The 69,516-nt window shown below is 33.8% G+C and overlaps 4 protein-coding genes across 12 annotated transcripts in view; 2 read left to right on the top strand and 2 right to left on the bottom strand.

Annotated features, from left to right (window-relative positions):
* The window catches only part of LOC107044292 (bcl-2-related ovarian killer protein homolog A), an 8,515-nt gene extending 6,226 nt beyond the window's left edge, over window positions 1–2,289 (bottom strand). The window contains exon 1 of one of the 3 annotated variants that reach the window (XM_015266101.1): window positions 2,237–2,289. The gene's annotated coding sequence lies outside the window, so the exon portion shown is untranslated. Of the gene's footprint in view, window positions 1–1,319; window positions 1,610–1,960 lie in introns of those variants that run through there. The other 2 variants (XM_015266100.1, XM_015266102.1) reach the window with 2 other exon arrangements.
* A 7,586-nt stretch (window positions 2,290–9,875) lies between these two features.
* LOC107044326 (GTPase-activating protein skywalker) lies at window positions 9,876–42,601 on the bottom strand. Of its 7 annotated transcripts, XM_015266160.1 has the most exons (12): window positions 42,353–42,576; window positions 41,684–41,962; window positions 27,520–27,994; window positions 25,364–25,552; window positions 25,012–25,283; window positions 21,292–21,426; window positions 18,891–19,109; window positions 18,171–18,200; window positions 15,080–15,166; window positions 13,966–14,124; window positions 12,738–12,967; window positions 9,876–11,166 (listed from the first exon to the last, which is right to left on the bottom strand). In XM_015266160.1, the coding sequence occupies exons 3-12, from the start codon at window positions 27,908–27,910 to the stop codon at window positions 11,025–11,027; spliced, it is 1,854 nt and encodes a 617-aa protein (XP_015121646.1). In that variant the 5' UTR covers window positions 27,911–27,994; window positions 41,684–41,962; window positions 42,353–42,576; the 3' UTR covers window positions 9,876–11,024. The 7 variants fall into 7 exon arrangements, with proteins under 7 accessions (XP_015121646.1, XP_015121648.1, XP_015121644.1 ...); XM_015266162.1 differs by lacking the exon at window positions 41,684–41,962 and having other exon boundaries at window positions 42,546–42,601; XM_015266158.1 differs by having other exon boundaries at window positions 41,684–42,576.
* Window positions 42,602–44,048: 1,447 nt separating this feature from the next.
* On the top strand, window positions 44,049–52,197 carry LOC107044302 (sodium/potassium-transporting ATPase subunit beta-1). The gene is made up of 7 exons (XM_015266115.1): window positions 44,049–44,394; window positions 46,367–46,561; window positions 47,836–47,958; window positions 48,036–48,208; window positions 50,295–50,390; window positions 51,517–51,682; window positions 52,021–52,197. Exons 1-7 carry the CDS (start codon window positions 44,262–44,264, stop codon window positions 52,110–52,112), a joined length of 978 nt encoding a protein of 325 aa, XP_015121601.1. The 5' UTR covers window positions 44,049–44,261; the 3' UTR covers window positions 52,113–52,197.
* Window positions 52,198–59,205: 7,008 nt separating this feature from the next.
* LOC107044297 (sodium/potassium-transporting ATPase subunit beta-1) overlaps window positions 59,206–69,516 on the top strand; it is a 21,807-nt gene continuing 11,496 nt past the window's right edge. Inside the window, exon 1 of the mRNA XM_015266108.1 lies at window positions 59,206–59,650. Coding sequence (XP_015121594.1) covers window positions 59,494–59,650 — 157 coding nt within the window. The 5' untranslated portion in view covers window positions 59,206–59,493. The remainder of the gene's footprint in view (window positions 59,651–69,516) is intronic.

Here is a 69,516-nt window from a genome sequence, read left to right as displayed (position 1 = left end):
GGGGGGGAGCGAGCGAAGCGAGCAGGTGGCGACCCCCCCCCCAATCGGTGTGACTGAGCGGATGAGACCGAATATGAAAATACAAATCCATCGTTTCAGTTGCCTATATCTCATATACATATGCTTGGCGAAATAGATTGCTGACCAAAAATGTTTCACCTATTTTTTAATAGCGGATCATAATTTTTGGGGTCTCCATGCCATGAAAACCTGAATGACAATGAGAACACTTTAGATTACCAAAATAAAAAATAACAATTAAGATCACGTTCGAAAGATAATCATCACGTCGAAGGTGACTAGAACACTATCGTCATTACATATTCAATTTCTCATTATTCTTATTTTTTTGTTCGTCAAACAATTGTGCAGATGGGTATGTTTATTCTGCTCCCAGTGTTTTCACGTTTGATGACGAAGGCTGAACGATCGATTGTTGATCCCTAGCTAGGCTGCAACATTGACATTGTTCAAAAGATCTGCTTATGACGAACTGACTCATAATACTTCACTAGAATGTGAATAGCTTCTTTCAACTGTCTTTTTTAACGCCAGGTAATATCAACCGGCAACCGTGACCCATTTTGATTGCAATTCTCATTTCTCCTTTTTTTGGGAATGCCATAAAACTCACGCTCTGCTCGCAGTTATTTACACCAGGACTTTCAGTTTTTTGTAAGAACATAAAATCTGTTTTATTCTCCATAAAGTGAGAGTTTTTAAATCAGTTCAGAGTGAATTCGCGGATTATTTTCACGATATCAGTAGCGGAGCGGTAAAACAGTTCAAGTTGACTCAGCTCTTAGCTGAGTTTTCGAGAAATATCTCTGAATCTAATGGAGATAACGAAATTTTTGTAATTACCTTTTTTGTAGAGCGAATTGAGGGCTATAAAAAAGGTTTTGGCAGAAATTTGGATATCTCCCTTAGATTCCGACATATTCGTTGAAAATTGGAATAGTCGAAATCGACTTGAACCATTTTATCGCTTTACTACTGATATCTTTGGAGGGCATAATTAAAATTGAGGGGAACTTTTACGAGTTGCAACATCACTCTCGAAATATTCCTATAATCAACAGAACGAGGCAATTAAATTGATTTCAATACTTATAAAATTCAGGATTAAATATCGCAATTTCCTGTGGAATTTCCAATGAATAATTCAATAATTCAATTAATTAGAACAAAAATAATCTCTCTTGAGGATTATTAATTAAGCAATAATATAATGATGGATGAATAAATGAATATCAAAACAAGACAACAGCATTCACTCGCGCAATATTTCTAGTCAACAGAACGAAACAATTACAAACCTATTTCAATGCTTATGAAATTCAGAACTAAATATTGGAATTTCCTGTGAAATTTCCAATAAATAATTCAATAATTAGAAAATGATGAACGGATTTACTAGAAGAAAAATAGTGTCTCTTGAGGATTATTAATCAAGGACTTGGAAGCTAATAAAATTAAAAATTCAAAATCATTAAACCACAAATAAACATCAAAACAACTGAATTCCCCCTGTACATTTTTCCACTTGTTTTTGCCCCCCGCAAAATAACACTTTGATCATCTCGCTATCACAATTTTCCACGGTTTCACTAACGCATTTCGAACTGTCCAGACCACCAGGAAGTAAATTCCACCTCAATCACCGAAGAGGATCGAAGGAAAATGTGTGAAGAATGTTGATACGAAATCAATCCATTCCATTGATTGATAAATCGCAATAACTATCAGTCGCGTCGAGATAAAAAAATTGAAGGATGAGAAATTATCCGATGACTGACGACACGTCGTAAACATCAAATAAGCCCCCGAATACCGCGAAAAACACTGGAAACACCTGATTTAATTTAATTATTCTTTCAAATTAACTTTAGATTTGCATGACAAGCGACAATACCCGAATGAGTGAATAAATCTCGATGTATTTGAATGGATTTCTTACAGAAATGCTCCTCCGAGCACCTCCAAACACGATTGAACACCTTTCATCACCCGAAGAAACCATAACTCAACTATCAATCTCGCACCATTCAAAACTGCCACTCAAAATTTGAATAAAAATGCAATTAATTTCGATGAATACTGATTACACCATTGAACTCGCACATTCAATTCTCCAAATAACTATGAAAATTAGAGAATGATAAACTAGACCAAGGAGAGAGAATACAGAGAATTAATAGGTTTGAGGAATTATTAAGAACTGACAAGTCCGTACAATGTTTTAGCGGCAACTGGCGAGAGAGCGAGGCGTACGTGGCGGGACTAGCGACTCTGGCTATCGAAAGCCAGGTATAGTATAATAAGTACCCTCGTATTTGGTGAACGCGGTTAACACATAAAATTACACAATAATGCGGCTCGAGGATACATAAAAGGTACCGGCGTGAGGAATATCAATGTTTGTATTGAACAATTTTTCTTTATCAGTTTGCTGTGCACTTGAGATTTCTATTCCAAATGATCATGTGCGAAAATAATGTATTTCAATACAAGTGCGTAAAAGTGTTTTTTGTGATACTTGCCTGAAAAGTGCATAAAACGGTCGTTTTCCACATGGCGTGCGTAAAGTGAATTTTCGGGCGTGACGCTTCGCAGTTCATTTTACGCACTTGTGCAAAAAACAAGCACTTTACCCCCACTACCATTCCGAAGAGTGAACTCGGCAGGTACCACAAAAATAGGATGTATTACGCGTGCGTGCGAAAAAGTGGAACTTTACGCACTAGTAATACAATATACTATTTTATGATACCATCCTGAAAAGTGCACTTTTTGGAACAATTTAGTGTGCGGAAAACAGTTGTTTTTCGCGTAAAGCTTCGCTTTACGCACTCGAAATTCACTTAACGCACGCTCTTAAACTTTACGCACTCATGCAAAAAATAACTACACTTTACCCTCACTACCATTCCGAAGAGTGAACTCGGCAGGTGTCACAAAAATAGGATGTATTACGCGTGCATGCGAAAAAGTGGAACTTTACGCACTAGTAACACAATATACTATTTTATGATACCATCCTGAAAAGTGCACTTTTGGAACGGTTTAGTGTGCGGAAAACAGTTGTTTTCCGCGTAAAGCTTCGCTTTACGCACTCGACATTCACTTTACGCACGCTCTTGAACTTTACGCACTCATGCACAAAAACAACCACTTTACCTTCACTACCATTCCGAAGAGTGAACTCGGCAGGTGTCACAAAAATAGGATGTATTACGCGTGCGTGCGAAAAAGTGGAACTTTACGCACTTGTAACGCAATATACTATTTTATGATACCAGCCGGAAAAGTGCACTTTTCGGAACGGTTTAGTGTGCGGAAAACAGTTGTTTTCCGCGTAAAGCTTCGCTTTACGCACTCGCAATTCACTTTACGCACGCTCTTGAACTTTTCGCACTCATGCACAAACACAACCACTTTACCTTCGCTACCATTCCGAAGAGTGAACTCGGCAGGTGTCACAAAAATAGGCTGTATTACGCGTGCGTGCGAAAAAGTGGAACTTTCCGCACTTGTAACGCAATATACTATTTTATGATACCAGCCGGAAAAGTGCACTTTTTGGAACGGTTGAGTGTGCGGAAAACAGTTGTTTTCCGCGTAAAGCTTCGCTTTACGCAGTCGAAATTCACTTTACGCACGCTCTTGAACTTTACGCGCTCATGCACAAAAACAACCACTTTACCCTCACTACCATTCCGAAGAGTGAACTCGGCAGGTATCACAAAAATAGGATGTATTACGCGTGCGTGCGAAAAAGTGGAACTTTTAGGCACTAGTAACACAATATACTATTTTATGATACCAGCCTGAAAATTGGACTTTTCAGAACGGTTTAGTGTGCGGAAAACAGTTGGTTGCCGCGTAAAGCTTCGCTTTACGCACTCGCAATTCACTTTACGCACGCTCTTGAACTTTACGTACTCATGCAAAAAATAACTACACTTTACCTTCACTACCATTCCAAAGAGTGAACTCGGCAGGTATCACAAAAATAGGATGTATTACGCGTGCGTGCGAAAAAGTGGGACTTTACGCACTAGTAACACAATATACTATTTTATGATACCATCCTGAAAAGTGCACTTTTTGGAACAATTTAGTGTGCGGAAAATAGTTGTTTTTCGCGTAAAGCTTCGCTTTACGCACGCTCTTGAACTTTACGCACTCATGCACAAAAACAACCACTTTACCCTCACTACCACTCCGAAGAGTGAACTCGGCAGGTATCACAAAAATAGGATGCATTACGCGTGCTTGCGAAAAAGTGGAACTTTACGCACTAGTAACGCAATATACTATTTTATGATACCATCCTGAAAAGTGCACTTTTTGGAACAATTTAGTGTGCGGAAAACAGTTGTTTTTCGCGTAAAGCTTCGCTTTACGCACTCGAAATTCACTTAACGCACGCTCTTAAACTTTACGCACTCATGCAAAAAATAACTACACTTTACCCTCACTACCATTCCGAAGAGTGAACTCGGCAGGTATCACAAAAATAGGATGTATTACGCGTGCGTGTGAAAAAGTGGAACTTTACGCACTAGTAACGCAATATACTATTTCATCGCAAAATGGATTTTGCGCACGCGGAAAATTTTCTTTTTTTGGAAAATTTTTTTTGCGCGTGCGTAAAATTTCCGCACAAGTGATGAAAAATTTGATAAGAAAACCTAGCACATTCGCCAGGAAAGTCTATTAGATTTCTATAGGACTATTATAAATAGCAATAACTAATATAATTCCGTTCAAATCAACAGAAAAAGTAATAAAATTCCCGTGACAATTGATAAAGCGTATGGCCACGACAAATCACGAAAAGAAACTTGATAAATAGAAATGTTGTGCATATTCAATCCTTACAGTTCACCATCTTATGTGGAAATCCTTGTATACATGTGATAATTTTTTTAATTTTGTGTAAACTTCGGACCATACACTGTTAGAAACTTTTGACTGAAATTTCCGGTACACTTTGCGGGAATGATTATTGCCTTTTAGATTCCCTGAAACCATTAACGCCATTTTAAGCATTTTTGTCATTGAAAATTTAGAAGTCACAACGGAAAAATCGATGAGAACTGTCAATGTGAGCTCAATTATTCACTGAAAATTATTCAATTATTCCTTGAAAATTAATATGTTCTTGAGTTTTCAATTATTTGAAAATTTATCGTAATTTGGCACTGAATATTCATGATTTCATTGACAATTCAAATAAGTTGAGGAATTCTCATCTCAACGCTGTTAAAAAATTGAAATTTCATTGAATAAGTCTAGGCGTTATGAAACCTGAAGATATGATGGAATGCGCGTTCTCTAGCTTTTTCTATTATTTTTTTGTGTGTCAATAATTCTGTATTGCCTAGTTAAAAAATTGAGCTTTATTCGGTGTCCTTGAGAAATTTTAACGATGAAAATTCATTCTACATCTGCAATTAGAGCGGATGAATTGTATAGTGTTACAAAATTCCATCGAAATTGGAGTTGTCATAACGGTAACAAGCAAAAAATCAGTAATGAATGCGTAATTCTTTCATGCGTTTCGCCTCAATTAGGCCGGCGAGCGTTATAATTAACGGTCAAAAAGGTACGAACTTCACAAGAACGAAAGAAAGAATCTTGCAAGTATGCATGGAGAAATAATTACGGGAAAATTGAAATTCAAGGCGATGATTGAAACTTCGCTAATTGTAATTGTACTTCTGATATTGTGATTGCAGGATATTTTGTGTGATTGAGGAAGATGAATTGACAAAAATTTTCCAATTTACAAGACAATTTTTGTCATGCAGTTGTAAGAGATTGATGGAAAAATTCTACATATAATTTCGAAATTTATAAAGGTCTCATTGAAAACATGAAAGATTGCGAGATAACCCATTTTCATAAGTCTATTGATGAGTCCTATAAGAACTATTGGACATGACTTTTTTTTCAGTTATAGATTATGGGCACGTTCACGTAAAAAAAATTGATAAAAAACTTTGTCTTCGCTAGAAAATTCTATTGAAATTCTGAAAAAAAAAATTTTTCCATCCTAATAGAAATTACAATGCGTCACATTACTTGTGACAACAAGGATAAAATATATTTTCCAATTTGAACAGTTCAGTTCATCCTGGATCACGAAAGACGGGAGTTCATGATAGGATTTTGGAATAGGTAGGAGGGGAATCCCCACTTTCTATAAGGCCATCTTGAGGTCAGGTATTGCTGATGCTTTTCGCATTCATGGAAACAGTTAAAGTTGAGATCAACCCATTTTATTCAATCGAATCTCGAATAATTTTTTCATACACATATAAACTCTGAAAGCTAAGGGGAGGTAATTGAAATAATTACATTAACACAATTTGCAGATTACGTAATTATCCTTTAAAATCAATTCAACAATATTTATACTAATCGCACGACATATTTTTTTTCAATCAATCGATCTAATATATGATATGGTGGAAACAATTCATATCGCTCCTTGAGAAATATATTCATTATAATATTACATTATTTTCCAACTATAACAATAGTTTTCATTTATACATAAATCTGACAACACTCCATTCGATTATATATTTATCTTGTTTTTTTTTTCAATTAATGTTATTTATTTGTTTCGGATTATATCGATGTCTTGATAACAGAAACGCAAGTGCTATGGGTTTCCTAGACTGATACGCTCTCCTGTTATCAAGAAGTCAATATTTATTGTAATGTAATATGAATAATTATTAACTTGTACCTAAAAAACATTTCGATAATACTTTCCATTTTCGTATATGCATGATTCGTTTTTTTCTTGCTCTTACCGTTTGTTTGCGTTGTTTTCGACATTGAAAATCATTAATAGTGTGTATATCTATAATTATGTTTTTATGGTGATGTTTCAGTGTCACGTTACTGGCATGATTAACAATGTTTTTATTTTTCTTTAGCAACACATTCGTAAAGCACGTAAATGAGAGGCATCTTTTGATGTATTTTGTTGCTATTAATGTATTTTGATCCGTGGAGCCTTGAATTCTATTGTTTCTGCTTCGTTGTTGTATGAGATCAACTTGTTATCGGAAAAACAATAAATTTGGGCGCTGGACTGATGATTTATGTTGTTAAGTGATAGAATGTTGAGTAAAATTGTCGAAATTTTGTTCACTGCACATCATTTCGGTCATGAGTGTCAAATCTCACTTTCAAATCTTAACTTGAGACTTGAAAGCTTCAACTTGGGCCTTTCTAGCATCAATTTACGACTTCTAAGTCTCAACTTAAGACTTGAAAATCTGAACTTGAACTTTCAAATCGTAACTTGAGACTTTCAAGTTTCAACTTCAGACTTTTCAGTATGAACTTACGACTTCCCAGTCTCAACTTGAGACTTTTGAAAATCTGAACTTGAAACTTTAAAATCTTGACTTGAGATTTTTAAATTTAACTTTGGACTTTTCAGTATCAACTTACGACTTGCAAGTCTCAACTTAAGACTTTTGAAAATCTGAACTTGAAACTTTCAAATCGTAACTTGAGACTTTCAAGTTTCAACTTCCAAGTCTCAACTTGAGACTTTTAAAAATTTGAACCTGAAACTTTCAAATCTTAACTTGAGATTTCCAAATTTAACTTTGGACTTTTCAGTATCAACTTGCGACTTCCAAGTCTCAACTTAAGACTTTTGAAAATCTGAACTTAAAACTTTCAAATCGTAACTTGAGACTTTCAAGTTTCAACTTCAGACTTTTCAGTATGAACTTACGACTGCCCAGTCTCAACTTGAGACTTCTGAAACTCAACTTGAAACTTTCAAATCTTAACTCGAGACTTTCAGGTCTGTACTTGGGACTTTCTAGTATCAACTTATGACTTTCAAGTCTCAACTTGGGACTTTCAAGTCTCAACATGAGACTTTAAAAAATCTCAACTGGAAACGTTGAAATCCTAATTTCAGACTTGGAAGTCTCAACTTGCGACTTTCAAGTCTCAATTTGAGACTTTTGAAAATCTGAACTTGAAACTTTCAAATCTTAACTTGAGATTTCCAAATTTCACTTTGGACTTTTCAGTATCAACTTACGACTTACAAGTCTCAACTTAAGACTTTTGAAAATCTGAACTTGAAACTTTCAAATCGTAACTTGAGACTTTCAAGTTTCAACTTCAGACTTTTCAGTATGAACTTACGACTTCCCAGTCTCAACTTGAGACTTCTGAAACTCAACTTGAAACTTTTAAATCTTAACTTGAGACTTTCAGGTCTCTACTTGGGACTTTCTAGTATCAACTTGTGACTTTCAAGTCTCAACTTGGGACTTTCAAGTCTCAACTTGGGACTTTCAAGTCTCAACATGAGACTTTAAAAAATCTCAACTGGAAACGTTGAAATCCTAATTTCCGACTTGGAAGTCTCAACTTGCGACTTTCAAGTCTCAACTTGCGACTTTCAAGTCTCAACTTGAGACTTTTGAAAATCTGAACTTGAAACTTTCAAATGTTAACTTGAGACTTTGAAGTCTCAACTTGGGACTTTCTAGTATCAACTTGAGACTTCAAAAATTAAAAATCTAAACTTGAGATTTTGAAATCTTGACTTGAGGTTGTCAAGTCTCTGCTTGATTTTTAGAAGTCTCAACTTCCAATCATAAGCCTAAAAAAAACATTTCGGGTAAATATCTTCGAAGAGGTTTTGAGAAATTTATCAAGTGACCATTTTGAAGGACACTTTGTCACCAGAGAATTTATATCTGAAAATCTTCTCTCTCATGCATTTGGTATGCGGCAATTAGTTTTTCTAGTACTAGTTAGAATGACGGAAGGAATGACGTAAATCGGAAACGAAGAGTAATTAAAAAATAATTCTTATCAATGAAATAAATAAATAAGAAAATTGTCAAATGAAAAGAGGATTGAGAACGAGGGTGCTATTCAGCCACTTTAACAGTTAAACTATCCTAATTGATAATTCTAATAATCTATCATTACCATTTTTATTCGCACCGGTTTCCTAATTCCACGTGTCCATCTGAACTATGGTTTTACAGTTAAATCGGTATTGATCACAACTTTTTGTAGGAAAATTTGTATTTTTTTTTAATAACATTAAATAGCTACGTGAACCCAAATAGCGAAGAAAAAGATAAATATTTATAATATATACAAGAAAATCAATTTTTCTAACAGGATTAAAGCTATAAAATTAACAGTTTCCAAAGATCAAATTCAATCTGTATCATGAATGTAAAAATAACATTTTACAAACTAGGATTTCAATTCGTATGAAATGTATTTTTTTGACAAAAAAAAATCACTTTTACTATGCACAAATACATATAGGCGCTAGGGGTGGTTGCACCAATCTTGGTTAGCTAAATCTGAGAGAAAAAAAACATTTCAAACAAGTCTCGTTTAAACAAAAAATCAACAATTGTAAAAATATAAATTCTTTCAATTGAACAATAATAATGGCTCTGATTTCAAACCAAATATTTGTATTATATTTTTTATAAAATTAAGTTAATCAAGAAATATTTTGTTTCTAAGTGACAATATTGCTGTTAAATAATCATGATTATTTTATTTAAGAAATCATTTCTTATCTTCGAGTATTAAATAGCTGAAACAAACTACTCGTTCATGTTTCGCATAAAAAATAACAATTTTTTGGAACAACTAAATTGATTATTTCGGCAATAATTATTCAGTAGCGAAGTGGTAAAACGGTTCAAGTCGATTTTCACTATTGCCCAGTTTTCGATGAATATCTCGACATCTAAGGGAGATAGCGAAATTTTTGTCATGACATTTTTTGTAGCCCTCAATTCGCTCTACAAAAAAGGTCGTAACAAAAATTTCGTTATCTCCCTTAGATTTGGAGATATTCCTCAAAAACTCTGCTAAATCGACTTAAATTATTTTACCGCTTCGTTATTCTATTTATTCTTAGTAATATTTAAACAAGACTCATCTGAGAACATGTTTTTCTTCCCAGTCTTGAATGTATAATAAAAATTAGTCTACAGATTGGTGCGACCGAGCCTTGATTATCGAAAACTGTGGAAATTTAATGCCAAAAAAAATTGCTCTACCGTAAGAGATTTTTCATTTCAATTAGTTTTATATTATTGTCAAAATTATTCGGTTTATATCTTTCATCAATCAACTGACAAACCCTCAATAATAATGAAGAAAGAAAAAAAATCTGTCATCTGGAGGAGCCGGCTCCAACGTTGTATTCTCGAATAAACAAATTGGCAACAGTAATTCCTAAATTAGAGAAAAAAAATATTGAACATAAAAGTCATTACAATGCATACCGATAGGACTAGGCGCATTCGCTTAATCAATTACCTCTATATCATTAATAGTCTCACGAGTCTCACTGATTTTCCGTTCTCTCATTGCTGAAAATCTTGTCAATCATTTGTCATTTTTTCTTAACTGACAGCCTTATTACCCATAACGTTAGGCATATGCACCATGAGAATGAAAAAAAAAATTATAAATCGACACTGAATTACAAATTATAAATGTTCTTTACAGCTACAACGAAGAAAGCGTAATTACGTAACAATTCAATTTCACTGGGTAATTGAACATGTTTTATTTTAATATTTCCTTTCAATGATTAGGGCTAGAACATTTGCTTTCTCCAAGAATTTGTCACACTTCAAATGAATTTTCATTGTTAATACAACAATCGAGTCCTTTCCATAAGATTCCTCAGATTTTTTGTCACAAAGCTAACATCCTGGACCTAATAATGCTAATTCAGTTGTTCTACCTCATTTTTTTGCATTTTTTTATTCGCTTCTCATTTCGTTTTGTTCTGTTTATTTGATACTCTTAATGAGTAATAAATCGTGATTACTCGCTCATATTGAAGCCATATCACGCACAATAATACTATTTATATATCGAAGCAACAGAGGATTACACCAACAATAAATAACGAGACAAAGATTATAGAGAGTTGATAAATGGCAGTTGCATTTTTTTATACGTGAAGAGAATTAGGCCCCAGCGAAACCGTAAACCTCCAATACTCTAATCTCGAAATCACCACTGGCGCACAGTGGTGGATTGTTGAAAGTCGAACAACGATCTGTTTTGCCAAATCGGATGTTCTCGTCCATCCAAATTGCTTGGCCGTCACTGAAATAACAAAGGGAATGCAATTAAAGTAATTATTTTTGTAAATAATGCATAATCGGAGGGGAAAACGAGGTGAGTTTGATGTTTTACGCAGGAAAATGGTTTATTTGAATCAAATAAAAATGTTCATTTGACATTTTTGTATTCATTTGGAGAATGTCATTGTTCAAAATTAATAAACTTGTTTAATTGTTTAAAAAAAAAACGATTTAATTATATCAAATAATTCTTCTTTTACAGATGTGAAAGTTTCTAATTCTCGGAAGTAATTCATTGATTTAGAAGGGATTATACTGAGAATAAAGAAATGATTACTTGTTTTTAGAGGAAAAACTCCGAAGTCAGTATCAAAAAGCTACTTAAAGAACTCGAAAGGGATAACATTTAGAAACTATTATTTTTATTCAATAGTAATTGAATCAATGAATCAAGATTCATAAACATAAGTAGATTAATTTTAAAACAGAAAAAATCAGCAATTTAAGAACAATTGGAGTACATTTAATTAAAAATGAGTGAGAATTAGAACTTTTTCGTCTGATTTGAATAAAAATTCCTCTAAAAAAATTCTAAAATTCAGATTTTTACTGGAAAGAAGAATTATTTTCTCATCTGAATTTTGAAACTATTATTTTAATTCAATACTAATGGAATCAATGGAATCAAGATTCATAAAAATGAGAATATTAATTTTAAAACAGAAAAAATCATCAATTTAAAAACGAAAAAGTAAAAATCTCTAAATTCCAGAACTAAGATTTGCTTAAAATAAAAGAAATGTCTTAATCTAAAAACAATTGAACTAGATTTAATTAAAAATTACTGAGAATTATAACTTTGTCGTCTGATTTGAATAAAAATTCCTCTAAAAAAATTCTAAAATTCAGATATTTTTACTGGAAAGGAGAATTTTTTTCTCCTCTGAATTTTGAAACTATTATTGTAATTCAATACTAATGGAATCAATGGAATCAAGATTCATAAAAATGAGAATATTAAGTTTAAAACAGAGAAAATCATCAATTTATGAACGAAAGAATGAAAATCTTCAATTCCAGAACCAAGATTTCCATAAAATAAAAGAAATGTCTTAATCTAAGAACAATTGAACTAAATTTAATTAAAAATGACTGAGAGTTAGAACTTTTTCGTCTGATTTGAATAAAAATTCCTCTAAAAAAATTCTAAAATTCAGATATTTTTACTGGAAACGAGAATTTTTTTCTCCTCTGAATTTTGAAACTATTATTTTAATTCTATACTGATGGAATCAATGGAATCAAGATTCATAAAAATGAGAATATTAATTTTAAAACAGAAAAAATCATCAATTTAAAAATGAAAAAGTAAAAATCTCTCAATTCCAGAACCACGATTTGCTTAAAATAAAAGAAATGTCTTAATCTAAGAACAATTGAACTAGATTTAATCAACAATGACTGAGAATTAGAACTTTTTCGTCTGATTTGAATAAAAATTCCTCTAAAAAAGTTCAGAAATTCAGATATTTTTACTGGAAAGAAGAATTTTGTTCTCCTCAGTGTCATTTTACTATAGAATTGAGAACTCACCCTCCACCGATGGTGATCATCTTGGCATCAGCTGCCATGAAGAGTTCAGCGGAATGATGAACCCTGGAGTCGTTGTGCGACGAATCCATACCTACCCACGGATATTTAGCACGTTCTGGGTACAAACTGAAGAGGAATGTTTCACCCGTACCGAAGTATGCTTGTCTCTGTCCTTTATCGTCTTTCAAATTTCTTTCGCACCATCGCGTGGAACAGTAAGCTCCAAATACCTTGAAGTTTCAAATAAATCAAATAATGATTTAAACGATTGGAGACTTATATCAAGATTATAGCTTCCGAATGAAAGCTTTGTAAAAATTTAAATTTAGGTTGTGAACTTTTTGTATTATATCAACTCATTATAATCCAAAAATTGAAAAAATGCCGTTGGTGGTAGCTGATAAATTGGGACATACGATTCTCATCGGTCGTATTGCGCCTAACAATCAGAAGAGAATTAAATACCATTCTATGAAACATGAATAAACAAATTATAATTATCCAAATCATTTGGTCACAGGAAAATAGAATAATTCTACTTTCTTAATATTGCGTTTACTAACGTTTTCTTTGAACAAAGTTGATTAGAATTGATAGCTAAAATTATGAGATTATCTCACATTTTTGACGTTAAGAATAGGAGAATCTTAATGCAATATAGTGAAAATGATGATTGATTACTTCACTCTGAACAAATAATATTAATATCCAAATACAAAATTTCTGATATGAATAAAAAGAAGCTGTGACTCAATATTCCAAATGAAGTTTTCATTTTTAATTTAGCGCTGAAAACACGGGATGACAATATTCTAAGCACGGAATTATATTGATGAGATGAACAACAGATTAATTGAATTACCGTGTCAACTAACTAAAAATTGATAACAGTGTGGGCACGCGCTTTTACCAGAGTATCAATGAACATTGAATTCCAGAAATTCACACTCTAAAGTGTGTTCTAGAAGGAATTTAATTGTAATTATGATTGAAATCCTATTCAGTGAGCGTAGGAATTAGAACATGCGCAAATCATTTATTGTAATATGAAAATTTAACAGCTGATAAATTGGAACATATGAATCTCATCGGTCGAATGGCTTTTTGCAATGAGAATGATTATAAACAATTAATTGAAAACGGAATCATGTGCAAAATGACCATTCGGAAGCCTATTCCTAATTAATTACCAATTCCTTCTGTTTTCCAACCCAATTATGTCACTCACCTCATTATTACACGTCTTAATCATGAGCAACGTCGGTTCATGCTGTTCCACCCTAACGTAGAACGTTGTCAAAGAACACCCATGTTCCTCCGTAGTATACAGCAAAATAGGCTGATACATCGTTATCCTCACAGGAAGCCACGACCACAGTGTGAATAACTGTGAAATGAAAATCATGAAAAGCCTCATTAATCCGCCCAAAACTCCCTCACAATTGAAACCACTTTGCAAACTGAACATTTTAATAATTTATCTCTATCTTAACCAAAAGTTATTAATATCCACTGATCACCAGTGGCACTTGTCATGCTTCATTTAATATTTAAATAGTGGACAGTTACAAGCAATATCCATACAACAATTGAATTATTTAATTCTTTGAATGTAGGATAATGAATGAATTGTTGATGAAAGCTCCAGCGATTCAATGTGATCCATAATAAATCTGAAAATAAACTCGTATTATGAAGTGAGATATACAAAACATTCCTCTCATGATTAACCAACGTGCTTGGTGAAATAAATCATGTACAATTCATGCACAATCTCTGACTAAAATGCTCATGCCCATGCTAATGCACATGCGTGGATAAACCAAACTGTAATAAAAATAAAAACCACGAGCAATGATTTGTCATAAATATCCAAACAACGTTATCATTACACAAACTCCCTCGCTATTGCTAAAAGCTCATCAAGTTTAAAGTGTCGAATAGCAGTAGACGAATCAGTCGTTGAATTGTAGCCATTCACAGATAATTAATGAGGCCGCCATCCTTAACTAATTAACAAAAATAAACGGTTAAATCATAAGGAAATAAAATTATCATCAACTAGTCGAAATTAATGGATCCCTTCGTCTTCCTATTTCTCTTTGTAAATAATTTTCACTACAGAAGCTTCATACAGTTAACTATGGACGCAAGCCGCTAAATAACGGATAAACAAAATTTCATGGTAATAAAAAATAATAATTGGATAATCAATTGATAACAGCATTACGACAATATCGACATGCCCCATGTCATCGACATAGACTTAATAAATTCTGCCTCGGTAAAACTTGAACACTGGCCCAACTGGTACATTAACTTGCCCGTGTAAATGTACTTACATCAGGCACGTCTAAGATCTGCGAGTTAACAGTCTGTATAGGATACACGCCCATTGACAGAGCTCTTGGTCCAGGGCTGTGTGCACCCTATTACGTATTCCAATTGCACCAACCCCCAATGATCAAATAATATTCAGTCCACCATCATATCCGGATAACGCAGCGTAATAACAATACAATAAATACAGATAGCCATCAGTTTAACAACTGCGTCAGACCATTTAACATATCCAATTAAACATATTGCTATTAATTTTCCCTTCGTATCCATTACAATAATCAATAGTCGATCAATTATTATCCTGTCAAATCGAGCATGGACTGTAATGTTCATAGAACCTGTTACCGAGTGCCCAATTTCGTGATGACATTGTATTTTTTGTTATTTAGATTATTCGTTATCGATGTCAGCTCGATTATTCAGGTAATTCGCCATCCACTGGGAACAGATTACACCTATATGGGGAATAAAGCTCACAGAAGAGACAAAAATACAGAAAAAAAATGATTTTCCATTCGAATAAATTGAAACTAATTGTCAGTCTCGAAATAGCAGCCATGCATTGACGAAATAAGGATGGCTCCCCTGCAAAATATTAATATGTAAGAGAAAATAAATGGAAAATAGAAACAATGGTCCTGCAGTAGAGGGATTAGCTGTATTCTCTCGGCATTAAGTAACACTGTCCTCTGTGTTTTATTTATTTTTCGGTTTCGCAATTGCGATCTTGGCATGCCTCGTGTACAGAGTGTCATCTGCTTTTCGTATTTTTTTTTAAACATTCTCGAGTTAGTTGGTTTCCATCAAAAAAACAATTGATCATTAAAAAGTCTCCTGCAAATAGTGAAGGAACCATTCTGCTCCTCGCATTTTAAAACGTAAACACAGTATTTTCATCTTCACAATGAATTCCCACTCGGTTAACGTGAAAATTACGAGATGTAATGAAAACAGTGAATGCGTTTGTTTGAATGAATGTTCAGTGGGTTGAGGTAATCATTCAATTGTTCGTTGCGCATAAGCAGATTCGTACACGAAGAGAAAAGTTGAGTAAAAATTATGAGGAAGTCGGGGTAAATGCGATGGATCAGTGGTTGGCAGTAGATATTGTTGGGAATTGATTGAAAATGAAGAAGAGAAATAGGTCATTTGTCTCTCCTGGCCTTTTGTGGAGAACTTTACTTCATTCCCAGGGGCTAATTGTTGATTGATTTTCAATAGTCGATATTTTTATGAGTTTAAGTGGTAAGAGGTGATGATTTCTTTAATTACGATATTGTTCTGAAATATTGAAGAATCTTTTTTTTAACACCAGTTATTTCTGAGATAATTTCATAATTACAGGAGACATCACATTCGACTCTTTATTTTACCACTTCAACTCAATTTTCGATCGAGTAATAATTTTACTGAAATTTGGTCGAATTTTGTCATTGAAAATTCATAATTTGATGAAAATATCAATGGAAACAATGAATTTTTATTCAATTATTCCATTAAAATTTATAGAAGTGAAGAAATTTCGGGTAAATTAATTCCTGAATTTTTTTATAAGTGAAAATTCAGTGTGATTTAGTGTTAAATATTCATGTTCTGATTGAAAATTCAAGTAAGTTTGGGAATTCGCGATTTGTAGCAGTTAAAACATTTGGAATTCCATTCAATTTTCAATTTTTTTTCTAACAGTTAGATTATTAGATTATTTTAACAGTTAGATTACAGCAGTAAAACGTGATAACTGAAGCTTGATATTTTTCAATTGTATATTTGGATAATAAATTAAGACAAGATCTTTCTTATCGCTTTTCCGTAAAAGATGTCTTTCACATTTCGTTCTGAAATAATTCGTTACACCCAGAAAAACTGCAGATTCGAATCAAATAAATGGATTTATTGAATAGCTTAAAATAAAGCTTTTATCCAAATTTAAATCTTAATTTTATTTGCGTTTTTATAAACATGAAATGAATATTTTTTTTAATATGAAGAAATGTTTTCTTGATCCAAATGATGATTTTACTAATAGATGATAAATAAATAAATTTATAAATTAGTTAATTAGACGGTAAATGATTTAGATATTTCTAAGGGTAATTTGGAATCAATAAATGCATTTATTAATTTATTCAAATGCATCATTCCTGTGGATCTATCGAAATAATTCCAATTATATGACAACAAATGCGAAGAATTGCCTAATTTTTGTACGTTTTACCACTTCACCTCTGACTTCATAAAATTTACAAATCGTTTTCACTTATTTTTCTAGACAATTTTTACTTGCATTTTGCCGTTTTGTTTGCGTTTTCATAAAGATGAAATGAATAGTTGTTTAAATATGTAAAAATGTTTGTTTGATCCAAATGAAGACTTCAATATCAATTAGATGATTAATTAATTAACTAATCATCATTAATTAACTAATTAATGATGATTAATAAATTAATGATCATTATTGATGATTATTATTTTATTTAGATAGTAAATGATCCAACTGTTTCTAATGAAGAATTGATTTGCAATCAATAAATTATTTATTTCATATAATCAAAACATTTTCATTGGAATAAATAAATGAGTTAACTAATTTATGTGGATGTATCGAAATAGTTCCATTGATATGCCACCAAATGTGAAGAATTGACAAATTTTTGTACATTTTACCACTTCACTTCTGACTTTCTAAAATTTACAATCATTTCCCCCCGTTTTCCTAGACAATTTTTACTTGAATTTTTCCTCCATGTGCACATCTTGTCGAATATGCCTCGTGGAATCATACTCAGTAAATACCAATTTGCAATGCACTTGTGAGACAGGAGTTATCACACCCTCCCAATGATGAAAGAAAAAAACGATAATGATAATGCCATGTTTCGCATTTTGTAATAAATGGTAAATGATTTGAATAATGGTAACGGCGAATAAAGCTTTCTGATACGCGAGAAAAACCATGTGGTGAGTAAATACTTTGGTGTAAGTAATAATAAACAATGAAATAAAAAAAAATTGATAAATAGTTCAGGGACAGAGGATAGCAACATGAAAACTAAACGACACATTTTCCATAAAGTATTAATTATACAATACCCTGTCTTTGTACGTGTCTTCGCACTCTTTCTGAAAACAAATTAAAACATTGAGAATAGTGTTTTTAAACGAAATTGTCATCTCTTTTTGTGTTTAGCTTTTGTCATTGAATAATGTCTTACTCAATCGAATTTTACGTCAAGTCTTAGAGAGAGAGAGAGAGACGAGGAGTGGGAAACGCGTAAAATTGATTTGTGTTGTTGAAAAATAATTTATAAACATATTGTCATCTGCCTGCCTGCCCTCGAGGGATAAAACGAGAGTAATATACGTCTGTGTGATTCCTGAACCAAACGACAAGGAGAGAGAGAGAGAAAGAGAGATAAAAAATAATTACAATCTATTACTCAGAGGAAATCAAAATAAGACACCATGGACGAGGAACATTTACAGTTAGTTTTTAGCCCATTACCACAATAACCAATTCACAGAATCAAAAGAGATTGAACAAAAGAACAATAAATCATTGAATACATGAAAGAGAAAAAAAATTAACAAATATCAATAAATATTCTAGTCATAATAAAATAGAGTGAGTTTTATTTTTATGTTATTTGAGTTGCACAGACTCGAATGCCAACGGAAAACGAGGAAATGTGCAACGTCAGCGAATATAAAAATAAATCAAGACGAGTAAGGAATTAAATATGCTTACTCCTTGGAGAATAATGTAATACAGTATTTTTAATTTATCATTTTTTAATTCTTGACCAGACTTACCTCTCGAATCGTGAGTGTGTGGGACATCATCTGAATATTGACCTGGGATTGACTCGTGGGTAGATTGTCAGTCGATCGTGATCTTGCCAATGATTTTGAGCCGGTTAGGACACTGCGACTTCTCAGAGACATTTCTGTACGCAAAAACACTCTTGATATGTAAGCTGAACTCAGTCCCCGAATACCGAAGGCAGTCCTTAAGAATTTTGCCGGGCTCACCTGGGGAAAGAGGATGAAAAATGGTTACAACAGTTGAAAATTGTTTGGATGGTCTATTGAAATTTATTTATTAGTGACTAGGGGGCTACGCCCCCTGCTCGCCTCGCTCGCCAACCCCATCGTGGCCCTTAATCTGACCCATATGACCCTTATTCTGACCCTCGTGACCCTTATTCTGACCTTCATGACTCTTAATCGGACCCTGGTGACCCTTATTCTTACCTCGACCCTTATTCTGTTCCTTATGACTTTTAATTTGACACTTGTGACCTTTAATCTGACTCTCGTGACCCTTATTCTGACCCTCGCGAACCTTATTCTGACCTTCATGACTCTTAATCGGACTCTGGTGACCCTTATTCTTACCTCGACCCTTATTCTGTTCCTTATGACTTTTAATCTGACACTTGTGACCTTTAATCTGACCCTCATGACCATTATTCTGACCCTCGTGACCCTTATTCTGACCTTCATGACTCTTAATCGGACCCTGGTGACCCTTATTCTTACCTCGACCCTTAGTCTGTTCCTTATGACTTTTAATCTAACACTTGTGACCCTTAATTGGACCCTCCTGACCCTTATTCTGACCCTCGCGAACCTTATGCTGATCTTCATGACTCTTAATCGGACCCTGGTGACCCTTATTCTTATCTCGACCCTTATTCCGTCTCTTGTGACTTTCCATCTGACACTTGTGACCCTTAATTGGACCCTCATGACCATTATTCTGACCCTCGTGAACCTTATTCTGACCTTTATGACTCTTAATCGGACCATTGTGACCCTTATCTTTACCTCGACCCTTATACCGGCTCTTGTGACCCTTAATTGCACCCTCGAGACCCTTATTCTGACCCTCGTGAACCTTATTTTGAGCCTCGTGAACCTTATTCTAACCCTTGTGACCCTTAATTTTGGAGTTTTTATTTCAAGTACTAAAGTTTGATCACCAGAAGTCGATTTGGATTTTTATAATATAGAGATTTTTGGAATTTCTTAAAGAGAACTGGTGCATTCGAACCGAATAAAACTCTTTATTCGAAACTTACTAATTTATTTCAACAATATAAATGGTGAAGCGGTAAAACTGTTCAAGTCGATTTAGACTTGAGCTCAGATTTTGAAAAATACCTCCAAATCTAAGGGAGATAAGGAAATTTTGGTAATGACCTTTTTTGTAGAGTGAATTAAGGGCTGCAAAAAAGGTTTTGACAAAAATTTTGCTATCTCCCTTAGATTCCGAGATATTCAAAATAGTCAACAGAGAGTTAAACCATTCTATCGATTCGCTACTGATATTTTATTATTTTAAATATTTTGAATTCGTAAACTCGTATGTTTATTTGGAATGTTCAAGGTTTTAAATAAACGTTATTATTACATGTTAATAAATTCGTTCTCTTCGCAATATAAAGAACGATTTTTTTTTCTAACTAATAAACACATTTGTTTATATTCTGCAAAAACTGTTTATTTGATGTGAATAAAAACGCAAATAATTAATTCAAATAGATTATTTCTCTGGATGACTTTTGATGGAGAGCACCTTGCGAATTCTAAACGTCAGCGAAAAACAAAGATTATCTTTCAATTTTTTGTTTTTCTTTTCTTTTATTTCTGGGATCAACATTGCATATATGATTTTTGCTGACTGCAACGATTAGAAATATACCAAAAAATAATAGAAACGATTCACTAGATTATTGATACAAGAACTCATAAAACATCTGTAAAAGTAGATGTCAGTGATGATAAGTGAAATGGTTTATCTCAAAATTTTTTTATTGTTGACTATGGGATTGTATGTGATTGTTCATGTCTCTGGAAAAATTCTGAAAGAGTCCTTGTTAAATTTTGTTTGACACGAAAGAGATCTTTTGTGATATGTCCAGAGACTTATTAGTCGTTTAAGTGTCTGCATAATCAGCAAAATTGTCATTTTTGACTCGAATCGATTTGTCTTTCCACGTTCGATACGTTAAAAAAATGTATACAACGTATTATCTCTCGATGCAGTAATTGAAACATCGCGTGTTCTTGTTCACCTGACATTTTCTACATTCTTATCGAAAAAAAGTCATTAGCTCCCAACATACTTAGACAGTAGAGACATTACATGCTTGTCTGTTTTACGTAACAATAGATAAAGTAAAATGTTTCAACCGAATGGAATAGTTACCGGTATTTGACGGCAAAATTTCGAAAGAGCCGCGTCAACTCCATTTTTCGTTATTTCACCCATCCACTCCGACGTTGTCGACGACGAGTGCTTGTAAAAGAGTAGAACAATGGCCATTGCTACTCGGTACAGAACCTAGACGAGACGAAAAATCAAACGTTAATTTTCGGAAATGTAACTGTTATGTGAAAGAATAAAACTAACGTGAAGTAGAAAAATTCTTAAATCAGGAACACTGGACGTGATTTAAGGATATTCAAACACTTTGGCTATTTTTTCTCTAGAGAAATGCTTTTCTACTTTTGTAGACGAACATCAGAGCTTTCATTTGAGCCCCATTTGACCCTAAGTTTCCGGACACTTTACAATAATTTTATTATTTAAACTTTGCAGGTTATTGAATCGTCAGAAAATATTTTTAAATTGTTGAAATTCATTTGGGCCATGGTCAAGTCAGCAGCAATAATTAATTACAAATTTAGTAATTCGATTTCACTACGTTTCGAATGCTCAAGGCATTCCTCTTTAGGTTTTCCTCTTCAGGAAAGCATTTTAAAAATCATAAAAAAAGTGGAAAAGTTTACTTTTGGAGGAAGATTAATGAAATAATTTAAAAATTACAATTTTTGGAAATTACGAGTATTTTGCTATAAATAATTTATGAACAACCGATTTTCCAGCAAAAAATCATTTGTTCGGAACCGTAATAAATTTATTTATATTCAGAATTTTACCGGAAATCGATTTCAGACGTAAAAAAATTAGGTTTCGGAAAGTTTAAACAATTTCAATGATTCATTTATAAACAACGAATGTTTAAAAAAATCATAATTCTGTGCAAAATGTAAATTTTTCTCACGTAATTCAATTGATAAATTTGATGATTGAAACTGTAAAAAATACTTGGATATCCTTAAGAATATTTTATTTTCAATTCACGAATTATTGCGCTTGATTCGGGAATTTTAATTCTTAAATCACTGGTATTTGGTCTTAACTCAAGAATATTTACTATAGCATTAGGAATTTTCATTCGTGAACCCGGCATATTTGGTCAACCAATTAAGAATGTTTATTTTTGAATGAGGAAAATTCCGTAGAAATCTATTCCTGACTTGCAATTTTTACTTCCGTGAACAATGCTACAGAGTTTGTTTCGAAAAGATGAAGAGACTTTCTTCATACTTCATGAAAATTTCGGCAAAAAAGTCTTATGAAATATTTCTCTAGACCTCTACATTTGTCATAATTTGCAAAATAATTTTTCAAATCGTGAAATTATCTGGGTCTGCTACTCCTCTGACTAAACAAAAGGAAAAAATTTTCTAGTTTGCAATAAAAATTTCATAACTGTCGTAATGAAATAAAGCAAGCACAAAATTCTGGGATTAAGTGACATTTTCACTCATTTTAAGAAGATTTATGTAAAATTCAATTAAAAAATCCTCATTCAAAATGAAGAGCTCTTCACAGAGCTGCCAGATAAATCAATAATGCTACCCAGAATCGAATCAGCTATCAGAATCAGAATTTTTTTTTTGTTGTGGAATGGAAGCTCTGATGTTCGTCTACAAAAGTAGAAAAGTATTTCTGTAGAGAAAACAATAGCCAAAGTGCTTGAATATCCTTAAATTACATCCAGTGTTCCTGATTTAAGAATTTTTTTCCTTTTAATTTTTTTAATTTACTATAATTGTTCTTGAATTGAGGCCCATTTTCATCCAGTTCTTATTTATCCTTTCTATTTATTTTATTTACGAATCTCGGTTTTGGAATTCGGAACTTCTGGATTCGTGAATTAAACAAAATCTCAAGGAAATATTTTCAAAGTTTAGAAAATCGCGAAACGAAAATATCCCTTGATAGTTCCTCTTGAGATTACACTCAGAGGAAAAAATTTCTAGTTTGCAGTAAAAATCTCTGAAATTTCGCAATCCGTTTTGGATTTCGAAATATTTATTGAAAACTGAATTGTTTCTCATTTCTTTCCTTTCTTCACTGTTCAAATTTTTTGTCTGAACTTTCCGGTACACTTTTTGGAAATTTTTATCGAATTTGATTACCACTGAAATTTTAAGGAATTTTGTCATTGAAAATTCAGAATTTCGTGGAAAAATCAAAGAGAACTGTAAATTTCAGTTCCATTTTTCCCCGAAAATGAATAGAAAATCAAAAAATTCCGGTAAATATATTTTTGAATTTTCAGCACACTAACACTGAATGCGATTTAAGGGAAAAAAATCCTGAAATTTCACATTTCATTGAAAGTTCAATGTAATTTGGTACTGAATATTCATACTAGATTGGAAATTCAAATAAATTAAGAGATTCTCGTTTTTCTGTTGTTTAAAATTCTCGAATTGTACTGAATTTTCAGGGAAACCTGAAATTTCATCACTGTTAAAAATTGTTGTCTGAACTTTCCGGTACACTTTTTGAAAATTTTTATCAAATTTGATTACCACTGAAATTTCAAGGAATTTTGTCATTGAAAATTCAGAATTTCGTGGAAAAATCAAAGAGAACTGTAAATTTCAGTTCCATTTTTCCCCGAAAATGAATAGAAAATCAAAAAATTCCGGTAAATATATTTTTGAATTTTCAGCACACTAACACTGAATGCGATTTAAGGGAAAAAAATCCTGAAATTTCACATTTCATTGAAAGTTCAATGTAATTTGGTACTGAATATTCATACTAGATTGGAAATTCAAATAAATTAAGAGATTCTCGTTTTTCTGTTGTTTAAAATTCTCGAATTGTACTGAATTTTCAGGGAAACCTGAAATTTCATCACTGTTAAAAATTGTTGTCTGAACTTTCCGGTACACTTTTTGAAAATTTTTATCAAATTTGATTACCACTGAAATTTCAAGGAATTTTGTCATTGAAAATTCAGAATTTCGTGGAAAAATCAAAGAGAACTGTAAATTTCAGTTCCATTTTTCCCCGAAAATGAATAGAAAACCAAAAAATTCCGGTAAATATATTCTTGAATTTTCAGGACACTAACACTGAATGCGATTTAGGGGAAAAAAATCCTGAAATTTCACATTTCATTGAAAGTTCAATGTAATTTGGTACTGAATATTCATACTAGATTGGAAATTCAAATAAATTAAGAGATTCTCGTTTTTCTGTTGTTTAAAATTCTCGAATTGTACTGAATTTTCAGGGAAACCTGAAATTTCATCACTGTTAAAAATTGTTGTCTGAACTTTCCGGTACACTTTTTGAAAATTTTTATCAAATTTGATTACCACTGAAATTTCAAGGAATTTTGTCATTGAAAATTCAGAATTTCGTGGAAAAATCAAAGAGAACTGTAAATTTCAGTTCCATTTTTCCCCGAAAATGAATAGAAAACCAAAAAATTCCGGTAAATATATTCTTGAATTTTCAGGACACTAACACTGAATGCGATTTAGGGGAAAAAAATCTTGAAATTTCACATTTCATTGAAAGTTCAATGTAATTTGGTACTGAATATTCATATTAGATTGGAAATTCAAATAAATTAAGAAATTCTCGTTTTTGAGCTGCTTAAAATTCTCGAATTGTACTAAATTTTCATTGAAACCTGAAATTTCATGATTTTTTCTCCCTAAATCGCATTCGTTGTCCCTGAAATATCATTTTTTTTCTACCAGTGTTCGTTTATTGTTAAAATTGCTGTGACGAATGTAAGCGGTTTAAATAATCTTGATAAAAGACAATTACTTTGGAGCCCTCGTGCAAAAAACAGTCCATAACTCTGACTAGATGCTGAAACGGTAATAATTGAAGGATCCACCATATCCAATCCATATAGATTCTTTCAGCCCTCGAGCCTGAACAGTGCCTCGTAAGATGTACAGCTGCTGATTTAACATGCTTCTTCGTTATTTGTTCAACAGTCTTCCAAGTGCTCTCGTACAACAATTTCGTCTGCGTTATAAACATCTTCTCCTTGGCTGCAACGAGACTCGCCATGCAGTGGTAGCATTCCTCTTCTGCAAAATTACCCAGTTTCAACGTTAAACGTTTCTGGCAAATTGTAATTACGTGGTTTTACAAATTGGAATATACTGACCTGGCATGAAGTGCAATAAAAGCGCTGTAATTGGATAGAGTGAGGGACTATAAGTTATGTCTGGACAGGCGTATCCGAGTACAGAGACAACTCTGTCAGCAACGCTTCTGCCTTTTCGTGTGAGATTATAAGACAGGCAATGAGTGCTATCGACGAATGGCGGTAGCATTATTGATTTATCTGGCAGCTCTGTGAAGATAAAACATTGAACATCAGTAATCGGTTCAATAAATTCCAGTGAAATCATTGAACTTTGTGAAAAATCATGAAAACATTGTCATTTATTCATTTATATGAATTGTGCTTCTAAGGGCTAATGTCGGGAGACTTTTTTGTAGAGCGATTGGAGGGAATGGAGCTCTTTCCATTATCTCTGAAAGAAATAGACACTTTTTGGAATAGATTTATCAATTTCTACAACAAAAAATTGTCCCGAGATACTCTTCAAATGTTTTTCGAGAAGATTTTCACAAGATAAAGGTGATTTCTCTTAAGGATATCCAAGTATCTTTTAGAGTTTCAATCATCAGATTTGTCAATTGAATAAATGATAAATTTTTTCGCTTATCGGTCAGTTTATTATTTAGATTTCAAATAACACCAACGTTTCGACCCTGATTCTGGGTCCTCTTCAGGGTAATTTTACATAAATCTGTTGGAATGAATAATGATCTATATTTTGTCAATTAAATTGCGTGAGAAAAATTATTTAAAAAATCATGAATATTGAACGTCTTTAAAATTACATTTTGCACAGAATTATTACTTTTTAAAATATTCTTTGTTTATAAAAAAATAATTAAAATTGTTTAAACTTTAACAAATCTTTTTTTTTTAGCTATGATGTGGATTTCTGGTAAAATTCTGAATATGAATAAATTTGCCACAACTTCGAATAAACGATTTTTATGGGAGAAAATTCATTGTGTATAAAAAAAAATGTTCGTAATATTCAACAATTGGAATTTTGTGATTATTTCATCAATCTTCCCCCAAAAGTAAATTTTCTATTGCTTCGAATGGGAGCATTGTAATCGTTCAAATTTAAGTTTTAGATTTTTTGTGTCACATCAACCTATTGTGATTCAAAAAGTGAAAATATGCCATTATTGTTGAGCCCTATCCATCGACATTAATCAAAATTTAATCCATATACTATATTTTTGAATTTTAGAATTTTTTAAAAATCGATTGTCCCACCATAACTCAAAAGAAAATGTTAATTCATTGAATGATGGTTCAAAAAAATTCTTTGGATGTCTCTTCGAACGACTTTAAAGATGAAGACGATAGCTATAATCGTTGTTTTTATTTTTAGAATAATTTTCAACAATTTTGTATTTTATAAAAATTCCAATTCCGAGGATATTTTTGGATATCATGCTCTAGATTCATTCAATGAGAGCTGAGAATATGAGTTTCACAGCCACTCTGTCGATGTTAAAAAATCGTTACAATTCGTTTATTCATTAATTGGATTTTTTTACGATTTTTGTAAATTTAAAAATTTTCGTAAATTGCTCTGACAGAGAATTTTCTGATGGTTTCTTCAAATATGATGTTCCAAATTCATTCCATAATACAGATAACATCATTCTTCCATTCGATTTATAAAAGAATTTCGGAAATTATTCTCATAGCATTCAAAAGTAGATAATTTTCCATCTTTCAGAAAATCTACTTCCACTGATTATTTGAATGAAAAAACGAAAGATTAAAATTGATTCAATTATCATTACAACGACCTCCTTCGACTCCACTTTCATCGAATAAATGAATGGTATAGATATATATTATTTCATATTTGAAATAGCATCAAATATTAAACTAAATAAAAAATGACAATTGTTTAAAGAAGAATTGTCATTGAATTTAATAAAACGACTCGAAATGATGTGCAAAATGACCATTCGGCCGTACATTGCCAATCAATCAGCAAAAAAACAACACTATATTAATATAAAAGCAATCTCCCACTCGTTTCAGATTCTTAAAACGTCTTCTAATAAATGTTAAAATGTTAAATAATAAAATCATTGTAAATCGGCTCAAATAAAAGCTCTGATATTCAACTACAAAAAGCGAAAACATTTCACTGCAGCCAAATTACTTGGATATCCTTAATTAATTCCCTTTTTTAAAATTTTTTAATTCACCTGTAGTTCCAAAGACTTGATTAACCATATCCCAATAGAATCCATCGAGCATACTCTTTCCATGAGCGTGCTGTTGACACAGCGCTGGCCACAGCTGTGCCCTGATGCCATTATTGAGCGGCCATGCATTTTCCCTTATAATAAGTTTAACTTCTCTCTTTCTACCAGCTTGCAACAGTGCATTGACTTCGGCAAATGTTTTCAATGCCTGTTTCTTAGTCGTTGGCGATTCTGGATGAATAACTATATTTGACGTATCGACATGCGGTGGAAACACGTCGTCAATGTCGGTGTTTGCCTCTTCTTCAAGTACCGACAGCATATTCGACAAATTATCCAGTGGTGCCGATGACTGATTCGTCACTAGCATGGCAGTTGTTCTACGGCACATGACCGTCCATTTTTTAACAAAACAGAACCCGTGTCCGCAGTGTTTGCCTGCCTATGTGAGGTCGACTGACGTTTCAATTTTCATCTGAAAGAAAAAAATTAAAAATCCCTGTAAAATTGCACGGTTGATTGTTTTTTAATTCTGATACATTTGGATGGTTTATGTTGTAATTTCAATTTAATTTAAGATCAAAACCTGGAAATTCTCATTCACCTTGGATATTCAATGAAGTTGCTTTTTATATTGGGCGGTGATTGATATTCTAATGGCGGCGTAAATTTTCTAACTCATTGTGAAAATTGAAAATCAGATTCAAAGGAGTTTTGAAAAAACAATTCTTGTCTGAATTTTCATAATTATCAATAATTTATTCCAGAAATTAACTCATTTGTTGGATTGTAATTTAAATTTGATTCAATTTAAGATCAAAACAAAACAAAATGATTTTTAATATGAGACGATGATTGATATTTCCATGATAGCTTAAATTCTCCAACTCATTGTGAAAATTGAAAATCACATTAGACTGAATTTTCAATATATTGAAAATTCTAAACAATGCCTGCGTGATTTTTCGCAATTATCAATCATTTCTATTTTTATATGAACCTGACGGTTGATAATTCACAGAAAATTCCAGAAATTAACAAATTCATCGATAACAACATGAACGAAAATTTCATGGGAATTAGTTGTGAAAAATTTCAGAATTTTTCACTTGATATTTTAAGAGTAATTTTCTAACAGTATCTGATACAATGAAAAATACTTATGAAATTCCATTGTTCGAAATGTTTCAATTTCAATTAACTTAATTTAATTTACTTTAATTTAAGATCGACACCTTCATGGAATTCCTCATTTACCTTCGAAATTCAACAAAATTGATTTTTTATATTAGACAATAATTTATATTCCAATGACAGCTTAAATTTTTCAACTCATTGTAAAAATGGTAAATTACGTTCAACTGAATTTTCAATATAATGAAAATTGAAAAACAGTGCTTGCCTGAATTTCCCCAATTCTCAATAATTTATTTTTTATATGGACTTAAAAGTGGCAAATTCCGAGAATATTCCAGAAATTAACTAATTCATCAATAACAACATGAACGAAAATTTCATGGGAATTAGTTGTGAAAAATTTAAACATTTTTAACTCGATATTTCAAGAGTAATTTTCTAATAGTATCTGAAACAATGAAGAAAACTTATGGAATTCCACTTTGCGAAATGTTTTAAAATCAATTAACACTTAAATTTAATTTAAGATTTAAGACCTTGGAAATTCAACAAAATTGATTATTTATATTAGGCGATGATTAATCTTTTAATGACAGCTTAAATTTTCTAACACATTGTGAAAATTGGAAATCGCATTCAACGAATATACTATTAGAAATTTTTTGAAATTCAATGGAGGATATAGTAAATCTCATGAGAGTGACATTGAATCGGATTTAGGGAAAAAATTGCTATGAGATTTCAAGTTTTAAGTAGAATTCACGGAAATTCATGAGTTTTCAGTGGAAATGAGATGGAAATTTCACAACCTGATTGAATTTTCAGTGGAACATGAATATTCAGAAACAAAATGACATGAATTTTAAATTTTCCCTGAGTTTTCCTGATTTTTTCAATTTTTACAGAATAATTGAACTGAAAAATCAAGTATTTTATTAATTTCCAGGTCATTTGAACAGAAAATCAATGGGATATTTAATTTTTCAATTTCAATATTTCCTGAAATTTCAGTGGAGTTTGAACACAATAAAATTTTTAACATTGTACTCATAAAATTCCACAGTTTTAAATATTTTAAATTCAATTAACAGCTACATTTGAATTTTCTATGTTGTAATTAAATTAAATTGAAGATCGACACCTTCACGGAATTTCTTATTTACCTTAGAAATTCAACAAAATTGATTTTTTATATTAGATGATTGATATTCTAATGACTCCTTAAATTTTCCAACTCAATGTGAAGTTTAAGAATCACAACTGAATATTCAAAGTATTAAAAATTCAAAACAATGCTTATCTGAATGTTCACAACTATAAATAATTTCCTGAATTAATCGTTGCTAAAAATTCCCCGATTTTTACTTGATATTTCAGGAGTGATTCCCTAGCAATACAGCAATAAAAAACGAATGCGTTGTGCAGCTAAGTCCATCAGCAGACAAACACACTTAATTTGAATCGGCAAATCCTCTTTGATTTTTCAAATCCCATTTTCTCTCTTTTCCCTCTATAAATAAATTCGGATTAAGACGCTTTACCATTCTCCCGGCATAATCTTAGCTCTATTTAACAAGCTATTATTGAAGCTGAGAAAAATATCATGAGTAATCTTTGCTCCAGACCATATAAAGTCAGCTTTTTGTCTCTTATCAGTGTGCCAATGTACACTCGGCAATATTATTGTGCACAAACCCGTTCGTGAGGCGTTCAGAGATAATGAAGGGATAAAAAAAGAATCACAATGACAAGAACAAATTGAGATACACAAGTGTTCACTATTCTGTCGATTTTGTTTTTCTACTATTATTATCCCTTATTGTTTTTTTTCAAACTCTCCTTTTTATGAATTTTAATCAACGGCCGTCCATAGATAATCGACACAAGCACGACTGAGTATTAATCCTGTGATTTAAAGTATCCAGGTATCTTTTACAGTTTGGTACAAGCTACACTATATATTCAACTATTTTCAATCATGAAATTTATCAATTGCATGAGAAAAATAAAAAAAAACAATCATGAATATTCAGAGTCATTCAAATTACATTTTACGCAGAATTATTATTTCTTTAAACCTTCGTTCTTCATAAATAAATGATTTAAATTGTTTAAACTTTCGGAAACTTTATTTTTTTAGGCATGAAATAGATTTCTGGTAAAATTCTCAATATGAATAAATTTGTTACGATTCCGAACAAATGATTTTTATGGTAGACAATTGATTGTTTATAAATTATTTGCAAACAATTATCGTAATTTTCAAAAATTGTAATTTTTTTAATTACTAGAGGGTTACGGCCCGTGCTCGCTCTGCTCGCCAACCCCTATAATCCTTATTCTGACCATTGTGACCCTCAATCTGACCCTCGTGACCCTCATTATACCCCCCGTGACCTTATTTTGACCCTTCATTTCTGGCCTTTAATTTTGGAGTCTTAATTTCAAGCACCAAATATTCATAACCAAAAGTCGATTTGGATTTTTACAATATAGAAAGATATTGAGACCCTTATTTTTAGCCCAGTGACCCTCATTTGGATTCTTAATTTGACCCTAATTATAACCCTCTTGACCTGGATTTTGACCCTGGTGACCCTTAATTTGACCCCCATTTGACCTGCTTATTTGGATCTTTACTCTGAACCTTCTGACCCTTAATCTGATGCTTGTGACACTGATTTAGAACCTCAACCTGACTCTTGTTATCTTTATTTGGGCCCTTACTCTGGCCCTTTTGACCTTTAATCTTGCAACCCTTTATGTGACCGGCATAAATCTTAATTTGACTCTTGTGACGTTTAATATGACTCGCATAAACCTTAATTTGACCCTCATGATCCTTATTCTGACCCTTGTGGCCCTTATTTTGACCCTCGTGACCCTTATTGTGACCCTCATAACGTTTGTTCTGACCCTCAAGGCCTCTAATTTGGAAGTCTTATTTTCGAGTACCAAATTTTTAAAAACCGATTTGGATTTTTATAATACATATAGAGAAATTTCATCAATCTTGCCCTAAAAGTTAAACTTTCTAATTTTTAATTTTTAATTTTCCAATTTAAAAAATTTTTTCTAACGGTTCAATATTGAAATTCAATTTCAGACCTGCAAAGTTTAAATAATAAAATCGTTGTAAATTGTCCCAAAACTTGGGGTGAAATGGAGCTCAAATAAAAGCTCTGGTGTTCGAATACAAAAGTAGAAAAACATTTCTCTGAAGAAAAAATAACCAAAATACTTGGATATCCTTAATTGGTGGAAAGAATTTGATTAAAAGTTCGTATTTTCCGGTTATTTATCTGCAAAAAATAGTCAGATGATTTCCCCTGCAGCCACTCATCTCCGTGATAATTTGATAATTAAGGAGATGAGCTATAAATTAATAAGTAGTTCCTCTCACAGTCGACTGATTAGTAAATTATTCCGGAAATGAGCGATTTTCGGGTGAACCGTCAGGTCTTTTTTATCGGCCATAAATTTTTTTACAAAATGTTCTCTCCTCATAAATTCGTCCCAAATCGTCGACACAGATACTAATGAGTATTAATCTGATGATTAATCGGTGGAAAAGATTCGAGTAAAATTTCATAATTTTGATAATTTAGTTATTAAAAAAATGCCCTGATGATTTCTCCTGCAGTCACTCATCACCGAGATAATTTCATAATTAAGTAGATGAGCCATAAATTAATAAGTAGTTCCTCTCACAGTCGACTGATTAGTAAATTATTCCGGAAATGAGCGATTTTCGGGTGAACCATCAGATCTTTTTTATCGGCCATAAATTTTTTTACAAAATGTTCTCTCCTCATAAATTCGTCCCAAATCGTCGACACAGATACTAATGAGTATTAATCTGATGATTAATCGGTGGAAAAGATTCGAGTAAAATTTCATAATTTTGATAATTTAGTTATTAAAAAAATGCCCTGATGATTTCTCCTGCAGTCACTCATCACCGAGATAATTTCATAATTAAGTAGATGAGCCATAAATTAATAAGTAGTTCCTCTCACAGTCGACTGATTAGTAAATTATTCCGGAAATGAGCGATTTTCGGGTGAACCATCAGAAGATCTTTCTCATAGTCTATTAAAAATTTCTGCAGGAAGATCCTGCCTAATAAATTCATCGCAAATCATCGCTGCAAATACTATTAAGTATTAATTCAGTGATTAATTGGTGGAAAGAATTTGATTAAAATTGTGTACTTTTCGGTAATGATCTGTAAAAAAAAGCCTGATAATTTCTTCTGCAGCCACACGGAAAGAAATATTCAGTAAAAATTACGGAACAATTCACGTAATCCGCAATGAAGAATGGTTTTCCGGAAATTTTTATAGGAATGGAAGAGAAGAAATCTGAAACGTTCAGTGAATTTTCAGGTTCATCACCGAACAAAGTACGAAATTGTCACGTAATTTTTCCCGAAGAAGTAAAATCTTACAGAAACTTCCCGTCTTATTATGCCTGCAAAATCAAAAATTCTTGAACGTTCTTGAACGTTGAATCGTTGGGGAAAAATTACGGAACGACGTGTTGTCCCCCACGGCGGTGAGTCATCAGACGGGTGGTTAATTTTCACGGAACAAATCGTAGAACTTACGTGGCGATTCGTACAATTTCAGTTTCGACTCACACTTTTAATTGAATTTTACTTCGCTCGCGGATTACGTTTCGAAACGTAATTTTTCCGTTTTTTTTTTACGTGGATAGGTCTCATCATCGTCGTTTTCATTATGGGAGGATATTTAGGGAAAAAGTCCTTATGGTTCCTTATCCGCAGTGGCGCCATCTATCAGAATTATAGAGTATTATAGATTTCTCTAGAAATATTGGATTTTTCTAGCAAATTCGATTTTTCTAAACAAGTTTAGATTTTCGGGCGAACTGTCAGGTCTCTTTAATAGTCCATAAAAATTTCTACAAAACGAACGTTTCTAATAAATTTATCCAAAACTCTTCATGTCTAAAATATTCATCTGATCAAGAAAGAGAATGTCTTTTCGTTAGATGATGATAAATGTCATTACCGCGATAATTGAATGACCAACAAAACGAGCTATAAATGAAATCATCAAGCATACATTCCTTATTTTCAGGTCAGTGTGTCCCTAGCGTCATTATCAACCGTAACTGATATTAAGAATGAATTCACGATGAAAAGACTTCGAGTGAAATTTTTAATTTCAGGTAATTTAGTTCTAATTGTTTTGTAACTAACACAACTGTCCACAAACCAGATATCCTACTGATTTCTCCTGCAACCATCATCGAGATAATTGATAATTAGCTAAATGGGCTATGAATTGATGAGTACCTCTTACAGTCTAATGGTTCGTACATTATGCCGGGAATGACTGATTTTAAGTGGGAAGAACGGAGCTGAAACTAGCGAAAGATTCGCCAGCGGAAGATTCGATTTAACCGAATCTAGAGGTGTATAGTTATGTTTAAGTCATGTGCAAACCCATTCGTACTTGAAAAAAATTTGCTCGTGTGATTATTTGATCCTTAAGGGGGATAGCCACTGTGGGAGATCGCAAAAATGACTTCATTTCTGAATGTTTGCTTCCGAATGGAAACATTGTTTTCGTCAAATCCAAAATTTGACGAATACAATTTTTTTTGTGCCAGGATAACTAATTTTGGCTTCAGGAGTTCGAATAAGCTATTGGATTAGACCATATCTGGATGTATGTGTGTATTTGACCGATCGTTTTTCGACGATAACTGAAAAAAATAATTGTTTAAATGACTCCAATCGTGATTTAAAATATTTTTCCCAATGCCGTCTTGACTGAGTTCGATCATAAAATTGATTGCATCATCTGTTGTTGAAAAAAAATATTTTGAAACTAATATTCAGGGAAAAGTCGAAAATTTTAATGTTGGGGAAATGTTGGTCACCAACGTTGGGTAAGTGTTGGCTACCAAAGTTGGGGAAATATTAACTGGCAACGTTGGGGCAATATTTGCTACCAACATTGGGGCAATGTTGGCTACCAACAATGGGACAACAATGACTGCCAACGTCGGGGCAATATTGGCCCCAACATTGGAGCAATATTGACCACCAACGTTGGGACAATGTTGGCTGCCAACATTGGGACAACATTGGCTGCCAACGTTAACGGTTTAAGTCAATTTTGACTATTGGCTAGTTTTCAATGAATATCTCGAGATCTAAGGGCGATAGCAGAATTTTTGTCATGAACTTTTTTGTAGCCCTTAGTTCGCTCTACAAAAAAAGGTGATTACGAAAATTTCGTTATCTCTCTTAGATTCAGAGATATTCCTCGAAAACTCAGCTAAAGGCTAAATCGACTTGAACTATTTTACCGCTTCGCTACCGAATTCAATTCATGATAAGCTGTTCAAGTGATGAATTAAACGAGAATAAATTGGGTGATTCAGTGACAGTATGAGAATTCAATGAATCATTGCATTAAATTTAAAATATATCGTCAGATACATTCCATTCGGAATAAAATTCCTAATTTGTTAACAAAAATATATCGACTATATTGTGACGAAAGCAATTTCCCATTTGTTTTTTCCGATATCGTAAAGTAAATAAGGACTTTAAATGAGAAAAAAAAATAAAATAATCATTAAGTCGTGATAATATATTCAAAAATCTCCAAAATCTAATTTCCCGCTGTTGAATATTCCGCTAGTTTCAGTTTTGTGTGGGAACAGGTCTTTTTATAGTCCGTAAAAGCTTCTACAAAAAAGATCTCGTGACGGATTCCCCTGAACCTCCTCATGTTTACCATATCCATCTGATTAACAAGAATAGAATGTTTGTTCAATAGACGATGATAAGACCACCTTTTCAATCAATTTTGTCAGCTGTAGAAAATTTTTCTCGATAATTGCCAGTCATTATCGTGATAATTCGACAATTAAAAACACGAGCTATGAATGAAATCATCAAACATATAAATGAAGTCATCGAGCTATAAATGTTCATCAAGCATATACATTTCTCTCAATCTCAAGTAGGATTAGGACTTCATTCAGTGAGGAATTGATGAACTGACTTGCAGAAAAATTACAATTTTCTCGGTAATCTAGTTTTAATTGTTTTGTAGTTACAACCACTCACCACTGAAGCACTTAATAATTAGTTACATGAGATATAAATTAATGAGAATACCTCTTACAGTCTATTGATTAGCAAAATAAGTCCGGGAATGAGTGACTCTAAGGCGAAAGCGAGAGATCTTTTTTGCAGGACAAAAATTGTTAGAAAAAATATCCTCTGACAATTTTTTTTCGACTTCTTCATGTCTAACAGGTCTATATAATCAACAAGAATAGAATGTTTGTTCAATAGACGACGAAAGCTATCACCAGACCTCGTTTTCAGACGTCGGCTACAGAAAAGATTTTTGATAATTCTTTCCAAATCCACTCATCACCGCGATAATTCAACAATCAACAAAATGAGCCCCAAATAAATCATCAAGCATATATTCTATGTTTGAATTTCAGAGTGTTTACCATGATTCTCCATTATCCCATCTCTCTCAACTCCAAGATTAGGAATTAGAAATTCATTCAGTGATTAATTGATGAAAAGACTTCGAGTAAAATTTCAATATTTTCGGTAATTTAGTTTGACTTGTGTTGTAATGAAATAAATTATGCAAGTGAGCTATGAATGGATAAATAGTACCTCTTAAGCTTTCTTGACTAATGAATTTTCCGGGAATGAGCGATTTTGAGTCGAAATAGCAAGAAGTCTTTTAGTCCATAACAATTTTTGAACACTGAGAGAAACATCGTCATAATATCACAAGGCTAATTTCTTGCGTCAAACATCTCGTCTCTTGAGGATAAATTTCTTGGAATGAGAATTTCGGATAATGTTTCAGACAATGTCAGATTTCGATGAAGTGTTCATGACTTGAACATGAACATTTCATGATATTGTGAGAATTTATTGCCACAAGAAATCGGTTTTTTTGTGTCAGAAGATGAGAAAATGATTAAAAACATTAGAAGCTTCGATTTAGTGAATCACGAATAAGAGACTTTCATATTGAATGAATAGAGAGTTTATGCAGAGGAAAACCTTCAGATATTAAAAAAATATAACCGTCGCTTACGTTCATTCGCGTTGAGTTCGAAGGGAAGCAATATCTTCTTTTCCTTCTGTCAAACTATTCTTGTCTTTGAAGGAATATTATCTCATTTCGAAAGACATCATCTTTTCATTCAGTAACTTCCTCCTTAGCCCGAAGAGCATCGATTTCTTGCCTGAAACCTACCATAAATTGATCAAATATGCGAAGTTTTTCACCCAGGCGAGAGAAATTGCGAGAAATGAACTGAGAGAAATTTCAATGCTAATTTTAACTACAAAGGAATTGTCAAAAAAATAATAGTTACGGTAACAATAAACATTGTAGATTTAACTTCTTCTTCTTCTGTTCAATTTGGTTATATCCTCTTACTATAGTAGAGGCAAGCACCATTGTAGATTTAACTATTACATTAAAGTGAAAATTACATCATAATGTTGATGACACTATTTGACATAGAAAATCGAACGATGAATCCTAGTTTAATCTACAAAGTTTATTGTTACTGTAAATATAACTTCTTTGAAAATTCCCTTGTAGTTAAAATTACCATTGAAATTTTTCTCAGTGTACCACCGCAGTGCGTTAGCCCCGTAGAGCACAGACTGTTTGTTCAATAGACAATGATAGCTGTCAGCAGTCCTCATTTTTGGACAATTTTATGGGCCACAGAAAAGTTTTCTCGATAATTCTTTCTTAAAATCACTCATGACTGTGACAATTCGCCAATCAACAAAATGAGCCTTAAATGAATCATCAAACATACATTCTATTTTTGAATTCCAGAGTTTTTATCGTGATTATCCCCCTTCTATCAACTCCAAGTGAGATTAGGAATTAATTCAGCGATTAATTGATGAAAAGATTTCGAGTAAAATTTCAATTTTTTTGGTCATTTAATTTTACTTGTTTTGTAGTTAAAATAAACTATGCAAATGGATTATGAATTGATGACTAGTACCTTTTACACTTCTTTCACCAATGAATCATTCCGAGAATAAGCGATTTCGAGTCGAAATACGAAGAAGTCTTCATCGCAGTCCATAAAATTTTTTACAAAATTGTCTGTTGAGTAATTTCTCTCAGTCCTTCAATGTCTGACACATCCATCTGACCAACAAGAACGAATCACTATCAGAAAAACCTCTGTTTCAGACGATTCTGTGGAAACAGGAAAGTGTTTGCGATGATTCCTGTCAACACGTCAAGATGTCTTTTTTACGGCCCATAAAATTTCCTACAAAAAGATCTTTCTTGCCAAGTTCATCCCAAACTCCTCATGTCTAAAACCTTCATCTGATCGAGAAACTGAATTTTTTTCACCAAACGCTGATAACGACAGCTGGTCATGACAGTGACCGTTTGATAATCAACGAAATGAGTAATAAATAAAATCATCAATCGTAAATTCCACAATTTCATGCTCTTGATTTCTCCTTCTAACGGCTAGAGATTCCATTCCACCGGAAAAAGTAAATAAACTATCAGAGTCAGAAGAAACGTTGCCAAAACCCCTGAAATTCCGATTCAGTCTCAATTCTTCCTACGATTATCTAATAAATATCCATAAATCATTGCTACAAATGCAACAACCAATCACAATGATGGTGAAACTAGCAGAATATTCGTCAGCGGAAAATTCAATTTAGGGGATATTTAAGTGTAGGAGAGTCAAATAATGACATGTACAAATGTTTTTCAAGTGCGAAAGAGTTTGTATATTACTTAGAAACATTTATACACCCCTAGATTCGTATAATACAAATCTTCTGCTGTCGAATCTTTCGCTAGTTTCAGCTTCAGCCAATCACACTCCCCCTGGATAAATATTATCGAAGATATTCTGGATCACTTGAAAACCACTCCAAAAGTATAAATATATTGAGTTTGGTCAACGCCAAATGCAACAAGAATGTCGACCACATCCATTTGATCAACAAGAACAAATAACGATCAAGAAATCCTCTGTTTCGGACAATTCTGTTGATAACAGAAATATTTTTTCGATGATTCCATCCAACACATCAAAATGTCTTCTTTCTTGCCAAGTTTATCCCAAACTCATCATGCCTAAAACCTTCATTCGATCGAGGAACAGAATTTTTTTCACCAGACGATGACAACTTTCATTACAATGACAACTTTCATCAATCCTGAATTCCATAATTTCTCTAACAGCTAGAGAGTCCACTCCCTCCAAAATTATTAAATAAACCATGAGTCAGAAGAAACATTGCCAAAACCCCAGAAACTCCGATTAAATCTCAATTCTTCCCACCATTATCTAATGAATATCCATAAATCATAGCTACAAATGCAACAACCAATCACACTCCCCCTGGATAAATATTATCGAAGATATTCTGGATCACTTGAAAACCACTCCAAAAGTATAAATATATTGAGTTTGGTCAACGCCAAATGCAACAAGAATGTCGACCACATCCATTTGATCAACAAGAACAAATAACGATCAAGAAATCCCCTGTTTCAGACAATTCTGTTGGGAACAGAAATATTTTTTTGATGATTCCATCCAACTCATCAAAATGTCTTCTTTCTTGCCAAGTTTATCCCAGACTCTTCATGCCTAAAACCTTCATTCGAGGAACAGAATTTTTTTTCAGCAGACGATGACAACTTTCATTACAATGACAACTTTCATCAATCCTGAATTCCATAATTTCTCTAACAGCTAGAGATTCCACTCCCTCCAAAATTATTAAATAAACCATGAGTCAGAAGAAACATTGCCAAAACCCCTGAAATTCCGATTAAATCTCAATTCTTCCCACCATTATCTAATGAATATCCATAAATCATAGCTACAAATGCAACAACCAATCACACTCCCCCTGGATAAATATTATCGAAGATATTCCGGATCACTTGAAAACCACTCCAAAAGTATAAATATATTGAGTTTGGTCAACGCCAAATGCAACAAGAATGTCGACCACATCCATTTGATCAACAAGAACAAATAACGATCAAGAAATCCCCTGTTTCAGACAATTCTGTTGACAACAGAAATATTTTTTTGATGATTCCATCCAACACATCAAAATATCTTCTTTCTTGCCAAGTTTATCCCAGACTCTTCATGCCTAAAACCTTCATTCGAGGAACAGAATTTTTTTTCAGCAGACGATGACAACTTTCATTACAATGACAACTTTCATCAATCCTGAATTCCATAATTTCTCTAACAGCTAGAGATTCCACTCCCTCCAAAATTATTAAATAAACCATGAGTCAGAAGAAACATTGCCAAAACCCCTGAAATTCCGATTAAATCTCAATTCTTCCCACCATTATCTAATGAATATCCATAAATCATAGCTACAAATGCAACAACCAATCACACTCCCCCTGGATAAATATTATCGAAGATATTCCGGATCACTTGAAAACCACTCCAAAAGTATAAATATATTGAGTTTGGTCAACGCCAAATGCAACAAGAATGTCGACCACATCCATTTGATCAACAAGAACAAATAACGATCAAGAAATCCCCTGTTTCAGACAATTCTGTTGACAACAGAAATATTTTTTCGATGATTCCATCCAACACATCAAAATGTCTTCTTTCTTGCCAAGTTTATCCCAGACTCTTCATGCCTAAAACCTTCATTCGAGGAACTGAATTTTTTTTCAGCAGACGATGACAACTTTCATTACAATGACAACTTTCATCAATCCTGAATTCCATAATTTCTATAACAGCTAGAGATTCCACTCCCTCCAAAATTATTAAATAAACCATGAGTCAGAAGAAACATTGCCAAAACCCCTGAAATTCCGATTAAATCTCAATTCTTCCCACCATTACCTAATGAATATCCATAAATCATAGCTACAAATGCAACAACCAATCACACTCCCCCTGGATAAATATTATCGAAGATATTCCGGATCACTTGAAAACCACTCCAAAAGTATAAATATATTGAGTTTGGTCAACGCCAAATGCAACAAGCATCTTGAGTCAAGAGAGGAGCATCGTTTGTAAATAGCTATGGAAGATTTAAAATGAAATCTAAAATTAGTAGCAGTTGTGAATGCATGGGTAAAGGCACGTACGGCAATAGCTGTTGCTCGCTAACACAGAGGTGGGATTAGTGCCACTTGTCATCTATCACAATACCTCCCCCCAACTAATAAAAAATTCATTCATTTACATGATCATCAGTGCCATTTACCCATTAAATTACCCAAAGCCCCCCAAAATCCCCAATAACGGGCGAATTGTCAAAATAATCAGCATAAATCGCCTCTAAATCGCAGGTGTTAACATGGCATAACTCCAAATCACATGACTGCCTTCATATATGAGCCAGAGAATTTTATTTTTCTCTTCCTGGGAGAAATGAGGGGCCGACTTGATCCAAAAATTGACGGCGTCAGCCGATAAACAATCAATCATTGATCATCAATTTAAAAATAAAGTAAAACATTCAATGTTGTAACATCATAATGACTTCTCAGAACAAAAAAATAACTGAATAGTCAATAAACTCATAGATCGATGATAACAATCACCGATAAAGCGGGTGAATTAGCGCCTGAGGGCTTTTCTCAAATACTTTGGTAATTACAAATGTTGAAAAATAGTCATAAGGTCGCGGGATGTTACGCGTATAACTCTGACATTGCCATTAATGCGGATGGAATATCGTGGTTTTGGATTAACGAGATAAAATTGAAAGGGCGGAGCCTGGGGGGTATAGGGACACACACTGAAAATGCCTGAAGAGCTCAAAAGAGCTTTAGCGACCTCGCACGACATATCGTCGAGTAACCAACAAAAGCACCAACGAATTGACACATATTACCTTACAATGTAAATCATGTAATCCTCAGTGTCTCATTAATGAATGCAGGCTGACAAATAAATTAAAATAGTAGAGTTGATGGATAATAATTACCGCAGGGGTTGAATATCTTCACGAGACTGAAATGTCAGCGAATTCTCTCCCCAGGACTTGATAAATTATCCGATTTTCTTTGGCACTACTACGCATGCAACAAAAGCCCCGGGCGTTGAGCCACTCGTGTTGGAGTGGTGAATAGACAAGTAAAAAATAATAATTCACTGCCCCTTCTGTTATGCTAATAAACGTTTAAAGGGAATGGAGCACTTGTTTTCATCACCGAACGAATGACTGAACTGGTGTGACGAAATTCCAGGGGCTCTCGGGTGACACCTGAAATCGAGATTATCACTGTGATTACCACCGCCTTAACGACGGCGAGGATGAATGATTAAAGTGGCAGACATCACCGAGAACACAAACTGAACTAGACAGACACTATCGATATGTAACTGTACGTATTTATCGCTTCACCCACGATGTACACAATTACTCTGGACGACTGTTTGTTAATACTTGAGGGCGTTTTTTTTTTTATCAATATCCTGTGATTGTACGGTATTGTCGTCAGTTTAATGATCTCTGGGCTTCAGTGAGGGAACTTGTTTCCCGGTTGAAACGAGCCAATGGGAAACAAAATAATTCGATGAGTACTGTGAGTACGGGGTGATGTGCGAACTGCTAACTCCACACAATTATCATTTTTTTCTTTCTTTCTTTCACCTTGATATTTCCGATGGTAACACTGATATTGTCACCCCTGGGAGGTTGCCTAGACGGGCATTTAATCTCACGAACCACTTCAATCCAACTCAATTTGTTGAGGGAATGGGTTGACTTGGATTGTTGGTTGTTTCAACTGACTAATACGAATTACACTTGAACGCTTGTACTGGGTTTATGCTTGGTTACTTACGCCCCCGTATTGCGCGTTCAACCACGTTCAAACGGAGGTTGTCATGTAGGTATTTGTGAGATACAATGAGTGCGGTTTTTTTTTTTCACTTTTTACGACACTGGGGCACGATCAGATTTCCTCCATCTTCGGAGATTGCTCGATAGAGGGAGGCACTTACATGATTGGTGTGGCGACTCCGCCTCCGGTAGTCCCCACTTCGACCTCGAGGCAGCGCCTCGATCAACCTCAAGCCACGACAGCTGCTCAACGTCGCCCACGGAAACAAAAGCCATTACTACAAGACCTCTATTCTAACGCTACACGTGTAGCACTCGACATCAAGTCATTCCAAAGTCTATTTGTGTTACTAGTATTACATTATCATAATAAATATTACTCCTATTGCTAACGGTGGTGATTCAATTACACTGGGGAACCTTCCAATAAGTCTAAATTGGCGACGATTAGGGGTCGGCGGGGAAGGGAGGCAAGGGGGTCGACGGGTTTTTGGGGGTTTCGGGGGTGGAATTTTTGCTGGGGCGCGGCGAAGGGGGAGGGGACGGGGAATTTTTGATGGAGATGATTTGATGATCTGCGGGCGTCAGGAGAATTTGGGGGTCGATAAGGCAGGGATTGGGGAGGGTTATCCGGCGCTCGGCTCTGGAGGTTTTCCTATTTTACTAAAGATGAAAGAAACGTGAAGTTGTTTTATATCGAAATATCTCGAAACTGCCTGACCGCTAATCCTTAATTCTGATTGGTCAATATGTGACACGAAGTTATTCACAAAAAAAACACGCGGCATTTTCAAATTCTTCAGTGACATAATTTCAAATTCTTCAGTGGTAAATTTTTTTTTCACGTCATATAATACTGCCCGGGCGCGTTTAACGAGACTTCGGCAACGTCGCACAACGGGCAATTTCATTTAACATGGGAAAAATTTGGCCGTCTGTTAGAAATAATTTTTTTTCTTCAGGAATTGTGGATATAAATAATTCAAAAAAATAGTATAATTTTCTAGACACTTGAATTGCCGCATTCCAATTTTTTAGGATTTTTCTCCTCAGCCAGTCAATGGTAAGAAAAAAAATCGACCTTCTGCGGCGTTTCCCTCCTATGGTGACCAACTAGGGTTAAATATTCCGAATATTGAATTTTCTGTACTGCTTCTCACGATTTCTCGTCTGGGAATTGGTATTACATACTTCCCAAATTCGAAAACTTGAAAATCACTACAGAAAAATATTGTTCCTGGGCTGTTGCGATGGGGTTTTTTTACTCGTGTGGTTGGCCAGTCCGAACCGTAGGCTCGGACGCCTACGCCACACGAGTAAAAAACCCCATCGCCACAGGCCGGAAATAGTTATTTTCATCACAAGGTCCACAAAGTATTTTCTGACGAACGTGGCTTTGTAGGCCGAGCCGAAGGCAAGGTCTATAATCACATTCGTCAGAAAATACTTTTGGACCGTGTGATGAATGCAATTTTTTTTCTTAGCGAAGGAGTGAAGGGGCAGAGGTCGCGGAATTTTCAACGGGAAGACAATAGGGTGGACTGTTTGAAGATTCTGCGCGTTGGGAGGGAATTTATGGGTCGATAATGCAGGAATTCTTGAGCGTTATCGGCCGCAGGGGGCGCTGGGCTCTGGAGGTATATTTGAAAGGTTTCAGCGAGGATTGATTGAGGCTGAAAAAGTCGATTTATTTAGTTATTGAGGATGAGAATTCAAGATGATTTCTCATAATGAGGCGTATTACGAGAGCCGGAGGCCGATCGAGGATCTGGGGACTCTGGGGAATTTCAAGAGGTTCATCTGGAATCCGGAGAAACGAGCGTTTCTTGATCGCACGGCGAAGGAATGGGGTAAAGATAGATCATTAGACGAAAGATGTAATGGGGCAAATGGACACTTTTGACTTCGTTTCTTGGTGTTTATAACTCGGAAATAAATTCATCGGTTGAGCTCAATTAGGACTCATCACTGAGGGAACAGTTGTCCTTTTTATGAAAAAAAAATGAAATTTCATGGAAAATTAAATGAGCTATTGATATTTTTTTAATGTCAGAAGTGTCCATTTTGCCGCACTAGCCCGAATTTTTGGATTAAGGGAATTTAAGTTTTGAGATTGCTGAATAATAAAAAAATTATAATATAGTAAGTATAATAATAACAAATAATATAATAAATAAATATATAATAAATAAGTATAATAATAAACTTACTCAAGTATAATAATTAAAAAAATTTATTATTATTATACTTCAGAGTTTTTTAAAATATAAAGTGAGGAAATTTTTTTGAAATAACGTGCGGGGATTGAAAGCTTGTTCATTGCACATCTACTCAAAGATCAAGCGATTTTCGGAGATAATGATAGGGGTCTGTTTTGAACAGGACAACTTTTTCCACTGAATAATTTATCTTTTTTTTTTTCAATTTTTTCGTTCACTTCTTTGATGTTACAAACTTTTTCTTTATTTTACATCGGTTTTCGACTAGACAAATCTTTTGACTTTATGCATGAAAAAAATCAATAGCAAAACCGAAAAATCCTTAACGTTTTTTGAGGGTTTTCATTAAAAATTTAGCAGTTCTTTCGCGTTATTTTTGGACAGATATTTGATGGAAGAAAGTCAATAGATATTAATTTGTCTATATGACTCGTTCTCTCCAGATTTTTCTACTGATGAATTTTCAAAATTTCCTTAGCTGTATTTTATTTTGTTTCTCATTGCAAAATTCAGGAAAAAACCTGAAAAAAATGAGGCCCCAGAATTTCTATTTTAAAAAAGGAAACAAAAAATTGTACAAGTAGAAAATTCAACATCTGATTTTTTTCTATTAAATGTCTGTTGAAAAATTGCAGAGAAAGATTAGTTAATTTTGAAATAGAAATCGACGAAAGATAAATAAAGTTTTTAACAAAGTTCTGCTAGACGTTCAATATAATTCCTCTAAAAATTCTCTAGCCTTATAAGTATTCCATTGAGTTTTTTCATATACCTTCTTTCAATGAAATTTCAAAAACCTACTTAATAAACGCTCTATGCGTGAGGGGTCAATATCAAATCGTTATCATTTCTGAATTCATGTCTGGAAGAAATAGAAAAAAACGATTTTTCAAACAAAATTTCATAAATTTCCCATTGAGTAAGTCACTTATAATTAACAAAGATTCCATTGGTTGTTGGGCCCTTTAAAGTCTTCGTCAACTATGACTTCATCGTTGGAAGGAATAATTCCAAACGCTCATTTTACCAAAATTCTGGAAATTTCCCATTAAAAAATCATTGATACTTGGCAAAGATTCTGTGTGGTGGACTAATACAAAATCTTTATCAATTATTAACTCATCTTCGTACTGAACAATTTCAAATGATCTTTTATCTAAATCTTTCCACCAAATGATCTTATTTTCCTAATTGATAATGATTCTATTGGTTGTTGGTCCCTATAAAGTCTTCATCTTTCAACTAAAATTTCGGAAACGTTCGATCAAAAAATAATTCCGAATTGACAGATTCTAGTGGTGTGGACATAAAATATTTGTCAATTAAGAATTCGTCTCCGGAAGAAATAATTCTCTACGATTATTTGACCGAAATTCCGGAAATTTTCCGTTAAAAAATCATTGATAGGTGACAAGCACTCTATTTCCGGATGCATTTTTCAATAAATAATTTTAAAAGATCTTCTTCCCAAAATTCAGAAAATTTTCCGTCAAAAACATTTCATCATAATTTCTTGTGAAAGCGTTCATACCGGGCATGATGCCAAATAAACCCGATGCGATACGTTGACTTTAATCGTTTCACCCCTCCCGCGCCCAATTAGCAACAGTAGCATTGTTCTACTTGTGTTTCTTCGGAGCTCTATTCTCAATCTTTGCTCTTCAACTCTGGATCACACTCGATTTCGTGGCTGACCTGGAGCGGCCGTATTTGAAGCACAGTAGTCAAGTCCCTGAGGAATTTTTCGCTGGGAGGCGATCGCTGTTTCACGCGCCGCTGATCAAATTTGAAAATCCGGGTAAAGTTGTTGGTGAATGAAAAATAGCCTTGAGTTCAATAGTGAAGTAGTTGATGAAAAGAAATAAGTACAAGAACAATTTACAGATCATTTCGCAAATATTTTCGGAAGTGCGGAGGAGTTCAGCAAAAAATGTTGCCCAAAATTTTTATTTGAATCCGTAATGTTGAAGATTTTTCCAAAAAGTTTTGTCAAGTGATTTCCACTGACAATTTCAAAGGATTTCATCATTGAAACTTCTCAATTTGTAGAAAAGATCAATGAAAACTGCAAATTTTAGTTCAGTTGTTCCATGAAAGTTGACAGAAAGTAGTGAAATTCAAATAAATATCTTCTTGAATTTCGATTAAGGTGTTTCGTGTGAAAACTCAAAATAATGAAAAAAAATTGAAAAATTTATGGGAGAAATATCTGAGTATCCTGCATCATTGAGAATTTTTTTGGATTTTTTCTAGGTCTCGGGCTCAAGAAAAAAAATATTGAAATTTCTATGTTTTTCAGCTATAAGACCGAGGTTACCTCACTCTCAATCAGGGAAATTTTCATATCTCCCAAAAGAATAATGAGCTATTAAAAAAAAATTAGAGGGTGATCAATCAAATCTTGCCCGAAACTACGTATAAGTTCCAGAATTTTTCTCGATTTCATAAGAAAGTTATATGAAAAAATGATACGGGAAATTATGAGTTTCGGGGGAAATCCATTGAGGCTCACGTGTGGCAACCCCGCCTTCACCGTGAGTGGCGCGCAATTCGAATGTCAATATAATCGCTGGAGGATCATGGGAGAGGTATAGGTTAGACCATGAAACTGAGATAGAGAGAAAACACTCCGCAGGTTTACCAACTCGAAATAAACATAGGAATGATCCGTGCGGCATTACCATGTCTCTCATGTATTTCAATATTGTTTCAATAATTAGAAAAACATCCGATAAAAATAATTTGACAGTCGTGAGTGATGGGAAAAAATCAATTAATCTGACCAAAAAATTAATAATCAAGAAATGTTCAGATGCTCACTGAAATATTTACTTGAAAATTGAAAATTTTCGTGTTCAGCGATTGAATCAGGGCTCATGAACAATGAGAAATACAGACGAAACACCTTAATTCAAAATTCTGCGGAATTTGGTGCTGAATTTTCCGTGAAATTGCAATTTTTTTCGGACAATGCATTCAATACTCGGAGATATTTGCAAAAAAATCAATATGATAATAATTTCTATAATGAGCACATTGACTAATCCCCTTATATATTTAAAAAATCAATAGGTCTGGGTTTTGTGCCCAACATAATTCAAACGGCCACCTCCTCCCCGATAATTTGGATCAGCGATGCGAACAAAAATGGAAATCCAGATCGATACGTCACAGCGATCAGAAAATTTCTCGCCGGTAAATGATGACATTTTTCATGATAAATCGTTTGTTTGCAATTCATTCCTTCAACAGCAGACGAATTTTTCATGTAGATTACAAGCGAGATAGATCAAATTATGACGTTAATTGCTCCGACAAAGGATCACGCTCTGTCCCAAGGACGAAGCCATGTTTTTTTGATGTCACGACGCTCGGGGATTGTTCAATGCCACCTTTCGGATATAAATTTCCCTACCAGCCTTGCGTTTTTATCAAATTTAATAAGGTAATACAGACTGAAGGGTGCCAAGTGAATTTGGCGATGACCTTGAAAATTGACATTCACCAACAAAGTTATAATTTTTTTAATTAATAGTATTAGACAGTGAACATCGGTGACAATTTTAAAATTTTAGAACTTATGGATATCGAGAAATTAAATAAACAAAATCAGTCTTATACACGGCCTCTTATGGAGTTTTGATTAAATTGAACGTTTCAACCCCCTAGGAACTCAAGAAAAATTTGAAAAAATTTGAAGATATGGGGAATGATGTGTTCAATGTGATGGCGACAAAAAACAATGGGGTACCGGGGTGAATAAGAGAGATATTTCAACCCGCCGTACCCATTTGATCCCATGCTTTCTCGAGGTTCGTCACGCTAAATAGAGGATTTTCCGCATTTATTTTCTCGATGTCTAGTTCCGGTTGCGGGTTTGAAATTTCGTCGGATGGATGAATACATATTTCTCCAATGATGAAGGGAAAGAAAAAAATTTTTTTGAATCTTTTTTCAAATTCACTTGGTACCCTTAAACACTGTTAAAAATTTTTGTCTGAATTTTCTGTGCCAAATTACGGAAATTTTTATCGTGTTCCAATCCACTGAAATTTCAAGAAATCTTGTCATTGAAAATTCAGAATCTCGTGGAAACATCAAGCAGAACTGTAAATCTATTTTCTATTTTTCCCTTAAAAAGAATAGAAAAAGAGAAAATTCTGGTAAATATATTCTTGAATTTTGAGGACAGCGACACTGAATGCGATTTAGGGGCGGGAAATCATGAAATTTCAGATTTCGCTAAAAATTCAATGCAATTTGACGCTGAATATTCATATGAGATTGGAAATTCAAATAAATTGAGGAATTCTCGTCTTTATGCAGCTTAAAATTCTGGAATTTTGGTAAATTTTCAGTAAAACCTTAAATTTCATGATTTTTTCCCCTAAATCACATTCGGTGTCACTTTCCTGAAAATTGGTAGAAATTGACAGTCAACTGTCCATGAAATTTCATTTTTTTTCTAACCGTGTACTGAATTTTTTTCAACGTAAGAGTTATAAATAAATAATAAAACTTGTTTGCAGAACGGTGAATTATTTTTTATGAGGTGTCAAAAAAATTCTTGAATTTTTCACATCTAATGAAAAAAAATTCAGATTTTAATCTTTGATTGCAATGGAAATGTTGATTTTCACATAAGACACTGGGTTAAATCCTGACTTTTAAACATTTCTTCTTTGAAAAACAAAAACGATAATTAAATTGAGAAAAAAATTAGAATTCCGAATCTAATCGAGTTTTCTGCAATTTTTTTGCAGTTTTCAATAATCTTTGAATTTACGGTAAGGGTCGAGCTACTTTAACCCTAGATTGGTCACTATATGAGGGAAACGCCGCAGCCCGTCGTTTTCTTGAATTGCCATTGAATGGCTGATTGGAAAAATTCAAAAAAATTTGACTTTTCCAATTAAAGTATCTAAAAAATTAGAGTAGTTTCAGAACAACATAATTCTCGAAATTCCTGGAGAAAACAATTTTTTCCTCACAGAGGAATTATTTTTTCCCATGTTGAATGAAAGTGCCTGTTACGCGACGTTGCCGGAAACTCGCTAAACGCGCCCGGGCAGTGTAGAGTGAATTTGGCAACGTTCGGGCCCAAATAACACGGCGGCACTTCCCCACGGACGTGACCAAAGTCGTTGGGTCGCGTAGGGTGACCAAACTAGGGTTAATATGCCACGGATACTCGTCACAGAGTCGAGGGGCTGATCACTCTTCAATCAGGTGGCTCAGTGATTTCCAGAATGGGATGATTTCCTGTGATTTCTTGAATGATTTCTATGATTCCTCAATAAGAATTGGAGATTTCTTTTGATTTTTCGTGATTTCCATGAGTTCTATGACGGAAAAATGTCGAAAGACCTTTTGTGTAGACTATACGCGATTTTCCACGTAAAAAGGCCTTCCGATGTGTCATAACTCGACCCATTATCGACACAATGAAGCAATTGAACAGGCTTATACATGGAATGTTGAATCATTCATGCTGTGATTTAATCTCAATAACTCCCGCTTTTGGTGAATAGAGATTCGACTGGATTCCGAATTATTACAACAGTACTTCAGAGCTACCGGAAGTGATGCCAGGAGATCTGAAACAAATGATTAAACTGTCAGGGCAGGTAATTTTTACATCTACATTGAGAGAAAAATTACTTCCGCCGAAAAATTATAACATATGTTCACGTGAGAATATTTGATAGAGGAAGAGATTCATTTCAGTACAATTAAGCAATTTGACGAAAGGGCATTTAAGATCTTTTTCAAAAATTTAATTTTCCGTACTGATCTTCACTTTTCCTCGTCCAGGGTTTTGGCTCTTTCTCAAACTTGTAAAAGTGAAAATCACTACGGAAAAATATCGTTCACGACTAGTGCCGTGGGGTTTTTTTACTCGCGTGGTTGGCCAGTCCTCGCCTTTAGCTCGGGCGCCAACTCCGCGCGAGTAAAAAATCCCATGGCACTCGTCCTGAAATATACTATTTTATCGCTCGTGCGTAGGGTGTGCCTGTACCGCTCAGCGGATAATACCGCTCACCCGATTTTCTCCGCAACCATCAACTTGAACATTTCTTTCTGTTCCTGATCATGAAGAATTTGATGATAGGATGTGATTGTCGGAAAATTTTCACTTTATTTACCACTTTAAATATGAAAAAACACGTAACGAAGTTTTGAGTTCTTTACAGTGCAAAATTTGTGGACTTTTAATTAAGGTTTTTGATAGTTTCAAACGTTGAATTCTCATATTAAACTGTGGTTATTCGATTCGTGGTACTTCCACGCGTAATTTGAGACCAATTCGAACGCAAAACTCCACTCATGTCAATAATTATCAACAATTTTGTTGAAAGCTGACGCCGGTTGGATCGTAGGGATCTGCAAATTGAGAATCAGATATAACAATATTTCGGGGACTTATGGTAGCCGAAGGCAATTTTCATACCCTAGCGGGGCCTCCACTACTATTCCAGTCGAATGGGAGCACTCACCAAGTGTTTTTTGGCGGCTAAAATGACACAAACTACGAACGATGAAAATGAAAAAATATGGAAAACAGAAAAATCATGAAAACATGAAATAATAATAATAAGTAAATTGACTCAACATGACAAAAGATGTTCGTGTGACTTATAATTTTTCGGCAGAACTAATTTTTTCTCTCAATGTGTCGAATTTCGGCTGACAATGCAACTGTAGAAAATAGGAGATAAGATAAAATATAATCGACCGTTTGTAAATGTTTAGGGGAGAGTTTGGTTGTCGTGCAATGGTGTAAAAAACGCTGATAAAGAGCACATGGGAATGATAAGCTACTTCCCATCACCCGGATTCCCATTTTACTATTTCCCATTCACCGGACATTCGCAGTATCTCTCGCCAGTGGTAGCAATTATGTTTCATAATTTGACAGGTAATTTATCAATCCCAGAAATAATGACTCCTCAATAGATTTATTTTTCCAGGTTCCCAGATTTTTTTCTCTGAGAAATCCCCCGAAAAAAATCGAGGGAAAATTTTTCCCCTGGAAATTTTTTCCAAGAAAAGTTTCCATGTCCCCAAGAAAAAAAAGTAAAATTTCTCTGTAAAATATTAGATCAGACGCATATTTGAACACAGCATCCATTCATCTTTGTTGAATGTAACACACCTGATCTGATTAATTCTAGTCTAGTCACCGAAGACCATCATTTGTTCATGTACAATGTGCTGTATTTTTTCATTTTTATTCTTTTTTTCTATGACTTTCAGTGAATCGATTGGTTAATGTTGAATGCCACACTTGGGCGAAGAACATTGGAGACAGTCACGCTCTAGATTTCCAGATCGTCACGTTTTCTTGAAGGACCACACGTGTGCTCCGAAAAAATGATGGAAAAACGGGAGAGAGTGAAACCACATGTGCTGCCGGCGAGAATGGAAGATATCCTCTTGAAGATCTACACATTCGAGATTATAAAGAATCGTTATGGATCAATTCTTTCATGAATTTCACTCTGAATAAAAATTTAATGAAAAACAAGTGAAGAATTGCTTTTGTCTTTATTTACACGGATGAAAAAATTTAATAGAAAAACTTATCGAATTCGTTAGAAAATTCTACCGAATTTCTATTGAACTGTTCTATTAGTTTTTGGCCGATTCTATTGAAATGTTCAATGAAAAATATTCACTAGAAAAAGTCAATAGAATTCAATTTTTCTATATAACTTATTCTATTGAGATATTTTCTATAGAATTTTCTCGGCTCAAATTTTCCAAGTTTTTTTGTTTGATTTTCTTGATGAAAAGAAAAGAAAAATAGAATGAAAAAAACTTAGAAAATTTGAGTCGAGCAAATTCTATAGAATATATATGAAAAGAATAAGTTATATAGAAAAGTCGAATTCTGTTATGCCGCTAAAAAAATTATAATCATGGGAAATTACCGAGTAAATGAACTATTTTTCACGGAAATTTTTCGTTTTTCGTTCGCATAGATAGTGCAATTCAGTAGCGAAGGGGTACAGTGGGACCTCCACAACTGCACGCCTCCCGGGGTTTGGGCTCTCGGAATTTGCACTGCTTCTTCTGTTCGTTTTGGTTATATCCTCTTACTAGAGCAGAGGCAAGCACCATTTCTCCTCCGAAAAGGACTTTGCACTTATGAAAGGAGCCTTCTTCGCCAGCGAAAGAGCGAGAGCGCTGAGTTAGAAAGAAATGCGTGTAGAGGCAATGGTGGGGGAAAGAGCCACTACTGTCGGTGTCAAAAGTAGAGACCACTCGAAATAAACGTCTATAACTCAGTGAAAAAAAATCGTAAAAATATGAGACCAAATACACTGTGTAATATAAGTATTTCGCTTGCCCAATACGGAGTTTCAAGTTTTTAATTTGATTAGTTTATTTATAATCGCTGTGAGAAGCCGAAAAACCCCCCGATTTTCAGGGTCCGTAAAAGTCGGCAAACTTTGAACCGCTAGCAAACGTACGAAATTTTTTTTTTTTAAATCGTCAATTTTTTCAGTGATTTGTATAACCCCTGAGAAGCCAACCAGGGAAGAAAAAGATCGAAATTGCGATAATTATTCATTTCATTTATAGAAATGTCGACTGCGGCTATTTCGTTGTAGGGATTTTTTTTACTCCCACAACATGGGAATTTGTCTGGATTTGGAGTCGCCGCCCAAGCATTGGGCAGTGGATTAAGAAAAAAACATGATATTGTTCTGAATTCGAATTTTTCGAAACATTGAACAGATGGCACTAAATACACTTTTTGGAGAAGTCATGGCACTTGCCCTGAATTGAATAACCGCACACGGCGAAGTACCGGGTAAACAGAATACTATTGCGCACAGTCCTCGCGCATTTTAGATGGAGAGCGGAAGAGGTTAGAGAGAGAACGGGCATAAAGGGGAATTGTAATGGTGGGGGAACACTTCCCCTCGAGGGGTGGGACAGCGTGTACTTATGTAGGTGAGCAGTTACGGAGGTCTTACTGTAGAAGGGTATAAGTCAATTTTGACTATTGACCAGGTGTCAATCACTATCTCGAAATGTAAGGGAGATGGCAAAATTTTTGTTATAACCTTTTTTGTGGAGCCGATTGAGTGCTACAATAAATGTAATTACGAAAATTTCGCTGTCTCCCTTAGATTTGGAAATATTCCTCAAAAACTCAACTGGGAGATAAGTCGACTTAAATTCTTTTACCACTTAGCTACTGAATTATTCTTATGCAAAAAAACCTATTATTCTTATGGGAAATGTGTTATTTCCGCGTTATTCTTGCGGGGAAAAATGAGGGCCTTGGGCTTTTTAGGATTGAGATAGAGAGCTGAAATTTTAAGGAGGATTTTTTTTTGTTTCAAACCCTTTGAGGGGGCGGCACGTAAAAAATTCCGGAACGAGTGCTCTAATACACACATACATACGGAGAGGGTCTAACATTTACATTTTCAGATTTTTTGAATTATAATGAGTGGACATAGCACAAAAAAATCAAAACTTGAATTTGAACGATCACAAAGCTTCCATTAGAAACCAAAAAACATACTTTCGAAGTCCTTTTCATTTCCTGCTCTCAACTGACGGTGACTTACCTCGTTTCAACACTTTTGTAGTTCTGCTCCAGAAATAAAAATAAAGAGCTGATAAATATCGGGTTGCCTCATTTTTCCGTGGAATGAGCTTCCCAGCGAATCATGTTTTTTTTCAGTTTGTGACAAATTGTTTCCGACGTGGAAAACATGTTATTATCACTCGTTAACAAAGATATAATTTTTCAGTTCTTTTGCAATCTGTATAGGAAGAAAAACAGTTTTCATATTTTTGGCTCGGATAACTATAAAACGTTTATATCTAAAAATTTATTTGTTATTTTTTTCCGGCGGGAATTATTTTTAGTTTTTGTATGCCTGACGTGAAGGGCTTATATCATTAATTTTGGAACTTCTTTTGTTCATTGCGTATTTATACGAAGAAATATTCACCCGAAAATTTGAGTGCTAATATATTTTTGGAGGAACATCACCCTGGGACCCTCAGTATTCCTCTCGTTTACATCTGAAAAATTACAGGGAAGAATACAATAGTAAACGGGAATTCTTTGAAAATTAAAATACTAATTTTTTAATTTTCCATTGAAAAACCGCTAGAGCTCTAGGGTTTCATTTCTGTTTCAGGGAAAGATTTTAGAATCCCAATTTTCAAAGTGAATTTCTTCCCGCCTACAACACACGCAGAAAAATGGTTTATTTGAATGAAATAAACTTTATTTGACTCAAATAAAGCATCAATTCAAATAAACCATTTTTATGGATGCAAGAGACATTTTTCTAAATGAAAAAATATGTAATGAAAACAATGTCCCCTGACAGTCTATCCTAAAAGCATTCATTACTGAAATCCATGATTTCACGGTAAATAAGGTGTGGAAAATCAATATGTTACGTGTTCTACCACTTTACTACTGACGTTCGAATTTGTCGAAGCAGTCAGCCCTCCACTTCCCCCTTCATAGAAACGATTTATTGCTTCGCCTTTGAATATTCATACCTATTTTTCTTTACATATTATTGTATATTTTACCTCGAAAACTGACTTGTTTGAAAATAGTTATACAACCATGCACGAAAAAATTTAATAGAAAAACCTATCGAATTCGTTAGAAAATTCTATTGAATTTCTATAAAACTTTCTATTAGTTTTTGGCTGATTCTATTGACGTTTTCAATAGAAAACATTCAATAAAAATTCAATAGAATTTTCTAACGAATTTGAGAGGTTTTGCTATTAAATTTTTTCGTCCGTGACGTATAACCATTTTTAAAGAACATCGTGCACATCCTTGGCATTACTGAAAAACTGGATTCGTTAGACTATTGTACTGAATTTTTATTCCTTTTTAAAGATTGCAAAGATGGAATCCTATTTAATGAAATCTTATTCACTAAAGAGGGAAGAAACGTGAAGTTGTTTTATATCGAAATATCTCGAAACTGCCAGACCGCTGATCCTCAATTCTGATTGGTCAATGAGTCACATGAAGCAGTCGCTAAAAAAAAATCCTCGGTATTTTCAAATTCTTGAAATGCGAAAACAAATTTCTGTGTCATATTTTTCATTTTTTCATGTGTGAAGTTCATCTTTATATTAAAATATATCTAAATTGCCTAATTGTTGATCATGGGGAAAAAATAGTATTTCTAAATTTTTTCAACTCACAAATTATTCTTTACTTCCCAAATTTTAATTTTTTTATATTTATCATACGCAAAAATGATCAATTCTTGCTTCTCAGATTTTCATACATAAATTCTAAACTATACAAAATTCATGAAAATTCTTCGGTTTCCCAAATAATTCGAGAACAATCTTTGAAGACCTGCGGTTATAATTTTTTCCGTTTTCTAGGAAATCAATTCATAACCCTCCCCTCATTTTTCAACAATTACAGATTTTAATCAGATTATTTTAAAAAGTTAAAAAGAGTTAATCGTCGATTAAAAATTATTCATTGATGTTTCACTCTTCATTCTCTTAATTCTCTTTAAGTCATTATCAATATTTATAAAACATCTGTGAGTGAATGAAGTTTAATAAATTTGATTTCTTCATTTTCGCAACGCACAAATAAGCGCGCACAACGCTAGTGAAAAAAAACATTGAAGTTCTCGGAATTTCACTCGGGTGGGTATCGAAGCCCACGACCTTTCACTATCCGGGCGAGTGCTCTACGACTAAACTAATAATCTAATAATGACAATGTCTAATAATGGTTAATAAAACCTAAATTGAACTTTTATTAAAAATGCTATTGCTTTTTCGCCGATTCTATTGCCAAACTCCGCAGCTTTTCATCCGTTTTTTGAAGCAGAAAATAAAACAGAAAATATTTTATTGAAAACATCAATACATTTCGGGTTTTTTGAACAAATTAATCTATTGGAGCGTTTTCTGTAGAGGTTTTTCGGCATTAATTTTCCCAATTAAATTTAATTAAACGAGGATCACTCATTTGACCCTAAAAATCCCACTGAAATCCATTTAGTTGTTTTTACGTGAATCGTGAACTGAAAGAAGATAACAGATTTATCCTGTGCAAGATAATTGTTCCCTCAAATCGTTCTTATCTCAGATTTCAAATTTGATAAATCGGGGATTTATCGCGGCACGAATTTGTAGTTGGAAAATTTGTGCGTCACATGACCCTCACTTTTCAGTCATACGACTCGATCTAAAAATTACGGTCATTTCGCATCTCCCATTACGTTCCGCGGTTGAATCTCAAGGCAATCGCGGATTTCGCGGAGATCGAAATGACGATAGCAACCGATTCCGCGATTACCGCCAAAAGTTACAAAGTAATCACTGTTGAAGCCAGACTTTCATCCAAAAATTTGAATTATACTAATTAGACATGAATTTTGATAAAGTTTTCTGATGCAATTTAATTGGAAAATTCAACAAGCGAGAATAACCAAATCTATAGTGCAGCCCGTCGAAAGGATAAAGTCACTTTAAAAACTGATGAGTGTTTTAGACTGTTTTATTTTTAAGAAAATCATGGCAGTTTCTAGAAACTTCAAAAATTTTCTAGAATTTGAGAACGAGGACACTGAAGTAATTAACCCAGAAAATCCCATTGAAATCCATTCATTTGTTTTTACGTGAATTATGAACAGTAAAAAGATAACAGATTTATCACATGTAAGATAACTGTTCCCTCAAATCATTCGTATTTCAGGTGGATAAATAATTGATGAAGATTTCATATTTGATAAATCTAGGATTGATCGCGCCATGAATTTATAATTAGAAAAGTTATGTCACATGAACGTCATTTTTGAGCTATACAACTCGATCTAAAAAATGACAGTCATTTCACAGTTACGTTCCGCGGTTGAATGAAAGATCTCGATGCAATCGCGGAATTCGCGGAGATCCAAATGACAATAGCAATCGGTTCCGCGATTACCGCCAAAAGTTGCACACTAATCGCGGTTGAACCTACACTTTCATTTAAAATCCCAGGTTTACTGCCCTCAATACCATACAGAAGAGGATGAAATTTGAATGAAAACTCCGAAAAATTTGTCGATTATTATTTCCTACGTCGGGAATAATGGATGTGAGAGAAATTGTCGATGAGAAAATTGTCAACGAATAAATTGTCGTCAGGAATTTTGTCGCGGAAATTTTGTCCGCGAATCAAAAGTTACCGAACCATTCGTATCTCAGATGGACCAATATAATTGATGAAAATTTCAAATTCACTAAATCGTGGATTTATCGCAGCACAAATTTGTAGTTCGAAAATTTGTGCATTTCACATCTCTAATTTCGTTTCGCGGTTGAATGAAAGATCTCGATGCAATCGCGAAATTCGCGGAGATCGAAATGACAATAGCAATCGGTTCCGCGATTACCGCCAAAAGTTGCAAACAAATCGCGGTTGAAACCACACTTTTATTAAAAATCCCACGTTTACTGCCCTCAATACCTCACAGGAAAGGATGAAATTGGAATGAAACCTCCGGGAAATTTATCGATGATTGTTTTGTCCATCGGGAATAATGGATATGGGAGAAATTCCGTAAAGAAATTGTCAACGGATAAATTTTCGTCGGTCATTTTATCGCGAAAACTTTGTTCGCGAATCAAAAGTTACGGAACCATTCGTAGTATCTCAGATGAACAATAATTGATAAAGATTCCAAATTCGCTAAATCGCGGATTTATCGCGGCACGAATTTGTAGCTAGAAAACTTGTCATTTCACATCTAATTACGTTCCGCGGCTGAACGAAAGATCTCCATGCAATCGCGAAATTCGCGGCAATCGGAATGACAATGGCAACCGTTTCCGCGATTACCGCCAAAAGTTGCAAATTAATCGCGGTTCAACCTACACTTTCATTCAACATCCCAAGTTTACTGCCCTCAATACCTCACAAAAGAAGATGAAATTGGAGTGAAACCTCCGGAAAATCTACCGATGATTATTTTGTCCGTCAGAAATAATGGATGTGGGAGAAATTATCGGGAAAGTTGTCAACGGATAAATTGTCGTCGGTTATTTTATCGCGAAAACCTTGTTCGCGAATCAAAAGTTACGAAACCATTCGTATTTCAGATGGATCAATAATTGACGAAGATTTCAAATTCGCGACACGAATTTGTAGTTGGAAAATTTGTCATTTCATATCTAATTACGCTCCGCGGTTGAATGAAAGATCTCCATGCAATCGCGAAATTCGCGGAGATCGAAATGACAATAGCAACTCGTTCCGCGATTACCGCCAAAAGTTGCAAACTAATCGCGGTTGTACCCACACTTTCATTAAAAATCCCAAGTTTACTGCCCTCAATACCCCCCAGTAACCGAGAAAAGAAATAGAAAAAAGTAACGGCACAGGTCTTTCACTTGCTATTCCGATCCGGGTATCGTCGATTGTCACTGCTCGATGGCGGCGCGCCGAGGCGTTGGGAGCCCTCGCTCGGATTGTGTCACCAGTCTGCGCTCGGAATTAGTCGCCGATAGTTCGGCTCCAAGTGGTCCTTACGCATTAACTTCAACATCCCAAATTTCTCCATCACTCCGTTCACCTCTGCATAACAGTCCTCCCCATAAATGTTTAATAAAACCATCGAAAAAGTGAAAGCCAGTCCATGAGGACGAAACACCACAGGATTTCGTCGACAAAACGTTATAATATAATAAGGAAATAAATAAGGAATAATGAGTGCAACGATAAAGCCCGCGGAGAATGGCACTAACGATCAGCCTGATCAGTACATGCGAAAACGTTCGACGAAAACAAAGTGGCAGACCATAAGGGATGGTATCTACAACCCCTCCAAGGGTAAAGTCCTGGGGAAAACTGGGAAACAATGGGGTAAAGACAATTTGTATTATCAAAATTCTCTTTTCATGAATTTATATCATTATGTAACGAGCAGTTATCAGTTATCAGCTATTTTGCAGCGAAATTTCACGTGCATGACGTTTTCATTCACCGCGCGTTCACTGATAGAACGATTTATTTGATATTAACGAGGGTCTCGAGCTATTAACGAACTTTGGATTTGAATATGGCCTAATGAACAGTTCTTAATAACTAATAGATGATTTAGTTGACAGGGACACGTATGAAAAAATGGTTTCAGTTTACAACAGCGGCCGCAGATATTATAATTCCCTTTTATTTTATTTTCATATTTATTGTTTAAATTCATATACTACTGTTAGAAAATTGCTCTTGAAATTTTTAGTGAAAAAGCTTGACATTTTTTATAACGATAAAGGTACATTAAATTTCTTGAAGATTCAAGTAATTATAAAAATATTGAAAATTGAATTGTACGTGATATTCAATTTTTACAATGAGTTTGGAAATTCAAGCTTTCACTGAAAAACCAATGATTGTTTAACATGAAAAATCCAATTTTCCTGAATTTTCAAGATGAATGAGAAATTTTGTGAAAGCTTCCATTTGAAATTGAATTTAAACTCACAATATCGAAAATTCAGGTGACGCTGTGACTGAAATTTCAAGAAATTTCTGACAGTGTATCATCTTTGAATTTTCATATTATGGCTGCGTCCACGTCGCGAACGCTCGCTAAGGCTGCACATTGGTAGGGCCTTATATATATACGGCTTACTATTGTTTTGAATTTAGTTTGATACTTTAAGGGTCCCAAGTGAATTTGAAAAAAGATTCAAAAAAAATTTTTTCTTTCCCTCCATCATTGGAGAAATATGTATTCATCCACCCGACGAAATTTCAAACCCGCAACCGGAACTAGACATCGAGAAAATAAATGCGGAAAATCCTCTATTTCGCGTGACGAACCTCTAGAAAGCATGGGATCAAATGGGTACGGCGGGTTGAAATATCTCTCTTATTCACCCCGATACCCCATTGTTTTTTGTCGCCATCACATTGAACACATCATTCCCCATATCTTCAAATTTTTTCAAATTTTTCTTGAGTTCCTAGGGGGTTGAAACGTTCAATTTAATCAAAACTCCATAAGAGGCCGTGTATAAGACTGATTTTGTTTATTTAATTTCTCGATATCCATAAGTTCTAAAATTTTAAAATTGTCACCGATGTTCACCATCTGTCTAATACTATTAATTAAAAAAATTATAACTTTGTTGGTGAATGTCAATTTTCAAGGTCATCGCCAAATTCATTTGGCACCCTTAATGTAATGAAAACCAAATTTTGCTTTTTGGAGGGAGATGATTCAAAGAAGTTCAAATTCATTAGCAGTTACCCAGCCACAATTTTGAAAATAATTTATTAGTTGAGAATAATTTCAGAATAATTTATTAAAACTCCTATCAGTTTTTTATTTTTCTATACAATTAATTCTATTGAGATGTTTTGTATAGAATTTCCTCGGCGCAAATTTTCTAAATTTTTTTTGTTTGATTTTCTTGACGAAAAGAAAAGAAAAATAGAATGATTTGCTTGTCAACGAAGTTCTTGAGCTATTAACGAACTGTAGAGTTGAATATGGACTAATGACAAAGCTTAATAACTAATAAATAAGTGAGTTGACAGGACACATATGAAAAATGATTTCAGTATACAAAAGCGGCCGTAAATATTATAATTCCCTTTTATTTTATTTCCATATGTATTTTTTAAATTCATATACTATCTCTGAATTTTGAAAAAATTTAGAGATATAAGGAATGAAGTCCTAAATATGATAACACCGAAAAATAATGGGGTATCGGTGTGAATCAGAGAGATATCCCAATTTTTATGTAAATTTACGAAATATTCAATAAGAAAAATTCAGGTGATTTCAAATTCAAATTCAATCGATTTTTGAATATTCAATTAATAGAAAATTCAAGAAAAATTAGCACAAAATATTCAGATTTTGATCGAACGTGTCCAATCAGATTTTACATTTTATTTTTTCCGTGATAAATCAAAATCAATGTCGCTTTCTTGAAAATTACGACTTAATTCACTCGCTTACTTTCACCGAAGACGAGTGGAGGTAACTCGTCTACTTCGCCCAGACCTTCGATCACGTCCACTTCTCTCATTTTTCCAACCGCCTTTATATCTATTTTTACACATCTGCCCTCCTCCAGACGCAGAATAAGGTCGATGTTTTGAAGTCTGTGAGAAGAAAATTTCTGAAAGCGATTGATTCGATGTGAAACTGTAGTTTGCGTTATTGACGTAATACTGGAGATAATTCGAATGCCTCGAATATCGATAGATAACGGCAAATTTTTATCAATGAAAAATCTGCTCTACAATTGATAACAATTTTTGTCTGAGGGGAAATTATCTCGATAGATAGAGGGATAGGGGAATGAATGGAGTTCAACACTCATTTGGATATGAATTATTAAATACTGTAATTAAATCATATTCTATTATATTCGGAGAGTACTAGACATTACGGTGTTTCGTGTGTATTTCTCCGAGGGGTAAATCGGAAGGGAAGTCTCATTGTTCTCGAGCCCTGATTCAATCGCTGAACACGAAAATTTTCAATTTTCAAGTAAATATTTCAGTGTGCATCTGAACATTTCTTTATTATTAATTTTTTTTTAGATTTATTGATTTTTTCCCATCACTTACGGGTGTCAAATTATTTTTATCGGATGTTTTTCTAATTATTGAAATAATATTGAAATGCATGAGAGACGTGGCAATGCCGCACGGATCATTCCTATGGTTATTTCGAGTTGGTAAACCTGCGGAATGTTTTGTCTCTCTCAGTTTCATGGTCTAACCTATACCTCTCCCATGATGCTCCAGCGATTATATTGACATTCGAATTGCGCGCCACTCACGGTGAAGGCGGGGTTGCCACACGTGAGCCTCAATGGATGGAATTTTCCTCGAAACTCATAATTTCCCGTATCATTTTTTTCAAATAACTTTCTTATGAAATCGAGAAAAATTCTGGAACTTATACGTGCTTTCGGGCAAGATTTGATTGATCACCCTCTAATTTTTTGTTCAATAGCTCATTATTCTTTTGGGAGATACGGAAATTTCCCTGATTGAGAGTGAAGTAACCTCGGCCTTATAGCTGCAGGGGTTCCAAAAACATGGAAATTTCATTTTTTTTTGACACCGAGAGAAAAAATACGAAAAATTCTCAATGATTCAGCAGAGTCAGATGTTTCTCCCATAAATTTGTCCTTTTAAAATTTTATTTAGTTTTCACACGCAACACCTTAAGGGGATTTTTCAGATATTTTCACATTCTTTACAACGAAAAAGCTTTTAGAAAATCTTGCAAAGTTTTCTATTGAGGCTATTTCCAAAATAATAAACACGCATGTAGAAACTTCACGGAAAGATTTAGCGCATTCGCTAGAAAATCCTATTGCATTTTTATTGGAACATCTATTTTTTTTTGCTGATGATATTAAAAAATTCTGTAGTTTTTCTGTGCATTTTTTAGTGAATAATGTTCAATAGAAATAATTTTATTGAAAAATCCATAGAATTTGGTCTTTCTATACAACTTATTCTATTAAAATTTTTTTCAATAGAAATTCCTCAAGAAAAATTTTCAAAATTTTTTTCATTTCTTTTTTTCTCCGAAAAAAATCAAACAGAAAAACTTGGAAAATCTATACCGACGAATTTATACAGCAATATTTCAGTATAATACATTCTACAGAAAAATTAAACTGTACTCGTTTCTTCGATAAAATATTTTCTATTAAAATGCAGCAGATCGTCCCAGCGAATACGCTAGGGTTATCTATGAATTTTTCTCATACGCACACTGATGGAGAAATTAAGCTATTATCAACAAGGCTTGGTAACTATTAACAAATGCTCATCTGAAGAGAAGAAATAAACACAAGCTTCCAACGAAATTGATTCGTTGATGATAAATGAACTTGTCTATCAGAGTCCGTGATTATGTTTCCGCCTTATCTGGTTATTTTGCAGTAGCTAGAAACAATTCAGTAATTAAGTAGTCAAGGTTAACAAGTCAATTCAGCTCCTAGTTGAGTTTTCAAGGAATATCTCTGAATCTAAAAGATACAGTAAACTTGTGCAGCCTTCTTGAATTGTCCACATTTTTCGGTGCAGAAAGCTCCTCAGGAAAGATGTTCATTCAGAGAAATGTCTTCTGTGAATTGAATAAACTTTATCTCAATCAAATAGAGTCCGCTTGCCTTTGCTTTTTACATTTTCATTTTATTTACTAATTTATTCATTATTAAGGTATTGGGTAGGTGGAGAAAACCGCCAGCTCAAATATATTTGTAGGAAGTATTTTTGATGTAGGGTAAAGACTCATTAAAAACGCTCCCTATTTGGCAATTTAAATAATGGACATTCAATATGTGGATATTCTTTTTACAAATTATTGGACTGGAAGGGTAAAATTTATTATTGTTACGAAAAAAATGAGACGCAATTCGTACAAATAACGTATTCATGAGACGCAAATCATGGAGTCCTACCAGGAATCAGGCCAGACTAAACAAATAACGAGAGATAGTCTGAAACCTGCACCGGGATGTGGCAAACACATATTATATATACGCATTTATATTATTTTCTTTTATCTGAACACCAAGTGTATTATTAATATTCAGTCTACTACAATATACCAGCCCCATTAATTATTTTAAAAACAATGTGTATTTGAATTCCAATGATTGACTCCCACTTGCCTTAAACTATATTCTACATTATGCGTCAGGATAAAATTTCTCTAACGTAGAATAAAAATTGATCATCATTTATTAATTTTTACTAAATTTCGGGAGAGAAATGAGGAAACGATGACTCATGATACACGTTTATAGAACTGTAGGATAATTTTTATTAAAAATTTTTCTCCGTGTACCTCATCTCCTTTAATCACTTTACTGCAGAAACTAAACCCCAATCTCTCATTGTTGCGACAGAGTAAACTCATTTCTCAGTCCATTCCCGAGTATTATTACTGCATATTCAATGATCCGCGACGACTAATTAAATCTGCTCATTGAAATTATTATAGTGGTTATGCATCGAGGTCTTATCTTCATTTCTCATCCGGTATTTTTACCCGGAGTTTTGAAGACAGATACGTCTGACGGATAGCCTATCAGTAAAAGAAAGATATAGTAATTTAAAAATGAAGGGACAACGTAAAACGTTCACGTAAAATATGTTTTCTGTACTGCTTCTCACGATTTCTCGTCTGGGAATTGATATTACATACTTCCCAAACTCGAAAACTTGAAAATCACTGCAGAAAAATATTGTTCCTGGGCGGTTGCGATGGGGTTTTTTTACTCGTGTGGTTGGCCAGTCCTCGCCTACGGCTCGGAGGCCAACGCCACGCGAGTAAAAACCCCATCGCAACAGGCCGGAAAAATACTATCTATTATATTTCCAATAAATTGTTGACCACTCGCTCCCTATTGTCGTGAAATTACCCAGTACTGCATTGCACTTGGAGGTGAATATTTACGAGAATGAAACAATGAAATGTTTCTGGTATCGAATGGAACGTGATAAGTTGAGTCAGCGCATTCTGATAATTATTGAACTATAATTTTTTTAAATTATAATAATATTTTTCTCTGGAAAGCGTCTATTTTAAAACGTGACTTTTTGCAATGTAAAATTCAGAAATATGGAAATACACCCATTTTTCATGACCCTAGATGGTCACCCTATGGGGGAAACTGCCACGCGTCATTTTTCTCGAATTACCCCCATAAGAAAATATATAATAAAATATATAATATGGGGCAATTCCATATATTTGTCAAATTTATAAAAAATACATAAAAAAATATATAAATTATATCAAACATATTTTATGTTTTTTTTAAATATAAATTGGGATATTTTTTTATATATTGTAAAGACAATATCCACATATTAATATTGGGACTGGATAATCGTAGCCAACGACGGAATTAGCTTTATCCGGAGAGATGGATGCGTACTATAGCGTAAACATCCTCTCAGCAATCGATCCGGTGGCGACGCAGATCTCGACGTAGTCTAAATAAATGACGAATCTGGGTCTGGGGTCCCCACGATGAAGGGGACCGTCGATAGTCTGCCCTGGGCCGTGGGAAAGAGCACTCAACCGACTGAGATATAATTATTCAGATACTATATTGTTTGCATTTTTAATGACGACTCTGTAAAGAAGGCGATCCTACAATATATGGACAAATATCTACTCTTTTAAAAAGTTATTTGGGGAGTGAATTTATTGAGTTTATACCCTTTCATTTAAATTACTTCCTACAATATTTTTCAAAGTATACATTTTTCCGTGTGAGACAATTGACTGGCTAACCGGAAAAATTCAAGAAAATATGACTTTGTCAATTGAAGTGTCTAAAAAATTATAGTAGTTTTTAGAACAACACATTTCCCAAAATTCCGAAAGAAAAATTATTCCGGACAGATGAATTATTTTTTCCAATGTGAAATGAAATGGCCCATGACGCGACGTTGCCGGAAACTCGCTAAACGCGCCCGGGCAGTGTAGAGTGAATTCGGCAACGCTGAAGCCTAAATAACACGGCGGGGAATCCCCGCGGAAGTGACGAAGTCGCAGGGTATTCGGCATGGTACTTGAAAAAAGCGAGATGACATCTCCTTAATTCTCGCATTGTGACAATTCCATCAATTTTCATAGAATTCAAACATTTCGCTTACAAAAAAAAATAATTGAGGCAATTTTTCTCTCGATCTGGCAAGCGGAAATTTTTTTCCCGCGACCCATTAGAATTGAAAAAATATTCCAAGGTTTCCCCTTGACTTTCCCATGTTTCACGCTCCTGCTAATGTAAAAATGAGTTAATGTCACAGCTGAAATTCAATATTCGTGGTTTGGAGGGCATTTAATGAACGCCTGGAAAACGAGGCCTTCGCATGAGAAAAAAAAACAATGAGTTACACGTGGCCATAAGACGAGTCAAATGGATAGGAATAAATGGGTGCGGCTACTCTATGTATTTTTCATTCCCTGACTCTAATTTTTCCGCCCTAATTTATGGCTCGTGCTGCCCCTATTCTCGGAAGAACTTTTTTTAATCTTTTTTATACCTTTGCCATCCACTCAAGTGACAGTTCCACTGGTATCAATTTCAAGGAATTTCGATATTGAAAATCCACAACTTGATTAAAAAATCAAGGGAAATTGCAAATTCCAATTAAATTATTCAATAAAGAATAGATGAAATCAGGAAAATTCGGGTAAATATATTATTGAATCGATAATTAATGAAAAATTCAGTGTAATACGGTAATAAATATTGATGTTTTCATAGAAAATTCAAGTAAATTGGGGAATTCTCGTTTCTAAATTGACTTCAATGCTCTTCCGATAATTACTACTGAACTGTCCACAAACTTCCAATTTTTTTCTAACAATCCACTTCTCTAAATTTATATAGAAGGACCTGAACTTTTTTTATTTCGTTTCTTATCCTTTACTTTCCACTTACGTGATAGTTCCACTGACATTTCAAAAAAATTCGTCACTGGGAATCTACAATTTGATGAAAAAGTCAAAGGAAATTGCCAATTTTAGTTTAATTATTCAAGAAAAATTGAAAAAAATTCGGATAATTCGGATAAATATGTTATTGAATTACTAATTTCAATTTCGTAATCGGTGAGCGAATTGTGAGTTCCGTAATTTTTACTGGTTATTTTTCTCCGTGGTAAAAAATAACCAAAAACTTTGACCATTTTTCTTCAATAAAATGAGTTTCTACTTTTGCTATCGAACATCAGAGCTTTCATTTGAGCCTAAATTTCCGGACATTTTACAATGATTTTATTATTTAAACTTAGGAACGTTAGAAAACATTTAAAAAATCTGAGAAAAAGATAGAAAGTTGACTTTTGGAGAAAGCAATTTTCCATCATAAAAATCATTTATTCGGAATTGTAAAAAATTTATTTATGTACAGATTTTTTTAATCCATTTCACGCCGGAAAAAATTATATTTTCGAACGTTTAAACAATTGTAATTATTTATTTATAAACACCGAATGTGTAAAAAAAAATAATAATTCTGTGCAAAATGTAATTTGAATGACGCTGAGTACTCATGATTTTTTTTCAAATTTATCTGGAGCAATTTAATTGACAAATTTGATGCAAAAGGTACTTGAAGCTGCTCAAGTGAGTTCCAGTGAAGTTTCGATGAATTTCGTCATTGAAAATTCACAAATTGATTAAGAAGTCAAAGGACATTTGAAATTTCAGTTCAATTATTGAATAAAAACTCCAAGAAATCGTGAAAATTCGGATAAATATATTATTTAATCTCCAATTAACTAAAATTTCATCGTAATTCGGTAATAAATATTCATGTTCTGATTGAAAATTCAAGTAAATTAGGGAATTCTCGTTTCCCTCCTCTAAATTTCTAAAAATGGATCTGAACTTTTCTTATCTTTCTTATATCTTTTGCAATCCACTCGGCTCCGTATTCACCAGTAAACAACGGAGGAGTGAATTTCTGTGACCGAATTTTGAAAAAAAATCTAGAAATCGTCGGCTGTAAAAATTCCTGGCGGCTTGTGGGCGTGCTCCGCAAATTGTCGACATATGGATGCTCTCGTGCTGGGCAAGGCCAAGTAAACATTGCGTTACATACAACAAATTGAATGACACTGTGTTGGTTCATTGGCACACAAATTAACTTGATAAAACTGCGGGGTTTTATGTTTCACCATTGAACGTAATTAAGTTAGTCCGTTGGTAATAGATGACAATGTTATTCTCCACTTCAATTACATTATCGTGATTGCGTGAGTAATAAATATCCAGTTTGATAGTGGGTAAATTATTGAAGACGAGTCGTGGAAGATTTATGATATCCCAAGAGGGAGGAGCTTAACAGAAAAAAAATTTAATTTCCAGGGATATATTTCTAATTTCTTCTGATAATTGACACGAACAGAGTTACCCTCGGCGTCAAGAATTTTGATGACTAAAATTCAGAAGTGAAATTAAATATTAATGACAGGTGTTCTAAATAAATGAAAGACTCAATAATTGAAGAATAAATTAATAATTATTTGTGAAATGCTGTTAAATTCTAGGGGAAAATCATCTGAACGAGTGGGAAATTGCTTTCGTCACAACATAGTCAATAACTTTTTACTAATAAATTAGCAATTTGAATGAACATTTGGTGAGACTGAATAGACCCTAGACTTCAACTTGTTAACAATAATAAATCGATTTGTTAACAATAACTAATCCTTTCTATCAGTGCACTCTCAAATTTTGGGCTGAAATTTCCGTCACAGTTATTAAAAAATTTTATTAAGTGGCAGTTCTTCTGAAATTTCAAGGCATTTTGTAATCGAAACCCTACAGGTTGATTAAAAAGTCAAAGGAAATTGTTAATGTCAGTTCAATAATTCCAATTATTTCCATAAAAATTAAAGAAATCAGGAATTTTCATAAATACATTACGGAAATGCCAATTAATTGCCAGTAAATTGGGGAATTCTTGATTCCCTACTGCTCAAAAATCGGAAATTCCATTGAATTTTCAATGGAATTCGAAATTTCATGATTCTTTCCTCTTAAATTGAATTCAACATCGCTCTTCGGAGAACTATTACTATACTATCACTAAACTGTCAATTAAATTCCATTTTTTTCCTAACAATCTACTCTGAATTTGTACAAATGGATCGGGTCATTATTCATTTTTATTTTTGACGGAATTCGTCACCAGAAGCTTGCCATCTGGCCAAGA

The sequence above is a fragment of the Diachasma alloeum genome, unplaced genomic scaffold, assembly GCF_001412515.2.
Source record: "Diachasma alloeum isolate Michigan unplaced genomic scaffold, Dall2.0 Dall_scaffold_00711, whole genome shotgun sequence".
Classification (NCBI taxonomy): domain Eukaryota; kingdom Metazoa; phylum Arthropoda; class Insecta; order Hymenoptera; family Braconidae; genus Diachasma; species Diachasma alloeum.
This window is presented reverse-complemented; position numbering and strand designations above follow the sequence as displayed.

Coding starts and splice junctions, on each gene's coding strand:
- LOC107044326 (XM_015266162.1), bottom strand. CDS start 27,910: ATGTGCCGTAGAACAACTGCCATGCTAGTGACGAATCAGTCATCGGCA. Junction 25,553..27,519: donor TCAAGTCTTTGGAACTACAG/GTGAATTAAAAA, acceptor TTATCTTCACAG/AGCTGCCAGATAAATCAATA. Junction 18,201..18,890: donor ACACACTCACGATTCGAGAG/GTAAGTCTGGTC, acceptor ATTTGTTTTCAG/AAAGAGTGCGAAGACACGTA.
- LOC107044302 (XM_015266115.1), top strand. CDS start 44,262: ATGATTTCTCATAATGAGGCGTATTACGAGAGCCGGAGGCCGATCGAG. Junction 44,395..46,366: donor TCGCACGGCGAAGGAATGGG/GTAAAGATAGAT, acceptor GCGCCCAATTAG/CAACAGTAGCATTGTTCTAC. Junction 47,959..48,035: donor GATCAGAAAATTTCTCGCCG/GTAAATGATGAC, acceptor TTTTTCATGTAG/ATTACAAGCGAGATAGATCA.